This window comes from Glandiceps talaboti, chromosome 19 (genome assembly GCF_964340395.1).
Source record: "Glandiceps talaboti chromosome 19, keGlaTala1.1, whole genome shotgun sequence".
Taxonomy (NCBI): domain Eukaryota; kingdom Metazoa; phylum Hemichordata; class Enteropneusta; family Spengelidae; genus Glandiceps; species Glandiceps talaboti.
This window is the reverse complement of record NC_135567.1, coordinates 9,990,561-10,062,649: the sequence shown is the minus strand read 5'-3', so window position 1 is coordinate 10,062,649 and position 72,089 is coordinate 9,990,561. Positions and strand designations below refer to the sequence as shown.

General features: G+C 35.3%; 1 protein-coding gene across 2 annotated transcripts; it reads left to right on the top strand.

Moving 5' to 3' along the window:
- Positions 1-34,664: 34,664 nt before the first annotated feature.
- On the top strand, positions 34,665-54,397 carry LOC144450179 (death-associated protein kinase 1-like). 2 transcript variants are annotated; one of them, XM_078140757.1, is made up of 15 exons: positions 34,665-34,793; positions 39,503-39,601; positions 42,243-42,341; positions 42,704-42,802; positions 43,255-43,353; positions 44,271-44,369; positions 45,289-45,387; positions 46,305-46,403; positions 46,986-47,042; positions 48,081-48,194; positions 48,325-48,612; positions 49,124-49,259; positions 49,618-49,766; positions 51,315-51,497; positions 52,104-54,397. In XM_078140757.1, the coding sequence occupies exons 1-15, from the start codon at positions 34,779-34,781 to the stop codon at positions 53,454-53,456; spliced, it is 2,988 nt and encodes a 995-aa protein (XP_077996883.1). In that variant the 5' UTR covers positions 34,665-34,778; the 3' UTR covers positions 53,457-54,397. The 2 variants fall into 2 exon arrangements, with proteins under 2 accessions (XP_077996883.1, XP_077996884.1); XM_078140758.1 differs by lacking the exon at positions 39,503-39,601 and having other exon boundaries at positions 34,699-34,793.
- Positions 54,398-72,089: the final 17,692 nt, after the last annotated feature.

Below are 72,089 nucleotides of genomic sequence, written 5' to 3'. Positions count from 1 at the left end.
AAGAAATAGCCTAGTCATTGAAAATAATGAATTATGCAAATAACTTAAAACTAAGAGTTACAGCAATAAGCTTTATGAGTCGGCGCGCAACCTGGTATCATTAATGTAAGAACCAATATATATATATAATTATTAGCTTGCACTCTTCACCTACAGCCCAATTACTGTTTAACACTGTTTAAGACCAAACATTAAATAGACCATATTCTTAAATGGCAGACGAGATCTCGCAGAGTGCGAGAGTTTCCACTTGGGGTGCAAACGCTGAAAAGAAACTATTGTGTAACTTGTGTCGCAGTTTAGCATGGGTTGTCGCTAAGATCGTCTATGTTCAGTATGGGTGGAAATGATCATTGCAACTTCGATTGATTTTTTTTCAAATTAGTAAATACACATTTTTGACACTTTACATGCTCTCGGAAGATGTCATACAACTCTGGAAGTTGGCACTGTTGTAGGACAAGTTTTGTACGATGTGGATTTATCATCCATCAGGGCATCACTAGTCACATTTACAAATTTATCTTATCGCCCAGTGATCTGCAGTTATAATCCCATCCAAGATAATAATGAGTCTTGCTTTGCAACCACTGTATAATGTCATTGTGCAACTTGTAACGAGAAATAGGTCTGTCCAACGGACGTAGAGGAGGCAGTGTTTTCTTTCGAGCACCGTCTATCATCAGTCTGAAAGCATTTCTCATTGGAATTGCCCGAACTTGCTTCTCTTGTTCCCCATTTATTTTAAAACGCACATCTTTGCTAAATTCAGTCAATGCAGAAACCTGGACTGTTACCGGAACAGACTGGAAGAGACCTGTCAACACACTGCTTACGTATAAACTCTGGATGTATGCGCTACGATGTTCGACACGTCTTTCCATCTGAGATGAGATGGAAAGACGTGTCGAACATCGTAGCGCATCCATCCAGAGCTAACCGCTTACGCTACAGGAAAATCTTTGTATTCAGAAGGCAGAACGAAACGATCACCAGAACTAAGATCACCTCGACAAAAGTCTTCATATAATCTCATTAGAGTAACATCAGGTGAAACGTCTACCATTCCGGAGGATCTTTGCTCCAAAAGTTATATCAACCACAGTCGCTTGTAAACTGTTATTCCTTTCCTAAATGGTTTTATTCTTGTCTATGACGGTCCTAATACAGAACAATGACGTTATTATAGGGATTGGCGATATTCTTATAAAATCGTTAGCGATGCCATACCCCCTCCGTACGTACATGCAACATTTCGATTACTTACGACGCGACGTACTCAAACTTCAGACATTTTCGAAACATGTGAGTGGTTTACCACCTAGCACAGTGAACACACTATTTCCCGTGATTCCCATCAACCACGCTCATCGTACATAGTACGTACACATATCGTACGGGGAGTTATGGGTATGCAACAGTACTAGAAGAAAAGGGTACCCGTTACCAAATAGAAGTGCGCCATCACACGAGTTAAATTTTTCAGCTAGCCTTGCATAGTGTTGATCGACGGGGAATTGTAAATAAGGAAATGGAAAGCAAAAATTATCGGAAAAAAAGGATCGACGCGGGGGTATTCAGGGCACGCGCGCGCTGACCAGAACCAGATATATATATATATTTTTTTGGCCTAAAGTTGCCCTAGGTCATAGGCATATGATAAACCAGTTATTACATGTACCTGATATCACAATTTCATTCATTGTATCATTGCTCATGTAGTTTCCATAATGTGACACTCGTCCAACATCTCGTGTCACATTACGGAAACTACATTCATGGCAAAGTGTGACCCTTCACTAATCCCATTTTATAAAATAAGACTCTGCTCGAGTGTCGATATGTAAAAAGTACCGCCCCTCCCACCTTATTCCACTAATTCTCTCACATGTAAATATTAAAGGCTCCCTTATCTCTTTCAACTGTGGATATCTCTCCTTTTTACTCCTTAAGCTACAATATCAACTTGTTATACATCTCATATTTTCTCTTCAATCCATACACTAATTATGATTACAATGAACAATGTACGTGAAAGGCTAACACTAAGCTTGATTTCAAGTGTAAACTGTTGATCACAAAACCCAATTCTCCATACCCATTAAAGATTTCCTAAATGTATTCAAAAATCATACTTAATGGTAGAATAATGATGCACAATATTTAATGATTTAAGCCACTTCTGCAATCCTGTGAAAGTTGTTGGTCTGGAATATGCAAGTCACTGGTTTGAGCTCTGTAGCTGTTATCATTAACAATGACCAATGTCCTAGGGCAAGGATTTAGCAACAATTGTATCCAGTAATCAAGTTGTGTTAAGTGAGGTTACCTTATGAACAATATTATCCTATGTGTTTACAGTGACAGTAATGGTATATGAAATTTGAGAAAGTTATACGACGCCAATTCGCCCATTTATGTCAGTAGCAGATTGGCATAACAGTTTCACAACTCTGTGATCCTAATCTTATAACGTGAGGTATTTTAAATATGTTTGGCAAACTTACATCTACTCAACATATCTAGTAACAAACAGATACAACCCTTGCAACAATTGTCTAAATATTCTGCTGATCAGGACATAGTTTATATCAGTGGACAATTTAGACTGGCTTTGAAGTTGCCAAAATGTCTTCTCTGTATCACATTGTCAAATGATATACATTGATGCAAAAACAGCAGTCTGGGTCTCTCATGCATGCCCATGCTATGTTCTTATCAGTTTGTTTATTATATGGCAATATTGACTAACTTCCACAGACACAACTATTGCAAGGGTTGTAACATATGTTCATCGGTTTAGTGATTTTGCACCAACAACAACTCACCACAGGTACCCTTTGGTCCGATGTTACACTCCACATAGTATCCGTCATCTGAACAGTATACACCAGATAGGTTTATATCATCCCACTTAATACCACGGCAGAAATTATCTATCAAACCAAAGACATGTGTAAACACTTCCCCTATATCTGTCGGCCAAAGACTACATAGTTTGCCTTCCGCATTATGTCGTATGTTGCCACGGTAGTCACTGCCATTATCTTCCCAGTAACATTCACCTATACCTCCTTCACATTAAAAAGGAAACATCATAAGTGACCATTGACATCTGCAACCCTCTACATTCTCAGTGCGAGTCATTGCCTCTATCGACCAGGCACTACAGAATGTCACTCTCCGGAAAGAATATTTAAGAATCCATTTTACCAGACGCTATAAGCATTATAAATTCTGAATCATAATCCCCTTCAGTATTTAGATGTTTATGTAATTTTCGCCATATTTTAATGTCATTTACACTCATCTTTTTTCGTATGGATAAAAGTATTTTAGTTTTCAGTTGTGTACCTTTTTTTGCATGCAAATTGTATGATTGACTCTTTTGGGTGAAGGTAATAGAAAGTCCATGTGAGAAATGGAAGTTATTATATTGAATTCAATATTGAATGAGGAAACAAAACAAGATTAGTCTAAAGTTTGTGTTTTCCGATCTTATTGTACGTAAATGTAAGTAAAAGTTGTATGGGCAGAAAGCGTGATTTTAAATAGTTTTTTTCATTCATGCTATGGGTGTTGATGGAGTGGCATGACTAGCTAAAATGTCCTTTATTGAAATCTGCATGACATAAAACAAAAAAGGAAGAATAACAAAAACAGTGCCAGACCACATTAGGCATGTGATCAGGGGAGAAAACAGTCTGGAAAATGCAATAATGTAATAGATGGGGGAAAATAAGATGACATTCAAGAATAAGGTTGTCTGCGTACATCAAGGAATTCCAAGGAAGCGACAGGTGACAGGCGGCTAAAAGATCTCAGAACTATGAACCGTAAAGTTGTTCATAGCTGTGTGAAGAGGGTCAGCCCTGATCGAAAACATTCAATAGTGACGGACTGACTGAATGAGTGACACACAGTATTCCCGAAGAGACGTAAAAGGAAATAATCCATAGCAAAGTCTTAGGTTTTCATTCCTACTCACAATAATTGTTGGATGACAAAATTATCAATCTGAAAGATATCCTAGAACCTTTTGTTTACTAAACCATGAATACTTTGTATGTCCGTGAACAGAAAATCATACTTCTTGTAGGATTCAATCAATCAATCAATCAATCAATCAATCAATCAATCAATCTTTATTGCCAACAAAATAAAGAAAAAAAAATCACATGGCAGCTTATTTATAAATTTTGGCAATTTAGGAGACCAAAGAAATAGCTTTCCGCTAATCGAGTTTGGTTCCTCCTCAAATTATATGTTAATATTAACAGTTAAAGGGCAAATTCTAAAGAAATTGTTGTGTATTTAAAACAGACTCTGCAACGGTGGAGGGGAGTAAATATCGCATGACAGTCCTGTCTAAAGAGCTCTATACATATGGTATAATGGCTTTTGGTTAGCAAATTACCAGATACATACTTCTTATAGGATTCCTGTCTAAAGAGCTCTATACATATGGTATAATGGATGATTTTGGTTAGCAAATTACCAGATATACTTTAAATTACTGAAAATGGAAAATGGGAAAATTACCTATGCAGTGTATTGTATTATGTTTTGAGAACAGAATGTCTTTTTCCAAGAACAAAAAGGAATGATTCCTATCACTACATTTGAGGGTGGGGGGGGGGTTCAGTGTTTTTATTTTGTTATTTGTCAGAGGGGGTTGGTTGTTTTGTGGATGAATTGCAGGGAGGGGTTCATTATATTAAAGTACAAAATGAACAACAAAACATAAGCCCATCCCGGCCGTAAAAAACTGATCGATCATAAAACTGAGATTCTGTCATGTGCATGTCCCAAAATAACAAGTGCAAGTAGTTATTAAAATGGAGGGCTTTCTACAGTACAGTGTTGTACATATCGCTTTTAAATTTGCCGTCAACGTCGCAAGGTTTTATTATTTTATAATTTTTTGTATCGTTTGTCAGCAATTAATAATAATGAGTATAACGTCCTGCCAGTAGGAGTACTAATTACTATAGACCTGGGTGCAATTCATTCCGTTTGCATATAACACCAAGTCGTGAATCTACTAGACTGACCTACAAGTTGTGCCTCTATTGTGGCTCTAGATCTGTCGTTTGAGCAAGCAGTGGCTCGGGAAATTTCAACAAGTAATCGACCATTTGAACTGAGCATAATTCTACCATATCAGAAGTACAGGAATCGAATGAGATAATGATAATAAACGTTCATATTAAATGTATAGTAAGGTATTTGAAAGGAAACAACGTGTATATAGGCTTACAATATTGTATGATGAAGACAGTCATCGACTAAAGTAACAAATTTGCAAAGATATGAAAAGTAAATTGGTGCTACTATTTCTGTCTTGGTAACTCTAAAATGCTGTCACCATAATTCCATTTTTAAATTTATTTATTGACGTTTATTGACGCAACCTTATTTGTAATAGGTAAACTTTAATTGAAATGTCGTGTCCACATAATGTGAAGGTGAATTATTTCAAAGTCGAAGTACACACTGTGCAAACCAAAGAAATTATATGTTGACCCATTTGCGTAAGCAATTTGCGTAAGAAATAAACCAAAAGAAATTAGGAAAACAAGCAAGCAGAGCTGTTTGGGCCGGTAGGTAGAATGTATCAAATACTTACCATATGTTGTTAACACCTCTAATTCTTTGATGACAATATTAATTGCCCGGTAGTATATAATCATATCAATACCATTAGACAGATAATTCAGTCCACAATACCATTGGATCCAGACATTTTTGTCGATATTATAAGTAACTGAAGTTTTCGGCCCTTTTATAGTGCCACCACAAGCCAAAACGCCCTCTTGAACGTTTATTATTGGGACATATACAAACAATGTATCTACAAGTAAAGGCACTGGGTATCCACCAGTCATGAGGTACATACAAAAAATGGCGGAAAGTGTATTATTGTAAAGTTAAATGTTGTACTGTTGTTATTGTTATTGTTATTGTTATTGTTATTGGTGTTGTTGTTGTTGTTATTATTGCTATTGTCATTGTTATTGTTATTGTTATTGTTCAACAGTTATAAATCATGTTAAGCGATTAAAGCATATTATAGAACATCGTTTTCATAAACACTTTATAATTGGCTAAGACACGTGGTATGGACTATTGATCCATATAGAACATGCATAGATGGATACTAGTCTCGTTCTATTTCCCAATATTCATGTCGCATGAAAGTCATATCAAGAATATGATTTGACTATGTAAATGATATGCGCCTGAAAATATACACTTATTATCTGACTTTTTCTTTAACTAGTAGACGTCATATTACCCCTTGTACTGTTTTCAGCCGCCATTAACTGCCAACATGGTTTATATGTGTACTAGGGTACTCAAAGCCCGGAAATAAGTATTAGTCCGTTGGCCGACTCTCCTAATTCTGTCACATTGTTGTAGGGGGTCTTGGTGACTACAAGATCATTGCAGATATAATTTGTATATATTATGCTAATACCAAATTTAAAATGTTCTACAAAAAATGTTTGCATATGTGTAGTAAATTTGACCAAAACTGTCTTTTTTTTACTTTTTTTTCATCCAAAATTAACATTTGTGGCAACAATCTTGAGGTCTCCAACATCTTGGTAGATATTTATTGTTCATGTTATCATTATAACAAATATGGATACTTGTAAATAAATGATATTAAATATTTGGTAAATTTGACCAAAAATGCATTTTTTTCCTTTTTTAACCCAAAATCAGCAATTTTGAAAAAAGTCTCCAGTCTACAAGATCTTAGTTGATATTCGTAACTTATAGCAATCAAATACTGAAAATGAACATTTTTATGGAAAATGATATATAGTAGATATGCCCAAAAATGTCATTTTAAAACTTTTTTTCACCCAAAAGTTCTTGGGAGATATTTATTGCTTATTTTATCATTATAACATATATGGATACTTGAAAGAAAATTAGTTTCAAATATTTGGTAAATTTGACCAAAAATGACATTTTTTCACCCCAAATCAACATTCTTGTTTTGCGAACAATAATGTAAATCCTAATAAAACATTGTGTGGTTCCCGTTACGCTCAATTTTAGAATAGGTTGGGTAGCTATCCTTTTTATTTTATTTTATTTTATGACATTTCTTTCAGTATGAATGTCTAATTCAGGTTTTCCATTCCTTTTCCAAACGGTCTCTGTGTTGTTTATTTCTTCCTATTAGATGTACAGCCATTACAGATTGGAAGAACAGTTTTATTTTTCTCTTAAGGTTGGTGTCAGTTTCCGCATCTAGAATTTTCTGTGAAACTTCGCAATTTTTGTGGTTTATTATTTTCATCTCGAATACAGCTTTACGGTCGGCAGTGAAAACCTAGGTGGGGTCGGATAACCCGAACCAAACAACTAATTGTTTATGCCAATATCGATAAAAATACACTCAATGTTAATTTCATAATAGTTAATGGCGACCTTGTTAGACATTAATTTATTTCATTTTATTTACTAAAACAATATGTCAATTTTTACAGCTTATGCTACTATTACAAATACGATCATTATTTTAATATACTGATGGACACAACAAAGTCAATTAATATTTTAAAAAAATATCCGGATAAAAAGTATGTAAAGTGAATACATACAGCTATCTCTATCCGTTAGCAGTCTGATGCTGTGAATAAAGATTGCATTTAAAAAATGGAGACGAATTAGCGGATGGTAGTAGTTGATTTGGCATGTTTCGAAAGCTATCCAAGACAGGTGATGGGGATATATATCTCTTGTTTTGAAGTCAATTTCCTGAAAACGTAGAATGGCACTTTCTATGGTGGCATCCATACCAATATACTCCGTGTTCGTCTGTAAAATACCATCGATCAAACTGCGCAAATTTGATAAACTGGTAGTATAGATTGATGATTTCGGAGCTACATTATAAAGATCTGCAAAATATCAGAGACAAAACTATGACCATATATCACTTTGTGGTTGGCAAAGGGTTAGAGATGCCGGTTTGGAATCAACAGGTTGCAGGTTCGAACACTGTCGCTGCAGTTTGTTTCTGAATGGCAAGATTTGAATTACGACTGCCTCAGTCAGCCCACCTGTATAATTTAGGACCTGATAGTACAAAGGTTGCAATGTGAATGTTTTACTCATATGCGCTTATCAAGGATGTAATGGATTGTATGCTCTCCAGGGTGTTGAGGAAATAGAAATAGCCGCTATGCCTCTATAGGTCCATGTCAGGTTTAATGATTGCAAAATGATTTGAGCACAGAGTATGAAAGCACGTTATACACGCTAACATTATTATAACAAAAGTTATTTTAAGAGATTGGGCCTCACTGAAAGATACACATTGGATATGTATTTTTATTAAGATATGCAGACAGTTCAGATAATCTTGTTTTTGTGGGCGTGAAACATGCATACATCAATTGGAATTCGTAAATTCAAGTTTGGACTGTCTATCTTAGTTATTTAAAATGATGATAGCATTTGGTAACTTAACACTGTCTGATTGTTTTAAATGATATGCTACCCAAAGTTAAATGCTTAAAATAATAAAGGTACTTATGTCACTGAGCTGAAAGTATATACATATATTTTCTCACTTGTTTAAAATCTTTTTTTTCGCCGCCTTTTTGAATTTTATTTGAAAACACTAAAACAGATAGAATTTAGAATTGAATAAGTGGTTGAAGGATATACTTTACTCTGTCGTCAAGTATATTCATGTTCAATTTAAGCTAGCCTTGATCGAAACACCAATAGTATGCCAGAAAGGAATCTTTATATGAGCATACGAAATTGGTGGTCCCAAACTCCTAGCTTCATAGAAAAAGTTCACTATGGGTTGATATGTATAAACAGTATGTGTGCGTGAACAATGTAGCAATTTTCCAACGAAAAGGAACATTTCGCTCATAAATGGACCACAGTCTACTACAAGTATTTCTCAAACTAATTTTAAATGTTTGCAGTTCAAACTGGACTGACTATTACACCACTGCTTAAGCGTAGTGTCTCATCTTCAAGTTTACATGCTTAAGTATACATACATACATCCCTACATACATCCCTACATACATACATACATACATACAGGGTAGAGAAGGAAATACAGATAGAGAGAGCTCATAGAATAAACAATGGTGCAACAGTTCGTGGTTCAAAACCTATAGTAGCTAAACTGGTGTCTTGGAAGGACAAAGAATTGATTATGAAAAACGGACGTAAGCTGGCCGGATCAAATATCACAGTGGACGAAGATTTCTCCGGAAGAGTGAGGGACTAAGAAAGAAACTGTTTACTAAAAGACGTGAACTTTTCACTAGCTTTAAACTTTAAACTTTTTTGATTCTATGGTGAAACCAATTTTAATTTATGCTTCATAAATCTGGGGTTACAAAGAGTACTTGAGTATTGAGAGGGTGCAGTTAAAATATTGTCGTAAACTTATTGATGTTAGAACAAATACCTCCAGTAATGCAGTGTTGGGTGAATGTGGTAGAATGCCTCTTTTTGTTAATTGTATTAAACGTTGTATTAAATATTGGTTAATTTTGATTCACATGGATAACTCAAGGCTTCCCTGTAGGGCCTATAAAATGTTATACAATTTGGACTGACAAGGTAAAATAACTTGGGCAAGTCATGTTCGCAACTTATTGCAAAGATATGGTTTTAATTATGTATGGATGGCTCAAGAGGTTGCCAATCACGAATATTTTTTGTCATTATTTATGTCTAGAGTCATTGAAGTAGCACACCAGGAATGGCATACTAATATTCAAGAGGATAAAACACTTTATCACTACAGAAACTTTAAGTCACTTTTAGAACCAGAGAAATACATTACAGTTTTACCAGACAAATATCTTATTTCAGCTATTGCACATATTAGATGTTCATGTGATAGTCAACTGGTATGTGTAAAAGGAAGACAGTTGAATATAGAAAGAAATGAGAGGATTTGTAAATTTTGCACTAAAAGTGAGGTAAATGATGAATTTCATTTAATTTTGACATGCCCCTACTCTGAGGAATTACGAACCAAATATATTTTACCCCGTCATCTAGAAAACAGAACCTATTACACTTTTATTAAACTTATGCAGACAAAAGACAGATATGAAACCATTGGACTGGCTAAATTTATTTTCAAAAGCTTTAAGAAAAGACAAAATAATAGAGAAATATATATTTTTGTGTGTGTATTGTTACCAATGTGTACAGTGATCTTATTTATGAAATTTCTCTCTTTTTTTGTCAAATAACCTTTGAACCCATGAAGCTTATGAGGCTGTGAAATGTAACGAAACCCCTGTGGCCTAGCTTATGCAAATAAACCTTAATTGAATTGAATTGAATTGAATTGAATACATACATACATCCAACAAAGTTGCCTCCTCGAATTGTAGATTATATCCTTGGCAATTTTGGAAGTTCTTGTTAGTAGCATATCTGTTCATATTAGTTTCAATGTCTTGATTGGTGAATGAAGACTTTAGAACAATAATATAAAATAGATTGAATTTATATCCAGAATTTACTGCAACCACTAAGTATTTCATTGAAACTTTACATACTGAATTGAGATTTTGAGAAGACTGTATTCTACCTCGCCGAAACTCAGAATTCATTATAAGTTAATTCAATTAGACATTAGAATGTATTGCATCTCAATTTAACTTATCATTATGTATTATGTGCAAATATTTCATGGTAGAATATTTTGTATATTGTATATATATATATATATATAATATATATACGCAAAGTTCTTTGTAGTCCCCAGACCTCCACAACAAACTCTTATATCTAGAGGGTTTTTTTCTGGCGTTGGCCCACAGATTAAATTGCAGAGCAATACCTCTGCAAAATATTACGAAAACGAAAAGTTAATTTGCTATTTCAACCACAGTATTGCCCATAATTTAACGTGTGAGATATGTTCTCCTTATGTGGAAGAATACCCTATTCCGATTTCACCCTACATTATTAAAGTAGGGCAAAATCGGAATATTTCGTCAGGAACTAGACTGGTATTGTATGAAGATAACGTATAGTAAAATTGGAATACGATTGTCAGGAACTGACTATGATTTCTTGATCTGTGACGATAATTTAGAACTTTTCAATTCTGAACTCAAGGACCAAAACGGGACATTTGTTCGCTAAAAATATGTGAGACCTTTAGCTTTCGTCCGTATTTGTGAACAGTGTAAATAAATGTCAACGGTACACAAGGCCGGTGGATGTGTACTACAACTACGCCACACTTCATGTGCATAGCGTACTATAAATACTACTATTGAAAATTGGTGACGGGAAATGCTTCCACCATGTGTACTAATAATCAAAACTACTCGATTTTGCTTGTCATTAATTGCAATTTCTCAAGATTGAAATATTATCGCCATCTAGTATGATGCAGGAAACTCATAGTACAAATGAATCTGTCAAGTTTTGGGGCAATCAACTTCATATGGAATTTTCACATGGTACAAACTTGAGTAGAGGTGTGGTGACCATTTTTAGAAATCTAGATTTCAATATTAGAACTTCCTTTGCAGACCCACAGGGTAGATTTATTATTATTGATACTTATATTGCAGAGAAGCACTTTATTATGGTGAATTCATATGCACCGAATGATCAATGCAATCATGTCAAGTTTCTAAAGGACTTATTATCCACTTTAAAGGATTTTGTTTCTGACCCTTTTGCAAGTATAGTATGGGTCGGTGACCACAATGTAGCATTAAATTAGACAGATATGGAGGAAATCCAAGTCCATGGAAACAATCGATCATAGGGATGAGAGAAATAGTGGAAACCTTTGAATTAGTTGATATATGGAGAGTATTATTGAACCCAGATAAGAAAACATTCACATGGAAGCGATTCCACCTTAAATTGGTAATGAGCAGAATTGACTATTTTCTGACAAGCGATAACTTAAAGTCAGTGATTACTGGGGCGTCGACAGTACCCTGGGTATGTTCGGACCACTCGGCTGTAGTGTTGTTAATGAAATGGGAAGAGACGAAAAGAGGCCCATCATACTGAAAGTTTAATAACAGTCTCCTGAGAGATTCAGATTACATTGAACTAATGGAAGAAAACCATACACAATGGACAAGTAATCCAGAGTTCCTTGACCCTGGGATGGAGTGGGACTGGATGAAATTTAAAACTAAAAATGTCTCTATGGAGTATAGTAAAAAGAAAGCTAAGGAAAGAAGAGAAAAGATCGATAAACATAAACATAACATACAGGAGATGGAGGATTTGTTGACAACTGACCCCGGACCCGAGATAACTCAGCAGTGTCTAAATTTCAGAGAGGAACTTCAGACGGAAATGGACCATGTTACAGAGGGGTGTATTATAGGATCAAGATGTAATTGGTATGAACTCGGGGTGTATTATCAGATCAAGATGTAATTGGTATGAACTGGGGGTGTATTATCAGATCAAGATGTAATTGGTATGGACGGGGGGATAAAAACAACAAGTATTTCCTAAGTTTAGAGAAATCAAACTGTCAAAGGTCACAAATCAACACAATGTTGTTATCAAAAAAACAATATAGTTCTAAAGAAACCTGAGGAAATAAGGCAGGAAATTAAAGAGTTTTATAATGACTTGTATTCAACAAAGATTACTTCAGAGAATCATAGAGAGCATGAAAATTTATTTATCCAAAATCTAAGTGTCCCAAAACTGTCCCAGGAGGAGGCTGATATGTGTGAGGGGCTAATTACTTTGGAAGAAGCAAAGGTAGAATTGAATGGCCTATAAAACACCAGGTAATGATGGACTGACGGCAGAGTTTTATAAGCAATTCTGGAAATTTCTGGGTCCTAATTTGGTTATGGCATTGAACAGTGGCTTCCGAAAAGGAGACTTTTAACCATCACAAAGACAGTGTGTAATCATTCTTTTGGAAAAATCGGGAAAAGATAGAAGATATATAAAAAAACTGGAGACCAGTTTCATTACTCAATACGGACTATAAAATTGGGACTAAGTTTTTGGCAAAGAGAGTTGAGAAGGTACTTCCAAAGATAATACATGAAACCCAATCAGCTTTCGTTGACAATAGGTATATAGGAGATGTTATAAGACTGATTGAAAGTGTCGTGTCATATACAGAGGAGATGAATTTACCGGGTATATTATTAACAGTGGACTTTCAAAAGGCTTTTGACAGCCTAGAATGGAGGTTTCTGTTAAAGTCACTCAAGGCTTTTAATTTTGGAGCAGACTTTATTCAGTGGGTGAAAGCACTTTATACAAACACGCAAAGCAGTGTGATGAAGGTACAACTACGGGAGTGAGACAAGGGGACTGTATCTCTCCAACTCTCTTCATCTTAAGTTTAGAGACTTTCTGATTGCACTACGTGGCAATGTCAGTATCAAAGGCATAAATATAGGGGAACAGGAGATCAAAAATGCGTCCTTTGTCGATGATTTGACCTGTTTCCTTCATGATATAAGGTCAGCAAAAAACCTATTCCGTCTATTAGATAAGTTTAAAATTGTTTCAGGATTAAAGTTAAATTATGAAAAATCAGAAGCATTGTGGTTGGAGACAAAGAAACACTGTAAAAGTACACCCCTACGGGTTAAGTGGCCTAAGGAACCGATTAAAATAGTGGGCATTTATGTGTCTTACGACAAAGACACGGCCAACAACTTAAAGGTTGTCGGTCCAGTGGAAAAATTAAAGAAGTGCCTTAACTTTTGGAAAACCAGAGATCTTACCCTGTTGGGAAGAATTCAGATTATTAAAACAACGGGGCTTTCTAGGATTCAGTATATGTTGACCTTAACTGATATTCCCCAAACAAGACTGAAAGAAATAAACAAACTGCTATATAGTTTCTTGTGGAGAGGACTCGACAAGATTGCAAGACACACAATGGTGGGGAAAAAAGGGATGGGGACTTAATATGCCTGACATATTTGCCATGTACAAAGCAGTGAGGATTAACTGGATCAGGAGATACTGTGATGAAACCATAAAACACCCTTTGAAATTATTTTTACATAGAATTTTAAAGTTAGTCGGGGAATGAAGGTATTATTGCAATGTAATTGTGACGTAGATTTGCTAGACAGAAAAATCCCAGGTTTCTTCCACGGCATGTTAAAGGCATGGTCTAATCTTAGCATAGAAATGCCCCCCCCCCCCCAGGGGAAATGAGGTATCCGCAAAGAAAACACTCATCTGGAATAACAAGGGACATTTTAATTGCGGGTAAAACAGTATTTTATATGGTATGTGGAGCAGTTATATGGGGAGGATGGACAAAAGGTAGATTGGGAATATGTGCAAAATAAAAGGAGTTCCTTGGTCCTCAATACTGCGATGGTAAGCTTTATTTTGGTAGGGAATCTCTTCCATTGAACCACTGTACAACGAGAATAATTGTGCAAAGAATACTTGAAAATGTATTTGTTCGACCAAGAGCAGAAGGGTACTTTACATGAGTGTTTGAGGGGAGAATTGACTTATGGGAAACGATATATCAATTGCCAATGAAGATTACTATAGAAACAAAACTTAGGGAATTTCAATTCAAGATATTACATAATATTTTAGTCACAAATGTTAAACCGTGCAAAATGAAACCACCAAAGGTTGACAATCCACGGTGTACATTCTGTAAGAATGACGAAGAGACACTGCTCCACTTGTTCTGTGAGTGTGAACAGGTACAGTTATTTTGGGAAAGTGTTTTCATGGTATGGGGCAGAAAATTAGATTTGCACTGTAGACCAAAAGACTAGCAAATAATCCTTGGAGATTCAACTTTATCGTGTCTTGTAAATTTTCTTATACTGCTTGGCAAGAGATATATCTACATCTGTCGATGTAAAAAAGAGACATTGGACTTTAGAGCATATAAGAACTATGTACAATCAATACAGAAAATTGAGTATAATATTGCAAATAGGAGGCATAAGCTCAACTCACACATAAAGAAATGGGGAAGTTATCTAAAGCACATTGTCCAAGACCCAGCATTAAGTAGGGAATAGAAAAATAAGTTTGAATTCTGTAAAGAAATAATTTTGTGTTTTATCCAGATATTGTAAATACCTGCTATGTATAACTTCTTTTTTACTCCAATAAAAAAAATCTTTTAAATACAAAAAAAAAACATGTTTCAATATTTGAATTGCAAGTTTAGCTTGTGCTTTCAATATTGTAGAAATGTTTTGTAGGACAAATTGTTTCCCTTTGGTGAAACGTGATCCATGGAAGGGGAATTAAATGATGAATTACGTTGCTTTGCATCAGTTTTAAAATGTCACGACTATTTGTCCGATGTGTTAATTTCCCAGAAGATTAGCCATAAAGCAAATTTTCGCGGTAAGTGATCCATGCTAATTATGATATTAGGAGTGTTTTAATTTAGATAAGAGTAGATGAATGGACAAGACGTCTTTATTTAGTCAATAAAGAGAGAATTGTATACAAGTGGAAGAGAGCAAAGTAGTCAGAGAAGAAGAAAAAAAGCTTTAAATCATCAAAAATATCACGCAAGATAAGTTGTATTGCTTCACAAAAATTGATCATTCAATTGATAAATCAATCAATAAATCGATCTCAATCGATCAATGTATTACTTATAACAAACACATGATGAACTCATTGCATTAAATGGCTAATTTGTCATTTATCATGTTTCTGTTACTTAATTTGTTTTTGTTTTTGTTTTATTTCTCAATCCTCAAAATCATCATGATTTGAAAATCAGGTGAAATGAAAAAATGAAAATTCTATTTTGTCACGTGATCTAATTCAAATATGGCCCAGACCACGAAAATCAGTATAGCGGCAACCTAGAGTCACATGACTATTCATTAAAATGTTACAGTTACATTTCAATGTTACAGTTCCAGCTTCATGAATTCATTAATCATTACGCTCGGTTGTAATACTTTGCTGGTCTGGCACTCGCTATTACTCTATAGTATAATCTACACAAGCAAAATTAATCTTATTAATGTTTTTTTGAAGAATACAACGGTGGTCTCTTTAAAATAGAGGCATGGAAATAGACAAACCTGGTCAAGATAACATCTGCTGTACACATAGAAATATTAAGCAAGTTACTAGTAGCTGTTTCAATCAATCAATCAATCAATCAATCAATCAATCAAAGACATTTTATAGCGAAATAGAATTAAGCCAATACGACGTAATGTTCTATGGTGCTGAACAGGAACAATAGTAGACAATCTAAAAAGTTAGAGAAAGCTCTTACAAACAGGCGTGTCTGGATATTTTTCTCGAATCAAATTTATCGACAGTTGAGGAAGAGCGAAGTTCAACTGGTATACTCTTCCATAAGACTGGTGCTGCTCTTTGAACGCACGCTCACCGAATGCATTTGTGTTGCAGCAGTTTCACACCTTTGAATCGTACTCTCAGTTACCAAGCGACACTACTTCACTTCAGGATCGGGTGGAGCATTTTAGAAATCTGGAGCATTTCAGAAATCCTTTGTGTAAGGAGGAAAGTGGTCATTGCCGAGATTTTTGATAACCACTGATTCGACGAAAATGCCTCCAAATTTCCATTTTCATTAACTCTGAATATATTTAACATATATAACAGTTGAAACATTTTGAAAATTGTCTGTTAGTAGATTAACCAAAATACTCCCATCGACAGTTTCTCCCGTGTGATTTTACAACAGAGATATACTATGGGTCATCCACTCCGCAGTAACAATCACTGCTTTTGTAATGCCTCAGAAACTATGCTGGGACATAGACTGTTTAGCCTATACTGTTTGAACCCTTGCCCAGGGGTAGGTAAGAAATCTAACAATCTTAGACACAGTATTGCAAATTGGCCGATGAGAGCTCTTTTTCGTCAAGATGCAAGAGGTCTTTCAGAAACTTACGTGTTGATGACTTCTTATAGCATTTGTCTTTCATAGGGTCAAAGCAACAGTCAACGTTTTGACAGGAATCCGGCGAAGGCATTAGTCCATTTTCTCGTATCATGCATAACTCCCTCTCATTGGGTATTATCATACAAAGGTCATCTGCACAGAGAGGTGTAAATAACATTATGTGTTAGTTGAAGTGAATATAGCTGCAGTAATTGTAGTTTTGTTTTTGTTTACAGTGCTTGTCATGCTAGTTCATATTTTATGTTGTTGTGACTCGCCATTTTCGTTAATTTTTTTCTCTCACAGGGTTTGCAAACCAAACAAAGTTATCATTATGTTAAAAAGGATGGGTAAAATCTCTCTGCAGATACTTCCATAGTTTTCTCATAAAAAATAGTCAATTCACTTGCTTCAATACCAACGTTCACTACGTAAATACGCGAATCGGTTCATTTTATGTAAAGTCCGAAACGGCAACACATACTCCGAAACACATCACAGGAATCCTACTCGGCAGTCTATTACGATGTCGTGCTATTGTATGGTGCATGCCCGGTATTGGTCAACATGTCCACATAATTGAACATGTTAGCTGAAAGGTCGAGAATGCAGTACGTCACTTGAAAATAACACTGAGGAAGTATTAATTTGAGCGAGAACGACGCTGTTATAATCAGAGACATGGGATATGTTCGACTTTCAAAGAGGGGAAGGATATTGTCTTACAAAAACACGGTTTAAAATTGTGTTCATGATCCTGAATATATTTTGAATGGGAGCTTACACTCGGCGATCTGTAGCGGTTGTAGCGTATCACCGAGAGCGACGTTGTGACGCCGCTACAGTACCGCATCTCAAGTGAACCCTGCAGTTCAATAGTCACAATTTAGAATTCATGGTTTTCACCTTTATAAAATTGTCAAAATGATAAAGTTGTTTCCCCACTCTTCGCATTTATTTTTAATATTCTATGATTATTTTGGGTTATTATTGTCTCGACATTTAATGATATTTACCTGAACAAGTGTCGATTATGATATAAATTACTTCGTTTTCAGTAAATGAAGAGCATTTTAATATAACTGTTCAGCAACAAATCAAATTTGTCGAATGAGTTACTATTGAGCAGCACTTCAATTGGTGAACAAATTATAATATTTTCAAGGCTTAAGCTGATGGACAACTAAAATGCTAATATTTTTGTGAGTAATCTTTTGATTAATTGGTATGACCGGCTGAATCCATTGTTTAGTTTCAAACATGCATTAAACCCGTCAAATATTATTTCCATGGAAACACAAACCGGTTGTCGAATGTGTTACTTAACTGTGACCAACATTTTTGTGTTCAATCTTTCGTTCAAAAGTACATTCCTGTTAAAGGAGGTCGTGTTTATGCATTTTTTAGATTTCTCTTAAACAATTCATAGGATTAATTGTGTTTTGTTGAGGTATAGACTTACTTCTTTCGGTATTCATGACAAAATATTGAATGTTTTAAGGTCAAGTTATTTACTGGAGTCATATGTACGTTGTAAAAGTGGCTTTAAATTAACTAAATTATAGACAAAAAGTTAGTTTAGCTGAGTTTCGCTGCTCAACTCATAAATTGAACATTGCGTTAGGCCGCCACCTTCAACAACGTGTTTCGCAGAGATTTTGTTTGTATTGTAAAACGAAATTAACAATACACTTGTTCTCGAAGATGAATATATTTTTTTATTTATCTGTCCACTTTATGTTGAACTTAGAATAACCTTTTTTTAAAAAGCACACAGAAGAACAAATCCAACCGTTTACAGTCTAGTCCGTTTAATATCATCCTAGGATCAGATAGACCACCATTAAAAAGCCGTCTGTATATCTTCTTAAAGCTTTCAAGTTGTGAGAAACAGTAGACACATGAGGTGTTTCTGTAGAGTTTATTCATACAGATATAGTTTTTTTCAAAAATATTTCGTTTTCTGTTTATGTAAATTTCCTATTTCTGTTACAGTTATTGTGGATAATTGATTTGTAAGATGGGCTGAGGCCTTGTACTGGATTTCAATAAACTTAAATCTAAACCTAAAGTAAAGTCAGGATTGTAATTCAACATAAACTATTGAAATGTATTTCCGATGGAATAAAAATGAATTTAAATATAATAAATGTAATGAGGTTTAATGAAATTTTACAAACTGTAAGATATCAGTTCTGTGATGGTAAATCCAAGTGATATTAATTTAGTGTAAAATTATAACCAATTGCCAGGAAACGAAGCTACCATAGACCAGAATACATTGGTTTTAGTTTTCTTCTGGAAATATACATACTGTCAGTAGAAGAAACGTCAAACTCCTGACAGTCAACGAATGTTGTCTTTAAAAAATGCCGAAAATCACAATACAAAATACTTCAAATGTCGTCTTCATCTCCTATTTTCTTAACTTAAAACAGACATAACCAGTCGGTTGCTTGTTCTGACTAACAAACTAACGAACTGAGAACCACACCCTTTAAAAAATACGTGACATCTGGTGCTTTTTACAAATAGCTTTATTTTGCGAGTTCAGAGGCAATTTCCAATGATAATACAGCTCGCGATGGAGCCCATCGATATTTAAAAGAGATCTTAAGATCATAGTCTGGTCATGTAAGTGGATATTTTTTAAAGAACCCTGTGCCTACTAACTGTTGTCCTAGTTTGTCCCTTTTGTTTGTTTTTAAGTGTATGTAATCTCGCAAAAAGATTCTATTGGGTATTACTAACACATTTAAGAAATAAATAATATGACAGAACTCCATGGCCTCGTAATGGACGGTAGGGAAAATACAGCAGAATAAACCGAATCACGAGTGAAAATAACTTCAGTATGCCCTACCGTCCATTGCGAGGCAATGGGGTTCTGTTATTATTACATATGTACACCAAAAACGCAATAAACTGCAGGTGGGAAGGGCGAACAACATATTCGCATGAATATGTATCAGATCACCAGCTCATATCATTCAGGTCAGGCAGAGGTCAGACACGTAAATTATGAGCGATGATTGGTTGTCAACAACAATAAGTATTGATATGCAAATTACGTGTTGACCTGCCTTCGCTAGCTAGCTGAGCTCCGCTGTGATTCATTCACAAAACCAACCAGAAGAAATGCATACACGATTTTTTTAGAAGTAGAAACAGATATATTACAATAGCGTGGTATTCTTAGTGTCCTATATAATAGTAATTCAGCAAAAACTTTCAAAATGTACAACATTATAAAAGTTAGTCTTCATCAGTATCGGAAAAGATTACGGATTGTCTGCAGCATTTTATAATGTAAACACACTGACTAGAACTTTGACAGAGCTGTTTCCGGCGACATGAAATGTGAAATTGAAAGATCCTCCGCTAATATGTGTTTTCAAAACATTCCGCATAACTGTGGGAATTGATTCACTGCATTCTGGCTGGTTGATGGTCCTGAGAACGATGTCATCGGTGGTCGTAGTCGCTGGCGCGTGCCTCGGGTCAGATTTATTTTGTTGTTGATCATAAAATTCACTTTCAGAAAGTTCAAAATAATTCAAATTAAACAAATCGTTTTAATGTTCAGAATCAACCAAAGTATATTCCATATTACAATATTACCATGATGTAACGTAGTGGTCGCCGGCAATATTTACAAACATAAAGTAGTTCGAAAAGTTGTTTAGTCATTCGCATAATCAACATTGAAAATACCTTGCTAATTTGCATAGTTATTCGATAGCTAAGGCACTGATTTGCATAGTTATTGGATGCCTCAGATCTTGCGATGGTCGAGAAAAAATAGTGAAATACCTTATGAACCCACAAAACATTGTTCAAAAAGTGTGTAACAACATGAAAGACTTTTGGATCTATTCTATCTCAATTAATCTCATTTGCATAGCCATCACTGAAAATACCGGTTTTATTTTTGACTGTTTATCAACGAACACAATTGTACATATGTACTGAAATAAAGTAAGCAACTTTGTGCCATATTTTCACTAGAGAGAGAATATTTTCATGTTCATAAAAATGTAGATTTGTTTCTTACAAATAACATAATTGGTACAAATGGTATTTGATGTTAAAAGGATTTACTGGTGAATGACAATTATTGATAATCTATTAATGGTTTGGTTTCAATTATACTATACTGAAGGAGTGAGAAATGCATAGTAACAATTGTCCACATTGTGAGTAAAACTCACCAACTTATGTTAATGAGGCCATATCTGTACAAGAAGTCAGTCATGCAATCGAAATGTGTGGCAATGGTAAGGGTCTTTTCCCGGATGGTTTTGTTGTTGTTGTTGAGTTTGTTTACAGGTTTTTTAGTTTATATGCAATATTGAAAAAAATACAAGGTTGTATGCTAAGCTCTCTTTTGTTTTCATTATGTATACATGAATTATCAAGATAAATCGATACTAATGAATCTGAGGCAATTTATGTAAATAGGATTTCCTATCAATTATTCCTATGTATGTGGATGACATTGATGACACAGCTAATTTGCCTATTTGTACACAGTTTAGAATAACCCATCTCGAACGATTTTATAAGCAATGACAAATGGAAGCAAATTTATCAAAATAAAAAAATTATGGTTTCAGAAACGGGAGATTCCTTAGGACATATGAAAATGGTTATTTGTAAACAAGGCAATTGAAGTTGTTAAACAACATAACTAGCTTGGTTTATTAATTTTGTAACGTTTGCCATCGACACCAGCTAAAACGAATTTTTATCTTAGTTGTTTTAATTCTTGTATTTTAATAGGCAATGAGCAACGATTCTAATTCATCATAAACCATTGAAAATCAATTCCAATAGAACAAAAGTGAATTTAAATATGATAAATTTAATGTGGGTTAAGGAAAGTCTTTTGGAACAGTCAGCTATTTTTTCAGTAAGTTTTCGGAACGTAAGCACAAGTGATGTTAAGTTAGTGTAAAATTATGATGAATTGCTAAGAAAAGAAGAAACAAGGACCAGATGGCGTTTTGTTTTCTTCTGGAAATATACGTACCGTCATTAGCAGAAACGCCAAACTCCTGACAATCGACGAATGCTGTCTTCAAGAAAATACCGAAAATCACAATACCAAACACATTGAAGGTCCTCTTCTTCTCGTCCATGTTTAACTTAACAGACATGGCACTTGTGTGCTTGTCTGGCTAACAAACTGACAGAGAACCGCACCCTTTAAAACACGTGACATCTGGAGCTTTTTAAAAATAGCTTTTTTGCGAGTTCTCTAAGGCGATTTCCAATGATATAATCGCTCGCAATGGCACTCATCGATTATTTCTTAAGATCTTGAGATCGTAGTCTGGTCATGTAAGTGGATATTTTTTAAAGAACGCTGTGCCTATTTATTTATTTACTGTTGTCCTAATTTATCCCTTTTGTTTGTTTTTAAGTGTATGTAATCTCGACAAAAAGGTTCTATTGGGTAATAATAACACATTTAAGAAATAAATAATATGAAAAAATGACCTCGCAATGGACGGTATGGCATACAGAACTAATTTTCATGAGTGATTCGGTTTATTCTGCCGCGTATTTTCAGCAGCGATAGCGAGTGAAAATAAAGCAGTATAAACAGAATCACTCATGAAATTAACTTCTGTATGCCAATAACGTCCATTGCCAGGTCATGCAGTTCTGTTATTATTACATATGTAAACCAAAAATGCAATAAAATGAAGGTGTGAAGGGCGAACAACATATTCGCATGAATATGTATCATGTCACCAGCTCATGTCATTCAGGTCAGGCAGAGGTCAGACACGTGAATTATGAGCGATGATTTGTTGTCAACAACAATAAGTATTGATATGCAAATTACGTGTTGACCTGCCTTCGCTAGCTAGCTGAGCTATGCTTTGATTCATTCACAAAACCAATAAGAAGAAATACATACACGATTATTGTAGAAGTAGAAACAGATACATTACAATAGCGTGGTATTCTTAGTGTCCTATATAATAGTAATTCAGCCAAAACTTTCAAAATGTACAATATTATAAAAGTTAGTCGTCATCAGAATCGGAAAAGATTACGGATTGTCTGCAGCATTTTATAATGTAAACACACTGACTAGAACTTTGACAGAGATGAAATGTGAAATTGAAAGATCCACCGCTAATATGTGTTTTCAAAACATTCCGCATAACTGTTGGAATTGATTGACTGCGTTCTGGCTGGTTGATTGTCCTGAGGATGATGTCATCGGTGGTCGTAGTCGCTGGCGCGTGCCTCGGGTCAGATTTATTTTTTTTTTGTTGATCATAAAATTAATTTTCAGAAAGTTCAAAATAATTCAAATTAAACAAATCGTTTTAATGTTCAGAATCAACCAAAGTATATTCCATATTACAATATTATCATGATGTAACGTAGTGGTCGCTGGCAATATTTACAAACATAAAGTAGTTCGAAAAGTTGTTTAGTTATTCGCATAATCAACAGTGAAAATACCTTGCTAATTTGCAAAATTATTTGAAAGCTAAGGCACTGATTTCCATCGTTATTTGATACCTCAAAACTTCCGATGGTCGAGAAAAATAGTGAAATACATTATGAACCAACAAAACATTGTTCAAAAAGTTTATAACAAGAAAATACAGAAAATCACAATATCATAAACGTTGAAGGTCCTCTTCTTATCGTCCATGTTTAACTTAACAGACATGACACTCGTGTGCTTGTTTGGCTAACAGACTAACAAACAGAGAACCGCACTCTTTAAAATACGTGACATCTTGAGCTTTTTAAAAATGTTTTTTTTTGCGAGTTCTCTGAGGCGATTTCCAATGATATAATCGCTCGCAATGGAATCCATTCATCGATTTTTAAAAGAGATCATAAGAATGTAATATGGTAACTTTTATCCTCGTTTGTACCCTTTGATTGTTGTTTCCATACGCGTAACTTTGCAACAGGTTCAAATAGGTATTATTACAAAATTTTGGGAACAAAATACAAATGTAAACAACTTTGTACCATGTTTTCACTGGAGAGAGAACAGTTTCAGGGTCATCAAAATTTACACTTGTTTATTACAAATTACGTAATTGGCACAAATAGTGTTTTTTGTTAGATGCTGGTACACAATGGTTTACTGGTGAGTGACAAATACTAATAATCTCTAAATAGAAAAAAAAATAATTTTCAACTTTTGGTATTGTAAGAAAGCTGAAACCCATTATCCGATTAAATCACGAAACAAATGCATTAGTCCTCAAACACAAGTTTTCAGAGATCAAAATGACATCAACATTTAATGATTTTATAATACTGTATGGCAGCGAAATACTGTACATGAACGGTTTCTGAGAAAACAAGTTGTTGAGCCATCATATTTCTATAATTATTTCAAAACGACGAAGAACGACCACTTTCCTCCTTACACAATAAATACTTGAAATATTCCAGACTCTAGCTCGTTCCCGAAGTGACGTAGTGTTGCTTGGTAACCGAGAGTAGGATTCAAATGGTGTGAAACAGCAGTAATACAAATGCATAGCGTGAGCGTGTGTTCGCACGAGCAGCACCAGTCTTATGGAACGCTATATCACTTGAACTTCTTTCTTCGTCAACTGTCGATAAATTCAAGGACATCAAGACACATATGTTCGCAAGAGCTTTTTCTTGCTTTTAAATTTGATCACTACTGTTCGCGTTCAGTACCATAGAACACTACGTCGTATTGGAGTTTCACTCTATACAAATGTTTTTGATTAATTGATTGATTGATTGATTGATTGATTGATTGATTGATTGATTGATTGATTGATTGATTGATTGATTGGTTTATTGATTGATTGATTGATTGATTGAAAGAGATAACTTGCTTATTTACTTCTCTGCTTAAAGCAAGAGTTATCTGGATCAGATTTATCAATTTCCAAGCCTCTATTTCAGAGAGAGGTGATGTTTCAGAGAGACTTTGCTCACAGAGTCGGTAGAAATAATTTATATGTGTTCAAAAATATTAAGGTGGAATTATCCATAAAGTTGTATTCCCCTCAAAAATACATAAATATTTTTTTTAACTTGTAGTGATAGATACCTAATTTTGCATGTGTAGATTAAAACAGAGTAATAGCAAGTGCCAGGCAAGCAAAGTCTTGCAACCGAGTGTAATGATTAATGTATGCGTGAAGCTGGAACTGTAACATTGTCACGTGACTCTTAGGGACCGCCATATTGAATTGTATGGTCTAGGCCATATTTGGATTAGATCAAAATAAAATGACATTTTATTTTTTTTTCATCTGATTTTTAAATCGTGATGCTGTTGAGGATTCAGAAACAAAACAAAAAGTAAAAAAATTAAATATCAGAAACATGATAAATGACAAATTAGCCATTTAATGCAATGAGGTCATTATGTAGGATTTTACCATAGAGGGCAGGTTTTATGTGATCAGTACCACAGGGGTCAGCGAGCATGTAATTGACTGATCGATCAATTTTCCACATACCGGTATTTTGTATCTTCTAATATTGTATAACGCTCATATAACAAATAATGCTGTATACATGTAGCTGTTTGTACCTCAAATTCTAATTCTGTATCACTAGTTTAGTTGAGGGGATCATACATAATGTTGTTAGTGTCTTGTTGTTTGTTATCGTCCGGTTCCAACAGGGTTTTACAGTTTTACTTGTACATGTAGTTCACCCATGAAGTAATGTTGGAATCTCTACACTCATATTAAACAATGAGAAGTCACATTGGACACAGTGCTCAAGTTGTATGTTATTTTCACATTTTGAATTTCTAGATGTTTCTGATATCTATACGTTTACCACATACAGTCAGTATTTAATGAAAAATAAAGATAATTTTATGTCATAGCAATTATTTGTTGTTGTATATTTGTATGCTAAGGCACAACCAATTGATACTGAGTAATGGAATGATACGGAACTCACAAAGTCTTGTGTTTCACCTTCAAAATACAGAAATAATATCAAGAAAGCTATGATTGTTGTGTATCAAAGGCCATTTTGAATATTTAATAAGGCCATGAGACATAAATTTGCATATTTTTGGAATCAGTGTTTCATTTTGATTTTAAAAATATATGGTTATACCAGGTCATACTTTGTCAGTTTGGACACATGTAATCTTGTAATACGATACTTTCACTGTTTGCATGTCATACAGATATATCAAATTACCATATGTTTACCATATACATTAAAACTAAAAACCAAGACTTTGTGTCCAAATATTGACATATTAGATAATATTTGCAGTCATTCCACAGGTTTTTGACAATGAACACTAACGTTTATGAAAAATAAAAAAAAATTAAGTTTACCAATACAAATTGAAAAATGTGTGAAAAATTCAATAACTTTCTTGTGGTGGTGGCCATTTTGAATATTGAATGAGGTGATGTCATCAAAATGTGCATATTTTTGGGATCACTGTCATATGTTGATTCCAAAAATATGTGGTAATACCTGGTGAAACTTGGTCAGTTTTGACTCATGCACTCCTGTATTATGACACTTTCACTTTTTGAATCTCATGCTAATGTATCAAATTACCATATGTTTACCATGTACATGATGATGAAAAAAAAATGTTAAGCCAAAATATTTTCATATATAATATTTGCAGACCATTTCACAGGTTTATGACATTGAACAAAAAGTGCAATAAAAGATGAAGATTTTTTAGGTTCACCAATACAAATTGAAAAATGTGTGAAAAATTCAATAACTTTACTGTAGTGGCGGCCATATTGAATATTTAATGAGGTCACATGATCAAAATGTGCCTATATTTTGGAATCATTGATATACACTGATTCCAAAATATATGGTTATACATGTATATGGTCAAACATGGTCAGTTTGGATTCAAACAATCCTGTAATATGATACCTTCACTCTCTGAATCCCATGCAAAAGTACCAAGTTACCATATGTTCCCCAGATACTTTATGCGCAGAAAATCAAAATTCTAAATCTTTACATATTTTGTAATGTTTCGATGTTATTTCATATAGGACAGGCACACCACTACCTTTCAAGACTGGTGGTCCTGTAAGTATTTTGAATCTTTGATTTTCATACATGTACTTAAACACAATCGTTACGTTTTGCCAGCCATGCTTCTTTTTTGTGCTGTTTGGTGACAGTTTAAAATTCAATGTATGAAATATCAAAATGATCCATGTCAAAAGCACAGTGTAATAATTATAAATATCTATTGTAGAATGTTAAATCTATAAACGGTTTGGGGCTCTAGTTTTAGTAAATTGTTTGTTACATACTATTCAGCCTTATCAGTTTCAGTTGACATTTATGATTTATTTTTTTCATTTTTTAATCTCCTCGCTGCAGTTTTGTGAAACAAAATCTCTCTGTGTGTCTCCCCCTCTCTCTCTCTCTCTCTCTCTCTCTCTCTCTCTCTCTCTCTCTCTCTCTCTCTCTCTCTCTCTCTCTCTCTCTCTCTCTCTCTCTCTCTCTCATATATTTGCATAGCTAATACATGTACAATATGTGAGTCGTCCTCGTAAGGACAGTGCAGAGGCATGTCTCAAAACAAGAAAAAATCGGCGTCAAGTCAAGAAGCTCGGACAACAACTGAGTGGTACAGGGCCTGGAGTGCACGAGCAGCTAGCTCATGAAATGAAAACTCTTTTAACGAATAAAGAGAGAGCTGCTGTTCTCAGCAATCTAGGCATTGTACCAAACATAAAGGAGGGAGATGGGGTAAGCTTGAAAGTAGATATGCAACTGACTTGGTACCAGTTCCGAAAACTGTATGTATAGAACTGTTTTTATATCTCATGTATTGTATTGTATTGTATTGTATTGTACTGAATTAATTCTAACTTAGTTTCATTTTAGAGGTAAAAACCCTATTCATATCATAAAATACACTCATGTAAAATATTTGTTCTTTAATATTACAGATGGATGAGGAGATGGAAGCATAGTTTGAGTTCTGAGGCTGCAGATATAAGACAATTAAATTCATTAGTACTGTCTGTTTATACAGAGAACCTCCTTTTCGTTTTCAACATCAAGACAAAACAAGGAAAATAAAAACCTGAAATCAGACTAGCTCAACTTGTCAGCTGTAATTTGATGGATGTTGTTGAAGAACATGTGTCTGAAAATAACAAGTATGTATCATTGCTACTAGAATATTCACATAATTTTCATTTTCAAAGACCTGTTGGTAAAAACACACATTTTCCTTTAATTCTTTTTGGTTTCATTTCAGACTCCAGCGACTCACATGGCACAACAACAGCATTTCTCATAATACTCTCCAAATCAAAATTGGTGGGGACAAGGGGGTGGCTCTATGAAATTTACATTTCAAATATGTAACTTGGAGTATCCCAATGCAAGACAAAACACTGCTGTGTGGTTGGTCTTTTCAGCCAATGACAACTATCAAAACCTGAAGCTAGCATTTGACACAAGTCACAGCTATATTGACACTTTAGATGGCTTTGAGTGGAAGTAAGTAATACATGCTGCTGGTTCAATGATGTATTTTAAAACCTCTTTTATAGACTAGTACTCCCATCGCCTGTTCTACACTGTAACACAGTGCAAGCAGATCATATTTTAACAAATTGTATTATGTATTACAATGCACTTGAGGGTTTGTGATGCAACCAACAAGTCTGCTCCGGGGGGGGGGGGGGTACCACTGGCCAGGTCCGGTAGGGGTGTGTGGCCAATGCTGTCGACCCCAGACCCCATTTTAGACAAATTCTGACCCAAAACCAATACCCCGTTTTAGACCGTTCAACTTTTTAGAAGACCCCATTTTAGACCAATGTTGGGCGCATGATTGAACGATGGTTGCAATGTTGCGCATGCGCAGTTAACGTAACAATACATCATGGGGCGATATCTAATACCAAGCATTTCAGGGGGTGTGCATGCTACCTCAACCAGTGAATTAGTGGGAGTAAATTCTCGAACTCGTCAAGAATTTTTTAAGTAGCTCCTTCCAGGACCCCATTTTAGACCAAACAAAATTAAAAAATTTTGAAATGTGGACCCCATTTTAGACTCATTAGCTCTCAAAAGACAGTACCCATTTCAGACCAAAGAGCGAAAAACCCTACCCCAAATGAAATGGTGCCACATATACGTATACACGTACCCAATAGGTGGAAGTACCCCCCCCCCCCCTTTCCGGGTCAGCTCCTAACAATGTTTGTTTTAGCATTGGTTAGTAATAACAAGTGCAATAGCGATAAACACATTACATAACACAATGTTCAAACACACTAGTTATCTCACAGGTTACTCCAATACACTACAACCTGATGGTAAAACAAAATATATGTTAGTTACCTAAAAAATTCTGATTGCTTTTATACCCATAATATTGAGAATATAATTGCATTATGTTGTTTCTCTCCAGAGAGCTCAGAATACAAGTAATAATGTGTGTTGATTATGAATTTCAAACCAAACTGTATGGCCTGTCAGGAGCTGCTGGTAGGTGCACATTTCTTACACATTATCAACCAACTTTAAACTCACAGACTTGCAACATATGACAGTGTTGATTACATTAGACCTGAAGACCTTTCAGATTTTTTTTTCAAATTCCCAAATGAATGTACTCACTGTCAGCAATAATATGATAAAGAGATTAAATAACCTTTAAATTACTACAATGATTAGTCATTGAGAATAATTGCTACAGCAACTGTAAAAAAAATAATCACACTTGCTACTATAGCATCAATAGTAACACAAATTGTTATTCTGAAAATTTCACTCCTTCTTTTAAAGGAAAACACTTCTGTCTATGGTGCCCCAGGGATAGAGAAAAGTCCAAACAACCATTAAAGGAGACAGGGTCAGCAACGAGCATGCACACTGGATAACATATTGGAAAACCATGAGAAATTCACCAAGGTTAAATATGTATCAAGTATACTCATCAGTATCCCACTTGATCAGGTAATAACTGTTCTGAAATCAAGTAAAACATATTGAAACATTAAAGGGGCCCCTAATTTAATAGCAATCTTTATGGGGAATAACATTTTATGTACATTTGTTTATTTTTTTCCAGGTGCGTCCTCCCGCTCTATATCTCATCCTTGGCATCTTTCTGAAGCTTTTCAACTTGCTGGAGAGCTACTATGTGCCACTGGATGTCCAAATGTATGTACTACTACATAAGGATATTCTCAGTGGGACCAGTAACTCTACACCAGGTGAAAGTCAGCCTGCTAATTTCAACACCTACAACGTACCTGGCTATGGCAGTTGAAATAGCGAACCTGAAAGATGCCATCACTGAGAAGATAGGGTTCGAAGGTGAGCTAGAACAAAAACTGCTAGCAATACTATTAGATGATGAGGCTAATAGTACTTTAATAGAGACTCAAACCTATCACAAGGAACTGCTGTCATCTAAAGACAAAAACAGAAAGGAACTTCAATCATTAGTGAGTAGACTAATAACATCTCTAAACCCTATGTGAAATCTAGTAACATATTTCTTGGAGTACAATAGCAAAAGCATTCAAAGAACAAATAAGTTTTACTTCCACAGTTATATATTACCACACTATCTACAATAAAGATTACTTTATTTTCTTTGCTTCTCATTACTCACTTACAGCAAGCAAAAGTATCAACTATACAAAAGGATATTCCTGCTGAGGCTGGATATATCATCCGAACACTTGATGTTGCCTGCAAAGTTTACATGTAAAGAGGCAGGCTTACAACTTACAGAGTTTTGTTGGCAATCATGTTGACATATATTTGAAGGTACATGTATATACATTTGTATCTTTGCTATCAGGTTAATCATAATATAGTAATCAGATCCTCTCTGAACTTCATTTTTGCCTGGTTAAAAATACAGGTCATAACATTTATCACCAAACTACACATATATTGAGTAGTTGTGCATATTAGCCTTCAACATTATATATACATACATACTGTGTCTCTCACCATTCCAAACCAATACTTTCTTTTTCCTTTCAGCTAAAGAACATTCACAAAATGTGTAAAAGTATTGTTGACGAAGTTGAAAGTAGATGCCCTAGTCTACTTGGTGAGGCGGAGGTGATAAGGGACTTGTTTGAACCGCAGCTGGTGAAAAGTTCAGCATGTGTCACCAACTGTACAATCAATCAAGTCCCTTATCCAAAGAAGATCTGAACATGTTTGGTATGTTGATATGCTCTGGTTGTGAGTTTTTAAACATATTTGAAAAATGATACACAGACATAAATGTACAAAGTTTGGTATATCTATGTCATACACGGTATTTTTCGTAAAGTATGTTTGTATTACCAACTTTCATTTTTTTATCATTAGCTGTGAAGTTTATGACATTTTTATCTGGTAACTACATATGAATTAAATTGAAAGCTTAGTATACCACAATATTAAAACAGTTAATTAAAACTCAACACAAAACTTATTTGGTAAGGGAAAAAGTATAGCAATTTTAATGTTCAATTCTTTGATAAATAAAATACAGGAATTAAAAATATATGTACAGTATGATGGCATTTACCTCAGATGTTAACAAGTAATGTGAAAATGTTCATATCGACATATGTGTTTTTAATTTTCAGATAACAATGTCAAATTGTTTTTTTCTTACTTCCGAGCTAAATTTCCTGGTCAAAGTGTCACCCCAAAACTCCTCATCCTCGAAACCGTGTGCTGTCATAGATGACAAGCAGTGGTGTTGGATGTTGGTTGCAGGGTGAACAGGCCTGAGGGTCTTGAAGCTGTGAACTCACAGTTCAATCGGTTGGAGGCAGCTTATAACAGCATACCTGATGACCTTGACAAAATAAAGCAAATTATAAAAATGCATCACCTGTCAGTCCATCCTACCAAGGCAGTTGACAAGCCTAAAATAAAGAAACGAAAAACAGAGGAATGACTGACGTAATATGTATAATTGAAGAAGTGTTTATGGACAGTCAATAAATAAATAAATAAATAAATACATAAATAAATAAATAAATAAATAAATAAATAAATAAATAAATATAATATATTGCATACATGTATATCAGGTATGAACAAATCCACTGGTTAGGGGTATAGGGCATTGTTCAATTGAATAGGAAATTGATGTGACCGTGCTGTTTGAATACCAAGGTGAACTATGACAGTTGAATGCTGACTGGTGGTGGTGCGTATTTGACTGCTGGATGGTGGTGCGTGAATACACAGCTGGGTAGCAACACGGCCGGACAATAACAATCTTTTGATCTTTGTAGGAAAACAACTGAACAACTTGACACAAAATGAACAGCCCAATTCGGGGTTACAGATCGTCAGCGAAACATGTTTTCTAGCACTGATATGATAATTCCAAAGCCTCGACGATTGGCGAATTTAAATTTAATTTGGTGTTTTCTAAGCCTTTAAATACACACATACGACGTAAACATGAACCTTTGAACGTACCTAGTAGTACTATGTAGTAGGTAGTACCTTGGTTGAAACATGCAGTGATTCACGGCAACGTAACTTACCTTGTTTAGGCCGGCCTTGGTGGTATTTTTCCACTGCTAAACAACTGTAGCTTATTTTTGAGGACACAAAAAAGTGGAAATGACTAATAAAGACAGCTAATTACATAAAAAATGATACGTTTTATCGATCAGTTTTCCTCACATTTCGTACTGAGACATGCGGGCCGCCATGTTTATTACCCATAAAACCTTTCGCACAACGAGAGAATTCCTCGCGCATGCGCGCATGCACAAACTTAATTTCCATTAGCAAACAGATGGATGAACAGATTCAAAAATGCCTAGCAACAAGACCACGCCCAAAAGCTAAATGATGGTTTATATTACAAAGATAAAAAGTGAGAAGGGCAGGCAAGTTAATAAAGATTTTTTAAAAATGTATGCAAATATGCCTAACCACAAGACCACATCCATGGCAACAGCCAAATACAGTCATGCTGCAACGCCATTTGAGCTATTTTGTTGTGGGTACAATGCTGATACACTGATACATTGATATGTGTACAGGCATGTCATAGGGTATGTATATTCTACAAGTGACGGTATATGTAGTTATCTGTGAGTACATGAATGTATACATTGATGTGTGTGGGTGTGTTCACATGTCTAATTTTGTCATATACTGAAAATAAAATTTTAAATTGTTTGTGAGATATTCTAAGTTACTGATCTCTTTACGTACTTGCACCAATAGATCTGTTACGTGTCTTTGAAAAGAGTCATGAAATCTGATCAAATAGCCAGACCCTGTAAGTAACAAAATCTGTACACAGATCTCTGGATACACATCTGTGTATGTGTACATGTATGTCTGTCATGTGATCACAGCAATGTATACAGTCAGAAATAAAACATGCATACATGCCTGTATCAAAAGACCTGTTCATGTCTGTGAATAGCAAATCCTAAACAAATTTACAGACACTGCAACAGAAGTTAATTAACATATGTTGTCAGCGAATCTGTACAATATATGTATGTATATATATATATACTCTTGTCTACTATTTCCTTGTCTTTTTTCTACCTGTTTGTAGAAGAATAAGATTGATTTACACACACGGTGCTGGTAGGGATATTAACATATATCTTGATATTGGTTGTCTTGGTAACAGGATTTCTGTAATAAAGCAACTCCAAATAGACTTTTGTTGTATTTTACTTGAATTACTTTATAATCCACTATTTTTTGACTGATTTTCAACTAAAACAACCATGCCTGATGTTAGTTATATAGAACTCTCCGACAGCATTTCATTAAAAATATAGAGAAAAATAAGATGACCTTGAATTTTGACCATGATATTGACCTACAACGTCTCTCTAAACATATAAACACAAACTCTAATTATGATTGTAGCATTTCTGGAGTCCCAGATGTGACGTCACGTAATGTTTAGCATCTTTCAAAATATGTCACCATGGAAACTGCCACATGTGAGTTTGCGCAAGAGAATCCAGAAGTGCAATATCAGTTTTCTGATGGCCCAGATATTATTCTAACCGATTGTGATGTCAAAAATTGTACTTCAAACCATGTAAGGTAAGACGTGTTCTGAGCCAAATCTTGGACCTTGGTGTCCTGACTATGAATACAGTTGCATGCGATATTTTGTCTAAATTAAATGGTCCAATGTGCTATCATGTAGAACTGGGATGCAGACATCAAATGCAGACGTTAAAATATTGTCGCTGGTGTGTCTGCATCTAGTTGAAACATGTTTTAATAGATTATTTCATTTCAATAGACAAATCGTCGCACGAATTTGCGATCTTGCTAGTTTAGTGTATAGAATGTCGTTTCCTATTGGTTACTACGTGGTTGTATAAAACAGTGTCGCCGGACGGTAAATTGAAACAATATTACGTCACCTTGTAATATTGCACGAGTGTAACTGCATCAGTATGCCGCCAAGGATAAAATAGAGAGTTACTACGCAAAATTAAGGTTGCCATGGAAACCAGGGGCTAGACTATTTCCCATAGGAATGAGTTTAGGTTCAATGTTGTTGTGACACATAACTTTGATTTGGGTTGTAAGTCATGATATGAATGGGATAGTGGAATCCGACTCTCATGGTTACCCAGACTCTTCGCCCACAGCAGAGAATTGAAGTGAGCCATCAGCGACGAGGTTGGGTAAACCAAACGAGGGGATTCCCCTGTATGCAAATCATTCAATAGGAGAAAGAAAAGTGCAAGTATGACCTCATACCAGGACGCCATTCTCCACCTTAGGAAAGTTGTTGTCGAAACTCCACGTTCACCTGGCAAAAAAGCCAATAACGTCTCCAAGAATCAACGATTCCAGAGGGTCTGTAGAGGGACAAGTAATGCCAAGGCTAACAGTAAGAAACTATTCAAAAAACTATTTCGGTATTGTACAACTTTTCAACACCTTGAAATTTCGCACCTTCATTGTTGTATACAATCACCATTGTTGTCAACATACATGACATCGAATTGCGCATGACAAATATGAGTGTGTTCTGCGAAGTCTTAGGATAGTGAAAACGGGTTGGCTTCAGTTGAGTTACCAAGTTTACTCGCGCCAAATTATGCACCAACTTAGTCCTGCTTGCATACGGATTAAGTTGTCCCTTCCTGCTCTGAAAAGTGCGCACCGTCTGTAAGCAGGACTAGCATATCACCAACTACACCGGTATGTGTATTACTTGTTAAGTTTACAATCCTACACTTGTGTGCACGGGTTCAATGGTGTGTACTGTTTCGCTTATTGACAGAAAATGACAACTCATCCGTGGTAATGGTAATTGGAAATAGTACTAGAATATAATGATATGCAAATCAAAATGTTGACGTCATTATCTATTTATAGTGGTGAGGAAGGGTAAGCGAAATAGGGGGAAACCCTCGCATCAGTATGTAGCAATATGATGACATTTGACCTCGTACCAGGGCGTGTACTGTACTCTAATTCAGCTGTCTATAGAAACACCCTTAGGGGTGAGATCAATTGTTTAATGTAGGATAAACAAGCTAGATTCAATAAGACGACACTGCCGAAATAATAAATTTTCAAATTGTTGGATCATAACACTTGCATGGAGTTTCTCATTGGCTCACTTCATTCAAACAATGATTTTTCGTAGGCTGTAGAAGGAAGGAAATATCTAAGTAGAAAAACTAACAATGATTGACAGTTCATATAATGTCGTATACAGTCAATGATCAACCTCTGCATCAATGTGAATGACAAGTTTTTATTTATATTTAGTAATCTTATTTATACTGGATAGTTCTTTACATATTTTCGCCTTCTTCTACTTTTTTTTTTAATTTTAGGAGGTTTGAAGACGATACCAATTTCTCTTTCATACCTTTGATAGTGACAGTCATAATGTAAATTTAAAGATGGTTGATGGTACACTTTAGTAAAATAGTAACATGGTGTAATGCAAACAAACTCACTATTGATATATATATATATATATATATATATATATATATATATATATATATATATATATATATATATATATAAACAGTTGTCTCCCAAGTAGTCCAATGAGGGCCATCCCTCATTAGATCAATGTTTATGTAAAATATGATGCAAGCAAGCATTTGGTACCCTGGAGATCTTTTCGATGCTGCAAATAGAATGATCCCCTCCAAGGTGTGGTGTTTCTTGCAGGTACTTTTGCGTTTGGGAAACGTTTGTAAATTTAATAAAGGTCGGCAAAATGCAAGCCTTTAGTGGGAAAGATATATATAATTCCCATCTCTTGAGTTCTTCAAACAAATATATCATTATGTACTAAGTATGATCACATTCTTATCATGAAACTTGAGATTTCCCAATCAATATACCATAAATACTAGAGAGAATACTGAGTGGATCGATATATACCTTCAGCCACACATTGTATCAATAGACATCAAATCGGCCTTTCAGCATAAACGTTTACAGGATAATATTGCAGCCAATTATTGGCTCAAGCAATAGGGTATCACAAATTTTCTACTCATTTTGCTCGAATTACAGTGAAACTATCCTTCACCTATTTTGTGAATGTGAGATAGTATTAGCCAGCTTTTGACATGGTGGAACACGTTAACAAATGAACAAATTAATATTGACTGCGGTGTAATTCTGTATGGGTTTACGATCTACATCCAGTGATTCTGATTACATTTCAATTCAAGCCAAGCAATTTATCTACCAGGCTAGAATATCTGCAATATTACCTCCATTTCATAATGTTACAAACATTCTCAAATACTTGTATGTGATTGAAAAACAGAGTGCTATATAAAATAACGGACTGACTAAATTTGATCAGAGATGGTCACTGTTATATATTTTTAACTTAAGTATTTCTTTCAATTTAGCTGTAACAGAGTCATTGTGTAAGTCTTCAACACGGCATTGTGTCTAAGTTTACCTTTAGTAAGGACATCATTGTTTGTGTGTGTTGTTTAGTCCTCGTTCGTGTTGTAATTCTTTTGAGTCTGTTTATGCAATAAAAAATGTTGATGCAAGAGGAAACCGGAATACCCGTGCAAAACCAGCGCTGGTCTTTGGAGTAAAACTGAACGACACTCTTCTTACTTCAAGCGTGGTAAATTTAATCAAACCCTGAATGGGTTCGAACGGTACTCATACGCTAACTCGACTAGCGTATATCCCGGAAGCAGGTATTCCTGTATTGGAGTCAAACAACCATTTTAAGATTAAAAATTTTATTATATCTAGAGATTTCCCTAGTGACAGTGGAGGGGAGAAGGACGTTCTCCCCTCCACTGTCTAAATGTATATAACACCAAGCTTCACTGCGGTCAATGTTTGTTTCCACAGTTGTCTCAGTTTCTTTTCATATAGCGCCGTAAACAACCAATAATCAACCTTTGAATCAGTGTAAATTAGACGTTTTTATTTGTATTTATTGGTCTTTATTTATAATGGCTAGTTCGTTCAGTATATAAAAGACTTGATACCCAAGAAATCCAGGGAGGGTCATCCCTTATGGTTTTAATGCAGGAGGAAGCTCGAGCACCCCAGGAAAACCTGTGTTGTTTGGTAGAATCAAACTGAACTACACCCATCTTATTGTGTGGTAAATTCAATCAACCTTAAAGTTTGATTTCGAACCCCGATGTTCCACTGAACTCATACACTAGGTCTCTTAACGTATGTCCCGGAAACAGATATTACACTTATGCCTGTCTAGCAATAATTTTCATTTTAAAAATTCAATAGATTTGATTCTGTCTACTGATTTCCTTTGTTCTACCCAAATGTGTTCGGTTGCACAGTTTAATCAGGATATCTCAGTACATATGTATGTATGCGGACGATTCCGAACTGTATCTCACGTGTGAGGGTGACTGGGTTCCGACTTCAGTGATTGAGTTATGCACTAGACAGTGGATGCGTGAAAATATGCGCTGTCTTAACGACCGTAAAACAGAAATTGTGCATTTTTCTTCTAAATTTGGTGGTGCAGGTCAGGTACCCCGGTGTGAGATATGGATTGGCGATGTCGATATCCAGCCATCTAATGTTGTTCACAATCTTGGTGTTTCCATGGATTCGGCGGCTACTATGACTGATCATGTTATTAATATTTGTAAATCTGCCTCTCATGCTCTGTGGAAAATTGGCAAAATTTGCAATCTTCTTGATCAAAGTTGTACTGAAAAACTAGTTCATGCTTTTATTACATCACGTTTAGATTTTTGCAACAGTTTACTATATGGTCTTCCACTTCAACAAATTCGTAAGCTCCAAAATATTCAGAATTCAGCAGCAAGACTTGTAGTTAGAAGGAAAAAAGTTGAGCATATTACCCCAGTTCTTCATTCATTACACTGGCTACCTATTCAGAAGCGCATTGAACTTAAAGTACTCTGTATTGTTTTTAAAATTCTTAATATGTGTGGGCCTTCATATCGAGGCGATTTATTAATGATTAGATCCACCCGTCATTCCCTTCGGTCGCAATCCGGTGGCGTGGTGAATTTGCACCAACCGATAGGGAACACTGCATAATATGGTGATCGGGCCTTCTCTATTTGCGGCCCACGCCTTAGGAATGCCCTGCCATCATGTCTTCGTTCTTCACATACTTTGAACAGTTTTAAATTTGCCTTGAAATGTCATCTTTTTAGATTTCATTATTATTAACTTTTAACTTTTTTTTTACATTTCAGCCTTTTAATTGTCATTCCGTGTCTTTTTATTTTTATCCTGTTTCATATCATGTTTATACTTGTGTATATGTACCTTTTAAAATAATTTTATACTTTTGTTCAGCTCATTGAGATTGTTTTTATGTAATGCGCTCTATAAGAAATAAATATTATTATTATTATTATTATTATTATTATTATTATTATTATTATTATTATTATTATTATTATTATTATTGTATAGCATAAATCCACGGGAGACTTATTACAACTCTTTCTATCAACATTGGTCCTTACAAATGTATCAAATGTTGACAGAAATTAAAGCAACATAAACTAATTTCTAATACTGCTGTATGGACATATACTAAACTGGTATCAGTTACATGGGAGATCTTTGTATCATGATGATCGTTACATGTCTGAATTTGGTCAACTTTTTCATCTTTGGGAAGCTACTCTTAACAGGAAAAACGAAAATGATCCTGCCAAACGTTTGAAGATTAGAAAAAACAGTTTGTCTGCTTCCGGTTACCGGACCGTAATTTGTATTTCACTGCCGACCCTAATTCTTTTTATACGGTTTCGAGAGAAAAACATAAAATCGTAAGAAATAGTGGATGCGAAAAATGAATGAAAATAAGTAAACTTTAAATGACATTATAAAACTGTTCTTCCATTCTGTAATGGCTGTATATCTGATGTGAAGAAACCAATAACACAGAAACCATATGGAAAACAGAGGAAAACATAAATACAAGAACTAGACACTCAAATATGGAACAAATATATTAATAAAATAAAAAATATACCTGCCCCGTCTATTCTAAAATTGATCGTAAAACATTTACCTGTTTGTTCATCTGTCCATTGTAAGATAAACTATATCTTATTAACTCCATAGGAAGGTGAGCAACTCGTTCACCAAGCTGTCAAAGATGGGAATATCAGTCAACTACAAAATCTCCTTGACAACGGACACAAACTGGATGCAAAGGACGAGGTAAATGTGTTGAGAATATCCCGAACCTTCATCAATAATCCACAATGTAGTCTAAATTTAGGTAAAACAGTGAGTTTTTTTGTGAATCGGTTCTAAAACAATATGTTATATAACAGTTTTACAAAGTTTATAAAGACATTTTCAACCATTCCATGGTTAACAGGCGATAAACACAATGGTTAATTTAAAGTAATGATAATATAACGCCGATGGAATTGTAACACAACCGTGGTTATTTTCAAAAGCAAATGCTTATCAAAATGCAGACCCATGTTATGTATAGATGTTCATTTGCTAAATGTTTATTTAGTTGACTATCCAGCCCTGTTGTGATATTTGCAATATATATGTGACTGTTACTAAGGGCATGAGCTTGTTGCAAAGCAAATTTGCATACATGCATTTTGGAATTTTTTATTTTTTATTTATTTATTTATTTATTTATTTATTTATTTATTTATTTTTTAAAAAACTTTTTAGGTTATTGAAGCAATGAGATCATCATATGACTGTTGCTAAGGCATGGCACTGTTGCTAGGCCCATTTCCATAAATTGTTATTCACTTGTCTATTAATCCCTCTTATAGTTAATGAGTTTAACTTCGTATTGCACCAACATTTGATTAGCTTACAAAAGCTTTCGCCAGGTATCCACCATATCTTTGTCAGTGTTTTCTGAAGTCACGACACATACGTGACTTCTGACAGTTATCCAAAATTCCCGGAAGTTGGTACCGTCCTCCATCACGGTTCATGGATGGTTTTAAAGTCCGAATATGAATCGTTTCCTTAATCCCTAGCCTAAACCAGTCCGACTCCCGATCCAAAATTCTAACATCGTCAGGTTCAAATGAATGACCTTGGTGATCCTTGTGTAGAGGTCTGGAGACCTCCGATGATGTGCAGCTCGGCCTACGATGTTCACTTATTCTGGCTTTGAGAGTCCTCTCCGTTTCCCCGATGTATTCCTCTGCACAGGTTTCATTCTCACGTGCACCACTACCCCCACACTTGATGTGATACACTGGTCCACCAATCTGACTTGGTGGGGTGGGATCCTTAGGTCGTACTAGCAACTGCCTCAAGTGTATTAGTTGGTTTATGATGTAAGGTGATACCATACCCCTTGTATAGGCTGGCTAAGCTCTAATATAGTCTTTTTCACACTGAAACCCAATGGTTCAGATTATCTCTGTGTAGATGTAGTTAACTCCCAAGAATTTGAGATGATTGTCTCAAGTCACTCATTCGTCACGACTTCAGAAAACATTGATGGTGGATACCTGGCGAAAGCTTTGGTAAGCTAATTAAATTTCGGTGCAATGTGAAGTTAAACCCATAAACTTAGACTGAACTTATGCACAGATTAGCTTCCATAATTCTATCCTTGTTATCTTTTCAAGACATCCCATCATTCAGCTGTTGTTATAAGCATGGTATTGATGCTAGGGATATTTGCATATGTTTTTGAATATTTACTCAATTGTCTGTTCATTGCTATTGTTATCTTTGCAATAGACCCTAACATTTTGCTGTTGCTATGGGTGTGGTCTTGTTTTTAGGGATATTTGCATAGAGTGTCTGCTCACTCACTTGCCTACCCGATGATGTTGTTATTTTAGCAAAATATACTGCAGTAGGTGCATCTGGGACATTTATTTTAATAAAATAACCAAAGATATATATTACTGAAAACTGGTCAATTAAATTGTATTTGTCAGTTCACAGTCAATATTATCCGTAGGTACTGTAGTGACAAGTTCAAATCTTGAACGGAAGCTTGACTTTGAATTCCACCATGTTAAAACTGCACAAGTTGTAACTTGAGTATCTTATTTTGATCAGACAACCACTATGTACTTAATGACAGTTCTTAAAATATTACTAATTAAACATTGAATAGTGTTAATCATTGGTCGATACAATCCAGTAAGCATGCAGAAACAGGTCGTTGACAGCTCTGATTTTTTGAGTGCGAACCCCAAAAAACAAATTGATTTGATTTATCATGTATACAGCTACAAAAAATGACTAATATTTGGAAAAAGCATTAATAATATAAATGATGTACATTGTCAATTAATATATTGTAAAATAAATTTCCTATAAAATTAAAGAGTATAGTTGGCCTCTCAATATATTCTATACGAATCAAGTATGTTTACATTGTATCATATTTGTTCTTAATACTGCATGGATGTAAATTAGACACCATTAGCAAGCTAACATAAATCTCTGTTACAATGGTGAGCTTTAGCCGTCCTAATAAAATGATATTATAGAAGTTATACATTATATATTAAAGAAATTAAAAACGTATGATATAACATTAAGGTAAGCGAAATCCACTAATATTTAGAGAAAAGTTTAGGTATTAATTAAATACTTTGACAGTGAATATGTTTTCAAATTACGTCATTTTTTTCCACTTCATGAACTACAATATTAGAGATAATCGTTCTTGATAACAGACTGCTAGTATGATCTTTTTCAATATTGGACCAATGGTCAATGTTTGAATGTAGTGCACTAAGTAGATATACATCAAAGATTTAAATTCTGATATTAAAGAGTATAAATGACATCTTAATATACCCTGTAACTAGTCAAGTATTTATACATTATATCCAATTAATTGAAGAACGGCTGGCAAACAATTCATTGGGCCACTGGTAGAGGTCAACTTGATATGGTGAAGTTTCTCTTTGAAAATGGGTGTGATCTACAAGCATTGACAAAGGTAAGATAAATGGTGTTACATTATGTGAAATGTATACAGAACATATTTCATAACTTCAGATATTTGAAATGAAATTATGACATTAACACCATGGATATTTGTACTATAAGACTTGATGAAAGAAAGAAATTGTCGATTCCATATTAATTCTTTATTAATTTCAGTTAGACTACAGTTAAAGTACAACTAAGAATTTTTGAAAGGCAGTAGTATATTGTGTAGTTAGTTCAATGTACGGATTTGTTTTTAGTTTTATTGTTTTGTAGCATGTAATGATGTTATATTGTTTCTCCTCTATTCAATGACCAGAAAAAATATCTACAATTATTTCAATGTATTTTGTTTTTTATTCAAACTGACAGAATAATTACCAACCAGTTCACCTTGCAGCAGGTAATGGGAGTATAGATGTAATAAAGTACTTAATACAACATGGATGTAAATTAGATGCCATTGATGAGGTAACTTAAATTTACATAATCTATATTATTGGTGAAGATTAACTAGCCTCGTAAAATAGAATAGTAGAAGTTATCAATTTTTTATATTTTATTTATGCAAATGTATACATAATGAGAAATAAACATATCCATTAGGTAAATGGAATCCACTGATATTTAGACAAACTTTTAGGATATCAATTAAAATAATTTGACAGTGAATATGTTTAAAAATCAAAGTATTTTTTTAAACTTCATTAACTACAATATTATAGATCATATGTTCTTGATAACAGACTGTTAGTATGATCCATTTCAAAATTGGACCAATGGTCAATATTTGAATTTAGTGTATTAGGTAGATACACATCAAAGATTTAAATTCATATGTTAGTGTTAGTTGAGTATAGATGAAATCTTAATATACTCTTTAATTAGTCGAGTATTTATACATTATATCCAATTATTTGAAGGATGGCTTGCAACCAACCTATTACGCTACTGGTAAAGGTCAACTTGATATGGTGAAGTTTCTTTTTGAAAATGGATGTGATCTACAAGCAATGTCAAAGGTAAGGGTGTTACACTATGTTAAATGTATACAGAACATATTTCAAAACTTCAGATAATTGAAATGATTTTATGATATTAACATCATGGATATTTGTATTATAAGACTTGTTAAAAGAAAGAAATTGTCGATTCCATGTCTATTTTAATTCTTTATCAATTTCATTTAGATTACAGTTAAAGTCCAACTCAGACATATTGAAAGGCAGTTGTATATTATATAGTTAGTTCAATGTACGGATTTGTTTTCAGTTTTGTTATTGTTCTGTTGTATAAAATGCTGTTATATTGTTTCTCCTCTATTAAATGATCAGAAAAGTTTATATGATTATTTCAATATATTTTGTTTGTTATTCAAATTGACGGAATAATGAACAATCTCTTCACTCTGCAGCACGTAATTGGAGTATATATACCGTTAAGTTCTTAATACTACATGGATGTAAATTTGATGCTGTTGACAAAGGAACTTAAATTTACATAATCTTTAATATTGGTGAAGATTAACGATCCTCAGAAAAAGTAGTTAATGTTGTAAAGATCTTTTTTTTATTCAATTATGCAAATGTATTATACATTGAGAAATAAAAACATATAATATAACATTTACGTAAAATAATCCCACTAATATTTATAAAAAAAATTAATATATCATTAAAAATATTTGACAGTGATATATTTTGAAATGAACGTCAATTTTCGTTCACTTCATGAACTAATGGATTGTAGATCATCGTTCTTGATAACAGACTGTTAGTATGAGCCATTTCAAAATTAGACCAATGGTCAATATTTGAATGTTGTGTATGAAGTAGATATTCATCCTAGATTTAAATTCTGATGTTAGAGATTATAAATGAAATCTTAATATACTCTATAATTAGTCAAGTATTTGTACATTATATCCTATTATTTGAAGGACGGCTGGCAACCAATCCATTTGGCTGCCGATAAAGGTCAACTAGATATGGTGAAGTTTCTCTTTGAAAATGGATGTGATCTACAAGCATTGACAAAGGTAAGATAAATGGTGATACATGATGTGAAATGTATACAGAACATATTTCATAACTTCAGATATTTGAAATGATTTTATGACATTAACACCATGGATATTTGTATTATAAGACTTGATGAAAGAAAGAAATTGTCGACTCCATGTCTATTTTAATTCTTTATCAATTTCATTTAGACTACAGTTAAAGTGCAACTCAGACATATTGAAAGGCAGTGGTATATTGTATAGTTAGTTCAATGTACGGATTTGTTTTCAGTTTTGTTATTGTTCTGTTGCATAAAATGCTGTTAAATTGTTTCTCCTCCATTCAATGACCAGAAAAGTATCTATGATTATTTCAATATATTTTATTTGTTATTCAAATTGATGGAATGATGAACAATCCCTTCACTCTGAAGCATGTAATGGGAGTATATAGACCGTTAAGTTCTTAATACTACATGGATGTAAATTTGATGCCATTGACAAGGCAACTTAAATTTACAAAATCTCTATTATTGGTGAAGATTAACTATCCTCATTAAAAAATAGTAAATGTTGTAAAAAAGAATTTCAATTATGCAAATGTATTATACAATTAAAAATAGAAAAAAATATGATATAACATTTAAGTAAAATAATCCCACTAATATTTAGACAAACTTTTAAGATATCAATAAAATAATTTGATAGTGAATATGTTTTGAAATCAACGTCATTTTATTCAATTCATGAACTACAATATTATAGATCATCGTTCTTGATAATAGACTGTTAGTATGACCCATATCAAAATGGGACCCATGGTCAATATTAGAATGTAGTGTATTAAGCAGATATACATCTTAGATTTAAATTCTGATGTTAGATAGTATAGATGAAATCTTAATATACTCTATAATTAGTCAAGTATTTATACATTATATCCAATTATTTGAAGGATGTCTTGCAACCAATCCATTACGCTGCTCGTAAAGGTCATCTTGACATGGTGAAGTTTCTCTTTGAAAATGAATGTGATCTACAAGCATTGACAAAGGTAAGGGTGTTACACTATGTTAAATGTATACAGAACATATTTCAAAACTTCAGATAATTGAAATGATTTTATGATATTAACACTATGGATATTTGTATTATAAGACTTGATGAAAGAAATAAATTGTCGACTCCATGTCTATCGTAATTCTTTATCAATTTCATTTAGGTTACAGTTAAAGTACAACTCAGCCATATTGAAAGACAGTGGTATGTTGTATAGTTAGTTCAATGTACGGATTTGTTTTCAGTTTTGTTATTGTTCTGTTGCATAAAATGCTATTATATTGTTTCTCCTCTATTCAATGATCAGAAAAGTTTATATGATTATTTCAATATATTTTGTTTGTTATTCAAATTGACGGAATAATGAACAATCCCTTCACTCTGCAGCACGTAATGGGAGTATATAGACCGTTAAGTTCTTAATACTACATGGATGTAAATTTGATGCCATTGACAAGGCAACTTAAATTTACATAATCTCTATTATTGGTGAAGATTAACTATCCTCATAAAAAAATAGTAAAAGTTATAAAGTTCTTTTTTTTTCAATTATGCAAATGTATTATGTAATGAGAAATAAAAACATATGATATAACATTTAAGTAAAATAATCCCACTAATATTTAGACAAACTTTTAAGATATCAATAAAATAATTTGACAGTGAATATGTTTCAACATCAACATAAATTTTTTTCCACTTCATGAAACACTAGATTGTAGATCATCGTTCTTGATAACAAACTGTTAGTTTGACCCATTTCAAAATGGGACCCATGGTCAATATTAGAATGTAGTGTATTAAGCAGATATACATCATAGATTTAAATTCATATGTTAGATTGTATAGATGAAATCTTAATATACTCTATAATTGGTCAAGTATTTATACATTATATCCAATTATTTGAAGGACGGATGGCAACCAATCCATTACGCTGCTGATAAAGGTCAACTTGATATGGTGAAGTTTCTTTCTGAGAACGGGTGTGATCTACAAGCAATGACAGAGGTGATACACATAAAATATAAGGTTACATAATTGTGAAACTTATACACAACATACTTCATAACCTCAGATATTTTTAATGTCCACGCCTAATGCGTCTTGGTCTCCATTGATTTGCGCATGCGTACTTCCAGAGCATCTGTCCATAGCAAGGTGTACATTCTTGTGGTACTTCAAAAGAGGAACAAGTCATTTCCTAGGCGGCGGTTCAGGTTACAAAAAAGTAGGGGTCAAAGGACCGGGACAAAGAGATGGGCTGCTCCCAAAATATGGAATGGTGGAAAGAAAGGACAAGTTACATGATTTTTATTGAGAGTGTCGACTGTGATCTGATTTAGGTAAAATAGGACTGCACAATGTCGTTGTGTGTGTGTGTGTGTGTGTGCGAGCGCGCGTACGTTTGTACATGTTATCTGTTTTATGTAAAATAGGATTGCTTTATGCAGTTGTATGTGTGTGTGTGTGTGTGTGGGTGTGTGTGTGTGTGTGTGTGTGTGTGTGTGTGTGTGTGTTCAGGTAAATTAGTTATTGAACATTTCATAGAAGTTATAGTTTATTCTATTTTTATTCTCTTCCTACCATTAGTCAGGGTACACTCCGATGATGTTGATGGAAAGCAACAAATTGAGAACTATCTTAAAGGTATGATATTAAGATTTATGTTTGTTTTTTTAAAGACAAGAAAATATTAGAGAATGACATAACAGTGATATCAAAAGAAAATTCTGAGAAAATAATTGTGATTTTGAATATTTTAACTAATACTTCCAAGACAGAACCAGTGACGTAAACACTTGTTGCCGTGACAACGGACACGCGTTGTCATTTCGTGACCATATTATTTTTGTCAACTTGGCTGGTACATGGTATAATAGATTCATTATACTTAATACATCACAGATAAGCATATAAAATTTGTATACGTCTGACATGAATAATCCTGATTTCTCTATTGATACAAGTTGTCTTGATGTTGAAAGGATTACATGACATGAAAATTATGAATTCTTGTTGGATACTTATTATGTCTATGAACTGGAACATAGGCATGACTTTATGGTCTGGTTTTGCCATTTGAGCAGTGAACGCACAACACAATCCGATGTTAGACCTCCAAAGACTCTACCTTTAGTCATAATTAATTGTGATTCGCTATAGCTATTAGTGGATACAAAATTCTTCTATCCGTGATATTTATTTCTGAGTTAACCATCCTATCCATACAATACATACTAAGGTTGAACAATCTAAAATACAGTTTTAGACCCCCAACACTCTCACACAACCCCCCCCCCCCCGCCACAAAAATCTCTCTTTGTGATCTTTAGTTAAACACCCTTGTCGTACAATACATTTCAAAGTTTACATATTCTACATGTATTATCTACATATGAAGAGTGCTGATGACTAAAGCGATGTTATGTAATTTTAGATCTTTCAACTTTAGAATATGTAAACTTTGAAAAGATTTACTGACCATTTCATCAACAAGTTTAGCACGTAATAATGTGTCATAAATAGTCATCACAGAATGATGTTTAGCATTTCATTCAACTGCTACATATGTTTTGTTTAACTTATCACGTGGCATGAAACAACTAGGCTGACTTGAATACCTGGAAATTAATGTTTTAACCTGCATTTAAGAGTTACATTATTCCTCTTGTTGTTTGTTAGCAGTACCGGTATAGTCACTTGATGAAAGAGCCTGGTGTAGACACAGATGTGATGAAGTTGCATATTTGCGGTTATGGTGGTGTTGGAAAGACAACCTTGAAAGAATCTCTTCAAAGGGTAAATAAAATAAAGTTAAAACATAAATTATATTTGCTAGGTATTCAAATAATGTTTCTTTTAAAGTTTGCCTTTGCGATTGATTCTTTGGGAATGCAACTAACTGTCAATTAAACATGTTTTTGTTCAGGGCTGGTGGTGGCAGGCATGGGTCACTCAAAGAAACAAAGAGACCCCTCCACCTCCTGGGCAGGACGATTACGTATTAACACCTGGCATCGATGTTTGCAATGCTGATCTACCTGTAGTAGGGAAGATGTGTGTTTTGGATTATGGTGGACAACCAGAATTCTACATCACGCAATCTATGTTTCTTGGAGCCAGAAATGCGTTGTTCGTAATCATGTTTGAAATTACCCATACAGTGGCTGACAGACCAATGAAATCACAATATTTGGCTGATAAACAAAAGAATGAGGTAATGTGTAATTCTTTAAGTAGTATTCTAAGGTTAGCACTACTATAAATAGAGATTTGTTACAGATACGAAATAATTCTGATGTAGGGAGGTGTGATGCCGACTAGGCAATGATTACAGAGGGAATCTTGCACATCAAAGCACGAGGATGTGCACATCCTCGTGCTATGATGTGGCGACACCCTAGTGCTAGGAAGAGGAGCACAACTATGTACTAGCTGTGTGCCCTGCATCCTTGTTACAGGGTATATTTTCCACAGCTCTGCTAAGCTCTTGTGGAAAATATGCCTGTTACATGGATGTGCAAGGTTCCCTGTGTATTATAACATAATAGACAAGCTGAGCCATAATGAATTAATAACAGTGATTTATGAAAATGATGTTATTCATTAAAAACATCACTTTGTCTAGTCACATATAATCTCCATGGAGGGTAGGTCTAAAAATGAATTAGCCACATAACTACATCGTATTCATTTAAAAATGTGACATCAACATGTTTTCTATCAAGGTTTTTACGTGGCTTAGATATATTAAGGCTGCTAATGAGGCCAGTGAAGAGGAAATCAAATCTGAAATCAGTAAACCAACAGTAATCTTAGTAGCTAGCAGAGCAGACATGATCAAACCAGAATACAAAGAGGAGGGTGAGTATAAACTGTTTGATGACGTGGAGGTGAGGCATATAAGTACTCAAAACTGTGTCATACCTTGCTACTATACCTCACAGATTAACTGGGTTAATCAATGAAATACGGGGGAATCTTTGTGTAAAGATATGGATTTGGGGTACGGTGAGGCTGGGGGTGGGTGAAGAGACCTCCTAAACCAACCACATAATATCCAAACTAAGGAGGTCCATTCACAAACCTTGTAGCTGTATCACGTAACTTATAAATCTTTTCCAAATACTAGATTCTCAGATATTGCTTTGCATTTTCAAAATTCTCCAGTATTCTATATGACAAGTTAAACTTTTCTCTTTACTCTTCCCATTCATTTCAGCTGAATGTGTCATCAGAGAATTTCAGCAAGAAGCTAAGAAGCTGTTCAGCAAGTATCTGAATATAGTTGATGAAACGTACTTATTGAACTGTCACGATTCACGAAGTGGAGCTCTTCGCAGACTACGAGAACATCTTCGTAGTATTAAGGTATCGTTCGATGTTAAACTAGTTGTGATTAAACCCGATGCCGTATTTTAACAGTTTGAGGTAACACCAGTTCCAAGTTCTCCCCCTTGTTGCTACACTTGCGCTGCTTTTATGAAATCTGAGGGGACGTTTTGATATATTACCCACACTTTATGATTTTACGACATACACAGCAAACTTAATAATCTTCGTATAGTTGTGGATTTATTAGTATGCATAATTATAGCTGTGAAAATGAGAGATTCGGTGATGTAGTGAAGGAGGAAAATTTAGCGACTGTACTGCATGTACTAACATATAGCATACACATCTAGACATAGAGAAATGAATGTCCAGAGTGTTATGTGGTTTATTCTCACAGTAGTAATATAGCATATGAGTTGTTACTGAAAATAATATGTGCTGAAATCACTGTCTGTATGTATGTATGTATGTATGTATGTATGTATGTATGTATGTATGTATGTATGTATGTATATATGTATGTATGTATGTATGTATGTATGTATATATGTATATATGTATGTATGTATGTATGTATGTATGTATGTATGTATGTATGTATGTATGTATGTATGTATATTTTAATGTTAGAACATTGCAGGATTAGATAGTGGTAATTCTCTGAATAATTTACATCTAATTTTGCAGTTTAGGCCTAAAGCATCTAACAAATCAGTTCATGCATGGAGGGCGGCATCCGAAACTATGGGGGACACATGAAACTAGTTCTAATTCTGGAGAAGGTAATATAACCCAGACACTAGCTAAATGGGGTGGGGGCACTCTTCTATTCCAACTATCAAAAGACATTCCATTGTTCAACACATGCATGAACTCAAAGAACAGCGACTCAATAATACATGACTGGGTAACATCATCAAGTCATATGATATTTTCTGAAAATTTCACATGCCCAGTATTTGATTCGTGTAAAGTTCCCTTGCATGTTTCAGTTCATAGTTAATCATATTTGTTTGACGTTCCAGAAAGGAAAGACAATTCCCAAATTGTGTGCCAAAATCATGGAGGAAAGGAAAACATGGTTTGACGGTTCAGTGTTCCCTGTCCTGTATTGGAATATATATATATTAAATGGGTTAAATAAATCGACCCATTACTTCATAAATACAAGTCAAACCCATATAATACATGACTTGGTAACATCATCAAATTATATAAAGTTTTCTGAAATGTCACATAACCAGTATTTGATTCGTGTTCTATTGCGTGTTGAAATCAGTTCATGCATGGAGGGGCGGCACTCGAACCTATGGGCGACACCTGAAACTAGTTCTAGTTCTGGAGAAGGCAGGATAACCTAGACACTATCTAAATGGGGTGGGGACACTCTTTCATACCTACTGTCAAAATACATTTATCGTTCAACGCATGCACTCAAAGAACAGTGTCATAAGGCAACTCCATAATGCATGACTGGGTAACATCACCAATTGCAAGTCATGTGATATTTACTGAAATGTTGCATGCCCAATATTTGATTCCTGTAAAATTCTGTTGTTTTTATCATATTTTCTGACGTTCCAGAAAAGAAAGACAATTCCGAAACTGTGTGCCGAAATCCTGGAGAAAAAGAAAACATGGTCTGATTGTTCAAAGTTCCCTGTCCTTTATTGGAATATGTATCTTCAAAGGGTTAAAGAAATCGACCCGGTAGTTGATGAAGCATTCCTGAAACAGGCAACAAGTTATCTGGATGATATGGGAGAGGTGTGGATTGCACTATTAATTGTATTATAATCATACAGTACATATGTATATCCATGAAAGTAATTTTAACTGTGGAAATTGTAAATATTCATCATTCTATGAAGATCAGTTGTAAGCAAGTGGATACTTTTATGATGATTGGAAATAGTGACGATCGGCGCCACACATTTGATCAATATAATGTTTAAGTTTATGGGACATGATATTACATATGCGGTGATGCGACAGAGATACAATATAGGAAGTGATTAATATAGCGTGACGTACCTTTCCTTAAATCATTTTTATTTATTCTTCTTCTAATATATATAAATATATTCATATAAGTGTCTCTCCGGAGAGAACAGTGTTCCATACAATATTAGTAGCAGAGCATTGTCGACTTAATCCATGGAATTAGTGTTATAACATCCCCATACAAACTTCTCTCTCTCTCTCTCTCTCTCTCTCTCTCTCTCTCTCTCTCTCTCTCTCTCTCTCTCTCTCTCTCTCTCTCTCTCTCTCTCTCTCTCTCTCTCTCTCTCTCTCTCTCTCTCTCTCTCTCTCTCTCTCTCTCTCTCTCTCTCTCTCTCTCTCTCTCTCTCTCTCTCTCTCTCTCTCTCTCAGATTCTTTACATCCACAGCACATGTGTTTCTGAAGACGTCGTTGTCTTGGAGCCCCAATGGTTGTGTAGTAGAATATTTGGTCCAATGCTTGCCTCTGAACAGTTTGTTCAATATACTACGAGGTTGCCAAGAAAGAAGTTCTACAGCAAGGAGGACCTTGAGAGTGTATTTGGTGAACAGGCTGACATTAAGCTATTGGTTCATCTCTTGGAAAAATTTGAGCTTCTGTTCGAAGTTCCCCGTGACCGAGTTGCTACTGATAGGATCCGAGAGTTTATAATCCCTGGGCTGTTAGAAGACACCATGCCACCAGACCAATGGCAAAAAAGTGACGTACATCACATTTATCGAGGTCGTAGAATTCAGTGCCATGATGAAACCGATAGTTTCTCTGCTGGTTTCTTCCCAAGACTTCAGACTCGTCTTAACAACACTTTCACTGAAGCCGGACATCCACCAAGTGGAATATGGAAGAACGGAATCCGGGTGACACAAGCAGTGGAAGCATTGGTGTATCTGACCAAAAACAGAACAGCTGTTCATATCTGTGTAAGAGCAACAACTGAGGCAGACTTGGGTCAATGTCAACAACTTATCGACTCAATCACGAAAGATGTGGACGACATGTTACAAATCACCAGTCCGGGTACCAGTGTAGACAAGTGTATTCTGAGTGACCAATCACTTCGAAATCATAGTACCCAAGATGATATCAGTTACTATACAGAGGAAGCAGTTATTGAGGCAGAAGAAAGGGGAGAGGGTGTATATGATGCTACAAGTGGCAAAGTAGAAAGTATTACGGATCTGCTATGTCAAGGGTATGACAAGACCTTTTTAATTCGGAAGGGCTACAACTGTGATGTGAATTGGATGCTAAATCAACAAAGACAGCTGTTCACAATGTCTATGGATATGGAGCGACCAGATGTCAACACGTATCCATACATGGCTCAATTGATGGGGATTGGGTACAAAGATGTCAGAGGTTTTGAAGCAATTGCTGGAAGAGCTAGGGAACCAGTGACTGGATACATCCTAGAGGAATGGAGTAAAAGATGTGCTGAAAGAAAGCGGCCTAAATTGTCAACTGAGGGTGATGGCGCCAAAGGTGTTTTAGCCAAACGGGAAACAGAGTTCCAAGTAAGAGGGGAAACTATATACCTGGAAAGTACCTTTGAGAATTTGATAAAAATCCTAGAAAGAATGAAACGAGATGACTGCATTCAAATCATTAGAAACATGTTCAAAGATGTTGTTGATGATGATGATGATGATGATGATGATGATGATGATAATGACGCTCATTCTAGTGACAATGACGAGGATAACGATGTGGAGGACGAGGAGTGAGAGAAGTACAAAGACGTAAACCAGGGAGAAGAGGACGATGAGTGACATTATAGCATACATGAACCAAGTTCAACAAATATAATGGAATATATACTCTGGTCGTTCTATGTCACAACAACACGTGTCGACGTCTCTGGTTCTGCTGTATTCGAAATATGAGTCAGAACGTCCAAAAATATCCTTACTATTTTTTCTTTGATATTACTGGCGCTGATATAATTATGTTATTCTGCAATGTTTTTCTTCATTCAGCCTGAAATACTTGTTACCCAAGGGATTTGTCACTACTCGTCTAATGACTGCGAAAAAAGCTTCCTTAGATCACTGTTGTTTTCCTTGAACAAACTGGCTTAGCGATTCATAGTGACAAAGACCCTTAGGTAATCCATATTTTCCTTGGCCGAACAAAGAAAAATATTGCGGAATATCATCTAGTAATATCTAGGAGTAGAATAGTTTTATTCTCAAACTAATTCAGAACACTTATTATCATTATATGGAAGATTTGTTTTACATGGTTATATTTTATCCAGTGTAGTTTATGATTAGTGAAATACCCTGACAAACAAACAAGTAGCTGAGTTTGTATACAAATTGATCAAATATAGAAATTTTACCATATTAATGTAGTAATGATACATTTCTCACAATTGCTTGTGTAGTCTTCAAGTTTGATATAATTTACTTTGTACATATTATTGGATTACTAAAGATACTAAATAATGACTTTAGAGGTACAGTCTTAGAATGACATGTTTTTAAGTAATTGATTAGGCCTACTAAAGTAATTGTGTGGTACCGATTACCCTGAATTGTGGAATTGTAGAACCTACCCTATACAAACAAAGAATTTAATGTATGGCGTCTTAACTTCAATTTTTGAAATGAATGATGTAGTTATTTCACTGTGATCAATTCAAAAGATACACGCGTATCTCTATAACAGAAAACTAATTTGTTTATATTAAAGATGATCAATAGTTGCTTGGATCACTGAGAACTTAGTTTTTTAGTAGTGTATGACATTCAGTGCAATGATTTGTATTAATTCCATGGGACATGGTTACAGCTAATAAAGTATATCTCAGAATAAAATATATAAATCCATTATTATAATAATTGTGTTATTATTAGAATGTTAGCTGCTGAGAATTTGTGTCTGAATCTATAAATTTCATTGATTGTATTATGAATGTATACTAGACAACATAGTGAGTAATATTATACATAGCACTTGATCCGTAACATTTAATCTAACACAATTAACAGTATCTATGTGTTGATGATAAAATAAATGAAAGTGTTACTCTATTGCAGAACTCTATTAGAATGAATTTCACAATACCATTCAGTTTTTCTGTTTATTACAACCATACAGAAACCAACAACAAACGTCATATGCCACATCTCAATAGCTAGATCACATTTTTATGCTATATTTAGTCTAAATGAAATAATAAATAATAAATGTATCACAACTACGCACAGACATTTGGGCGCCGATGATTTCCTTAGTATCAAACAGTCGATGAATTGCACGTAAAAATGTCCTTTGTAGTGTTCATTGGATGTCTGTATGGTGCGCATGTGTAGTTCATTTCACTTAGACAAAATGTAGCAAGAAACTGTACTCATTCAATCTTGCTATCTCAAAGTGTAGCATTTCAAATTTCTTATTGGTTAAACAGGAAAGCTTAACGGTATTGTGAATTTTGCTATACACCTTTCAATACATTGTTTCAAGAATTCCCAGTGTTCATGTCTTGTAGTTGGACTAATAACAGTTCCATTTACAACTAATGCAGCTTTAACAAACATCGATGAATGTGACAATTTGTAGAGCATCGCGTGATTTGTATCATGACTGTAAATAACAGATAGCACGTGACCTTTAAGTCAGATGAGGTTAAAGGTCATAAAAGATCAACTGAACACGGTTTGTTAAACAATCGTAGCGGGTAGTATATTAGTCTTGCTGCTAGACGTTCGGGCTTTCTTTCGACACTATAAGCGAACGAAGTTCGCAGTGAGGGCTTGCCCGAACAGTCTAGCTAATGTCATTTGAGATTAGTGGGTTGGGCCATGTATGCATATATATACTTTAATATATTCAATCTCCGCGTGCAGGTGTTGATAAACACATTTATGTCATTACTATGTCTTATCAGTTTATGGTAATTGTGTTTGATGAGTGTGTAGACGTTGTCATTCACACACTTTAGTTAACTCATTGGTGTTTATTTTTACAAGCCCCTCCTTAAGATGAATATGCATGAAAAATTAGCTATTGTCCTCTGTTTGTGCTTGTCGCTAATACGGTTCTCTGATTGGCAGTTATCTATATCCTGATGACAATTGCTAGACCTTGGATGTTCCATCCTCGATAGCGATGTTCGGGCGTGTGTCGTATTCTATCGGAAGAAAATCCGAGGTCTAGCAGATAGACTAGTAGTATATGGGTTATTAATAGAACCTACTGTAAATTATACTGTAGAAAAGAACAATACAGGTATACAACACACATAAACATCATGTTTACTGTATTGGAATATTGTCATTCTAGGTGAAAGTTAAACAATCATACCAAATGCAGTGACGTCATGGATACGCATAAATGACGTCATCGATTGAATTACGTCAAATCTTACACCTACTTACCTGATGCGTAGATATAATTTATGGTCAGACATTCAGCCTCTTTCAAAATTGAACTGAAAACTGTATGCTGCGTACGCCACCAATTTACATGCAATTAAGGATAACCACTGCTGGAACTAATGCAGAAAACATCCAATTATAATGGTGATAAATTGCCTTCAAAATAGAATAGGAGACAATATAGTTTGGATTTACATTACATGGCACCTTTATAGTGACACGTATATAAAGACCAGTTGAGAGAAATTTCAATCATTTTATTAAGACTAATATTATACTGTTGTTGTTGTTGTTGTTGTTGTTGTTGTTGTTGTTGTTGTTGTTGTTGTTGTGAAGAAACTTCTCCACTGTATATGGTTGTAAAAATATTGTAAGCTTCTGTACTAGCTTTTAGTATATACAATGTAAATGTAAATACTAGCCTTACCACGCAGACTAACAAGAGAGATCGGTTTGCTAATCAAGTTGTTCACTGGAGTAATTAAAATCAGTATACACACAAATGAAAAAAGATTAAAATTCAGTAGAAGGTACCATTTAATGATAGCAGTTTAAAATTTTTTAAATGTAAATTGTGGTTGTCAATCACCTAAAGCCTGTTACATGGTGAAATACTGAGTGGTTTACAGTTCACAGGCACTTTGGGAGCATTTATATCAACAGGTCCATATGTTCGCAGACACCATGTCAAAGCCAGATATAGTCTATTTTACTCTCAATGAAGTGTTAAAGTAGCAATATGGATGAACAATTGGTATTTATTTACCATTTTGCGAGATAAATCCCTGCACACACTTGTTGGCTTCGATATAGTCAATTTTGTATCCATCAATTACAGAAGATCTTCTTCGGAAATCTATAATGTTCGTTAAACAGCACACAGAAATTTCAGACCAGGATGTTCAGATAATTATACATGCACGAAAATCACCCCTGTTTGACAATAATGTACCATGGGTCAAAAGGGATAACAAGGATATGTTCGACGTAACAATGGGTAGCTATGATGGCGCTGAGGTATGTGCACTAGTTGGCCTCTATATGCTTAACACCCTTGCCAAGAAATGCCATAAAGAGAATTTTGGATTATACAGAGATGACGGCCTAGCTGTCCTCAAAAATATGTCAGGGAGGAAGGCAGAAAGAATGAAGAAGGATATCACCAAGAGTTTCCATGACGCCGGCTTGAAAATAACTATAGAGTATAATCCGAAGATTGTCAACTACCTAGATATCACATTGAATCTTACCAGCGGAAAATACTACCCGTATAGGAAATCGAATGACCACCCAGTATTATTCACTCTAAATCGAACCACCCTCCATCAATCATCGAGCATCTTCCTGCAGCAGTGAGCAAGAGGTTATCTGACATATACTGTGATGAAAGTGTGTTCAACTCTGCAGCCCCTGTCTATACAGAAACACTCAAAAATAGCGGGTATGAAGATGGTATGACATATATAAGTAAAGGTGGTGATAAAGTAAGAAGGAAGAATAGACGAGTCTGGTTTAACCCACCGTACAGTAAAAACGTCAAATCATATATCGGAAACCAATTCCTCCACCTTATTGACAGACATTTCCCAAAGGGGTCTAACACTGTGTGAAAAAGGCTGAATCCATCATGGATTCCTTTAGATTCTATGCTGGATACTGTAAGAATCCAACAGAATCCTGTGGTATATGTTATGGATTCTTTAGAGAATCCATCAACTATCCAATGGTGGATTCCCTTGGATATGGAACATTTAGAATCCATTGTTCTATCCAGTACTGGATTCTGCTGGATTCCGAAGAAAGTCATGAATGAATAGAAATGGAGCTCAATCCTTAAAATCAATATTAAAATAATGAATATTCATATCTAAATGAGAATCCTTCTCAATATCCACTACTGGATTCTGGCAATTAAATATTATCCCTATATTCATCAATATTCATATTAAGAGTCTCATTTCTGTCATGGCTGGCAAGGGGTCTCTTTCATGGTTATGTGCATAGACACGTCTGCTTGACATTTGAATGATCAAATAGGGGGTTCATTCTCACTCTACTTTAGATCTAGTTTTATCACCATATTTTTTTCCAAATGGTAATCAATGACAGCGAGTTCCTTTATCCTGCAGGTAACTCTTTTACAACTATTTTATTCTCTGTATGTTTGTAACTCACACTCAATGCAATCAACAATAACAACACTCACACAATATCACAAATTAACAAAAACTTGATAAACACAGGTAAGTTAAATTGAATTATATTTATTACAAAAAAATTAAAAATAGCAAAAGACATTAAACAATCAAAAGAGCTCGGCCAATTTTTTTTTCATCATTCCATTGTATTTAAACCTTGTACTTGACATTTCGCAATATTTATAATTCTCAACAAAATACCTCAACATGCCTCACCTCGCTCGTACTCAAAGCAGTCCTGGTATGATCACTGACTAGTCGTGCTTGCATACGGAGTAATCTGGGACTCGATTCTGACAATAGTCCCTACTATTTGTTTAGAGTCAAGTCAGTAATATAGACTCGTGCACCACCTGTCGTATGTAAGCAGGACTAACCACTGGCATGACCAGAGAGAACCTTTTCGGATTTACATGTAAAACGGGGAAAATACGAAAAACATAATGCAAAGTTGTAATTATTTTAATTATTTTTACTTGCCAAAATATTTGCATTTTGGAAATGGCAAGACACGTTCCTGCCGTTTAACTTTACATGTAAACTGTCAGCCAATAAACAAAGTCTAACTTCAACCAATCAGTCGTTTTCTACCGAAAATTCTTTAACAGAGCGTTACACAACGATCCTACTAAATTTACTTGCCATAGTTATTCAAAACACATAAAAATCCACCTTTTTGTGAAATTTGTAAAACTTTCCGGTCCGTATTATATTAAGGAAACTATGAGCGAAAAATGAGGTCAAAATACTGTACGAAAGAAGAGATGTCAGTTGAGGTTTAGGCATTTACTTGATCTAAAATGGTGGACTCTAGTGAAAGTTACGGCAAGTTGAAAATACCCAAAAATGGTCGCAATCTGAAGGATAGATGTATGCACATGAGGATGTTGCGGAGTGGCTGATTATGTAGAAGGGGTGCAGAATTTGGATTTGATGTTTACAACCCTGTTTCGAACAAACACTTGTCATTTTGGCGCACAATGCGTAGAATTATGACTATAGCACATATTATATTGCTTGTTTGACGTCAATAGTGTCTTTTGAAAAGTGGCAGTTTACTTAAAGTCTTGTGGACTGATTTCCAATATGGTGTCTGTCATAATGCTCATTAACATATTAATCTTTTTTTTCAAATTACAAAAAAAATCATCAAAAATAGAAAAGAAGACGTATTGACTTGAAATTATCAAATCTGAGTAAGCTACCCTCTGTGCATCAACACACCAGATATCAAAGCAACCTGACTAGTAGTATTTGAGGAGATGATGAAAATATCATTTTTGAAAAAAAATCATAAAAAATTGAAAATGGCACAGATCAACTTGGCATGAATAAATCTGAATAGCCTCATCCAAGGGAACATGCACACCAAATATCGAAGTATTCTGGCTGTTACTTTTGGAGAAGATGATGAAAATAAAAAGTTGACGGACACCTATGATTCACCTATACCTCTATACTCAGGCACGACTAACTAGACCGATGGGATATGGCCTCGAAGGCATTTCTCTTGTTGAAATTCCAACATATGTCCGCCTTTTCATGAAGTTTGACGTTTCTTTCAAGCGTAAATTCAGTCTGTCTATAATGGCATTTAATTCGCGTGTACGCCATTTCGGCCGCCACACATTTACTGTACCATCCTCTTCTACTTTTTCGTCGCTCATCAGTTCAGCTGTAACATCCTTCCACACAGTCCTTTCCTCCTCTATCAGTTTTACCTCTCGTCTTTTCATCATCTGTTTGAAAAGATAATGTTTTAGTGAGTTACAAGTTCATTTAAATAAAAAATACTTCACACACAAGACAGAGCTTACTATCAACATAGTCAAAATTCTAAGCTGCAGTACAAACTCACTGGTTATTTGCCCAATTATCGCATTATGCAGTGAGTGTAAACATCCACACAAAATAAGATTTCACCACAAAAAATAATCATTCAATCAATTAAATGATAAATCAACCACTCAATCAATTACAAGTTTTACATGCCTGTTGCAACCTATGGTCGTTGGATGGTAACTTGGTACACAAATCAGTTGAAAATCAATGTTTGTTTCACAGAACATAAAAACCTTTCAAAATGAGACAACTTCTCCTTAAACACATGTTTAGATTGTGTGTCACTCACGATTATGTGTGAAGAACCCAGACAGGGAATTTTTATGTTTTGGTGAGTACTTGCCAGTGAGTCACCACAAAATCTCCACCCCAAAAGATACAGTCATTCATACTAGTATGCAAAGTAGGGCCAGACATTCCCTGTTTGTTATATAAAAGTTGTGATTATTCTTTCATTCTGGGAGTATACTTTTAGTATTGTCTGAAGATCATCTTGTAACCACTAATACTGGGTTCACATCATAGTTTTTGTGTAGGGCCAAGCCATGGCCTGGTCCTAGAAGGGTAGGTGTGAATGGTTTGGCCATGGCCAGGCTCGTACAGAATTTTGTCCCAGAGCGAAGGGTGGTTTATGCAATGGCCTGGTCCTAGAAAGACAGATGTGAACGCGGACCTGGTCCCAGATAACACCCTCACGTGCTGACCGACAGTACAGTTTGACCATAGACAATAGAGAGGGACACCAGTCTCTAATGTCTCCTGTTTGGTGTAGGGTCTATGGTCTATATCACTATTGTCTTGACGATCGCATCCTTCACTCTAACATGGAGTGAACTGGTCGACAGAGGAGATACAATGTTTAATAGCAATTTTGAGTGATGGTGTTGTCCAGAGTATCATGGGGGCACATCCAAGGATAAATTTGCCTTCGATCTCATGCCAGTCAGAATGACTTCACCAGAATGGGTACGACAGCAGTTGCGATCAGTGCAAGAGGAAGGTCAAGTATTTGCGAGATCAATACAAGAAAGTTTTGGATAACAACTGCACAAGTGTGCTGGGCGTAATTCATGCCAGTTTTTCGAGGAATTGAATGAATTTTTAAGCAAAAGCCCAGCGACCAATCACTGTTTTTGTCCTAGACGGAATAAAGACAAAATGCTGTATGAACGCAACCCAAACGTTAATCCGGGATTAACTTGTTTACTAGGACCAGGCCATGGCAAGGACTTTCTGTGATGTGAACCCAGTATAAATCATAGTTTGTAGAGGTGTGTAATTTTTATTGAATAAAATTGATAAAACTATTTTCAGGCTGGGGAGTCCCCTCCATTGTCTATGATTCATCACACTTAGCACAGCATTATTCCTTAAATTAGACACCAATAGATAAGAAGTTAATCTACTGTTAATTGCAAGGTAAAAAAGTCATCATATGGTAAATATATAGAAGATAAACATCATATAAACCTCTTCTTCTGTTTACCATGTGGTTAGCTGTTTACCTTGAAATTAACAGTAGATTAACCTCTTATCTCTTGACATGTACTTTAAGGAATAATTCTGTGCTAAGTGTGATGGATCACTGACAATGGAGGGGACACTTTAGCCTGAAAGTAATTTATCAATTTCATTCAAAAATAAGAAATTACAACCATTAATACTAGTGCACACACCTCCTACACCATACCATAAACCTTTGTGAGCAAAGGAAGGATGGAAATTCATAGTAACAAATTGTAATGCAGAAATCTTTGGTGACAATTATTTACCTTGTACTGTCTGCTTCTCTTCTTTCTTCATTCTTTCTGTTCTTTCCCAAAGTTAGCATTGTCATGTTCCCGAAATCGCACTCGGTCTGTATCATATCTTCTTTTGACTGCCACTGAAAACAAGATTTACAAGTGATCACTATTTGTTTTTTTTTATTTCTCCCCCTTGAAATGATGTAATTGTATATATCTAACATGATACAAAACAAGATCCTGTAAATTTTTTGATGATTATTAAAGGTACTAAAGGTATGAATCCCTGGACCCTATGTTGCATATGTTTTGGGGTACAGACTTTGTGGTGCCTTGGCAAGTAATCCCAAAATACAAACATTCTATGTCCCAGTAATGGTTGTTGAAACATAATGCTGAATGTCCCATACATCAGTTTGAATGTCATGCAATTGTACAGATTACTCATAATCTTATTTTTAAAGGGAAGTTTGTATGTACTTAAAACAAACAATGTAAAAAATTGCTGCACATACTGGTTGAGTTCTATATTGAAGTGCTTAACTTACCATTATACTCTACCGCCGAGTATTGGTTTCCATATTTGGATTGCAGTGTGTCAACTAGGGTCGATCTTATACGACTATTCTGGGTGAACTGAATTCTGCCAAAAGAAACACAAGAGAAAAAATATCATCAAAAACAGTACAGCTTTGCAGGCTAAGCAAAATACATGGATTGTTTACTGTCACCACTAACTTTGGATGTGTATATGAATAATCAAAATTGTTACCAACAGTCAATGTATCACAACTGATTTCACTGAGATTTCATGGATTCACCCCCCCCCCCCCAAAAAAAAAAAAAAAAAAACCACAACAAAAAACAAAAACTGCTCATTTTATCAGTCTTGATAACTAATCTTCATTTGTACAAGCAAACAGATTCACACACACACAAACAGAAACATTTCCACCAAATTCAGATCCTTTGGAGAAGTTTTTCAATTTAAATGTTTGACCAAAAACACACATTTTAGAATCATAATTGTATCACTGTGTCATGAAAGATACTTTATCATCAATCACGGAAACCCCCCGAAATTTCAGCTAAATGGGTTCCAACATAAATTTTTATAACACAACAGCTGCTGTGTCTGTTTAATGACTTTGCACATATTAAGATCATTACAAAATGGCCACACAGTAACCATTGTAGACTGCATCATAAAAGAAATAGAAGTGACCCAAAATCCACATCTTTGGTACAATTAACTTTTTTTTATAAAATCGTGTCACGATGTGCATATGTATCCCATAGTACTAAACAAAGTAACACGAAAGACTGAAGCATGAGAAGGAGTCACCAGCATTAATGAATGCTGTTGAAAACACTTCACCTTTTCCCCTTAGCACAAGACAGTAGTTAATTCAAATAAACATAGTCTTTAACTTCAATGGTAACAATACAATTAACACTTACCCTTCTTCAGGATTAAAAGAAAACATTTCCTGCTTGCACAGGTTCTTCAATGCCATCTATAACACAAAATTTTAAAACAAAATTGAATTTCTCTATAAAATTCATGGTCCTTTTAAAAACTGGACATAGAAATGATCAATAAGCCATAATAGACAGTGCAGTGATCAACTACCCACTTGCTCAGATACATGACAAAACAATTCAATTTTTTCTTCACGTCTGTACATAAAATGTATGCCACCTGTAGGTTTGGCAGCAATGTTTGGAAGAAATGGATAAAATTAAAAACTTTCAATTTTAGTATATACTGATTATACATACAAGTGTATAAAATACATGTACTACAATGCAGTTGGTGTGTACACTTCTTTAGTGTTAGTGTGAACAGGCTAGTGAGGTGCCAGTACAGAACAATAACTTAGTAAATCAGAACCTATGATATACTAGTAGATGTAGTACTTACACTTAGTTCTGTTGGTGTTCTTACAGTTTTTACATCACTGATGCCTTTATTAACCCTTTCAGAAATTAATTTGTCAATTTTTTCCTCCAGGTGTTCCATAAACATCTGTTGGTTTCCTAGTAGTTGCTCAACAGAGTCATCAATCTTTTCCACGACATGGGAGACAATCTTTTTAACAGCATCTAAAGACAATGTGTGAAAAAAAACTATAGAAAACATACTTTAGTTTATATAGTCGTTTGTCGCTGTCTGTACAGCAATACCTGTTAATCTATGTGCGAATACACAGATTAATTACCCTTTGTCATCCCCATACTTAATCCCACCTTCAAACGGATGCAGCCAAACTGTCTCGAAGTTATAACTTGGGGGAGCTGGATGCGTGGGAAAGCAAATAGCCCTATCGTCACATAGCCATCTCCACATTAGATTAGTATAAATAGTTTATTTCAGTAAAACAACAAGATCGACAGTACGGATACACACACAAAGTAAAAACTGGTACAAATTGTTGAATTACTTGGATAACCCACAAAGTCAATTTTATTTTGGAAGACTATGATCTTTATTGCATACATCGATATGACACAAACTTGATAATGCACAGGCTGACAGTCTTTTTTTGTCGAGACTCCGGAAGCTTGGATTTTTGTTACATCATAGCTATGATCAAAGTAACTGTTACGATTGTTTCATGCATTTGATAAGTTTTTTTGAGACATATGTTAAAATGTTCCAATAAATCTGGACATCGTAAATAACATTACCTGATGATACACCTTGGACACTTTGTTGGCGACCCTGCAAACAGTTCAAGCGGTTGAGTGGTGTTTGAGAAATAGAACTAGAGCCCGAAGATCTGTCTGTTGTTGCTGATAATGGTGTTGAGCTTGGTTCGGGTATGGGTCTGACTTGCTGGCGACGACCATGTTGTCTCTTGTTTAATACAGCACTAGTGTCTAAATTACTGGTACTGCCTGACGACAACGGTTCACCTGAACTTGTAGACGTAGAAGGCGATGTATCGGATTCAACTGGACTGAGAAGGCAGCTTTCGATCACCTCTCCAGCAGTAAAGTTCAAAGTACGACGATTTCTGAGCATGGTCAGGGGGGTGTTTTGAGAACAAGCAACGAATGTATTTTTCTGTATGCGTAGAGCAAGTAGACAACTGTGCTGTGTGGAGGACTGCTCGACGAAATGTGATCGCTTATCAATCGACGTGTAGTATACATTACTTCGGCCAATAAACATGAAACTGGCACGGTCATTGTTCCAAGGTGTGAGTGTGTTCGTCCACAGACAGTAGTCTAGCTACTCTGCTCAGACCAAAGTGAGGTCTGTGTCACCTTTTCACAACTCTATTGTTCGACATGTTCTCGCATCGTTTCCGAAGTGTGCCGAACCACTGACTGTAGAACGGCTCTTGGGGTGTTTACGGCTTTTGATGATGTCATCGTAGTACTGTAGGACAGTGGACACCGGAAACGAACGTCGCGTCCTTGTGAAAACTGCTTGAAAATCGTCACAGTGTAAAAGTTGTCTACGAATCCTGAAAACCGATCAGCTGGAGGAAACAGCGCATGGAGTGAGCAGGGTCTAATAGCATACCTCTCGGCGCAGGACACTCCTCCAGGCCGGGCACCTCCAGGCGCAGGCCGCATTGTTTGCGCATGTGCAGTTCAATGTAAACTTAAACATAGATGGCGTTCTCCGTGTGCGCAGGGAAGTACACCACATGCACTACAAGATCGAAGATGGATGTCGGTGTATGTCGTGAGCTTGACGAACTGGAGCAACAAGTTCGGCTTTGTAGGAGATGTTGCTCCAGCAGACCCAAGTTCATGTCTTTCCACTGCCCACTTTAAATGTGGTAAATGTTAATATACTAGTCTAATATGCTGTTGTAAGTAGCTCCAACTTGGGGACGGTCTCGGTAAATGTTAATCTACTAGTCTAATATGGTATTGTGAGTAGCTCCAAACTTGGGGACGGTCTCAATAAATATTAATATACTAGTCTAATATGCTGTTGTAAGTAGCTCCAACTTGGGGACGGTCTCGGTAAATGTTAATATACTAGTCTAATATGCTGTTGTAGGTAGCTAGTGTGAACAGGCTAGTGAGGTGCCAGTACAGAACAATAACTTAGTAAATCAGAACCTATGATATACTAGTAGATGTAGTACTTACACTTAGTTCTGTTGGTGTTCTTACAGTTTTTACATCACTGATGCCTTTATTAACCCTTTCAGAAATTAATTTGTCAATTTTTTCCTCCAGGTGTTCCATAAACATCTGTTGGTTTCCTAGTAGTTGCTCAACAGAGTCATCAATCTTTTCCACGACATGGGAGACAATCTTTTTAACAGCATCTAAAGACAATGTGTGAAAAAAAACTATAGAAAACATACTTTAGTTTATATAGTCGTTTGTCGCTGTCTGTACAGCAATACCTGTTAATCTATGTGCGAATACACAGATTAATTACCCTTTGTCATCCCCATACTTAATCCCACCTTCAAACGGATGCAGCCAAACTGTCTCGAAGTTATAACTTGGGGGAGCTGGATGCGTGGGAAAGCAAATAGCCCTATCGTCACATAGCCATCTCCACATTAGATTAGTATAAATAGTTTATTTCAGTAAAACAACAAGATCGACAGTACGGATACACACACAAAGTAAAAACTGGTACAAATTGTTGAATTACTTGGATAACCCACAAAGTCAATTTTATTTTGGAAGACTATGATCTTTATTGCATACATCGATATGACACAAACTTGATAATGCACAGGCTGACAGTCTTTTTTTGTCGAGACTCCGGAAGCTTGGATTTTTGTTACATCATAGCTATGATCAAAGTAACTGTTACGATTGTTTCATGCATTTGATAAGTTTTTTTGAGACATATGTTAAAATGTTCCAATAAATCTGGACATCGTAAATAACATTACCTGATGATACACCTTGGACACTTTGTTGGCGACCCTGCAAACAGTTCAAGCGGTTGAGTGGTGTTTGAGAAATAGAACTAGAGCCCGAAGATCTGTCTGTTGTTGCTGATAATGGTGTTGAGCTTGGTTCGGGTATGGGTCTGACTTGCTGGCGACGACCATGTTGTCTCTTGTTTAATACAGCACTAGTGTCTAAATTACTGGTACTGCCTGACGACAACGGTTCACCTGAACTTGTAGACGTAGAAGGCGATGTATCGGATTCAACTGGACTGAGAAGGCAGCTTTCGATCACCTCTCCAGCAGTAAAGTTCAAAGTACGACGATTTCTGAGCATGGTCAGGGGGGTGTTTTGAGAACAAGCAACGAATGTATTTTTCTGTATGCGTAGAGCAAGTAGACAACTGTGCTGTGTGGAGGACTGCTCGACGAAATGTGATCGCTTATCAATCGACGTGTAGTATACATTACTTCGGCCAATAAACATGAAACTGGCACGGTCATTGTTCCAAGGTGTGAGTGTGTTCGTCCACAGACAGTAGTCTAGCTACTCTGCTCAGACCAAAGTGAGGTCTGTGTCACCTTTTCACAACTCTATTGTTCGACATGTTCTCGCATCGTTTCCGAAGTGTGCCGAACCACTGACTGTAGAACGGCTCTTGGGGTGTTTACGGCTTTTGATGATGTCATCGTAGTACTGTAGGACAGTGGACACCGGAAACGAACGTCGCGTCCTTGTGAAAACTGCTTGAAAATCGTCACAGTGTAAAAGTTGTCTACGAATCCTGAAAACCGATCAGCTGGAGGAAACAGCGCATGGAGTGAGCAGGGTCTAATAGCATACCTCTCGGCGCAGGACACTCCTCCAGGCCGGGCACCTCCAGGCGCAGGCCGCATTGTTTGCGCATGTGCAGTTCAATGTAAACTTAAACATAGATGGCGTTCTCCGTGTGCGCAGGGAAGTACACCACATGCACTACAAGATCGAAGATGGATGTCGGTGTATGTCGTGAGCTTGACGAACTGGAGCAACAAGTTCGGCTTTGTAGGAGATGTTGCTCCAGCAGACCCAAGTTCATGTCTTTCCACTGCCCACTTTAAATGTGGTAAATGTTAATATACTAGTCTAATATGCTGTTGTAAGTAGCTCCAACTTGGGGACGGTCTCGGTAAATGTTAATATACTAGTCTAATATGCGGTTGTAGGTAGCTCCAACTTGGGGACGGTCTCGGGAAATATTAATATACTAGTCTAATATGGTATTGTGGGTAGCTCCAACTTGGGGACGGTCTAGGTAAATGTTAACGTACTAGTCTAATATGGTATTGATTTGATTTGATTTATTTCAGCACAATAAAATAAACATTCAGTATACAGTTATAGAGAAAACAGTTACAACAAACAAAATAAACGTTATTGTGCTGGGATAACACTGAAAAGTTAAAAACTTATTTCCACTGTTGTCCCACATAGAACAGACAAAATCAATTTTACAAAAGTACAGATTAAACTCACAAGAGAATAAACAACAATCAGTAAAAAAGGAAGTCATCTTTTACACCGTACATCGGTCCATTAATTCATAAAAGTATCCTTTCAACCATTTCTTAAAAAGAGTACTAGAAGTTACGCTCTGAACATTACTTTGTACTTTGTTCCGTTGCACACTGGCTGTATAAACAAAACTATTCTGAAAAACCGAGCCCCGCCTGGAATAAAAATAGAATGTTATTGTGCTAGTGTAATGACGTATTGTAAGTAGCTCCAGCTTGGGGACGGTTTCAGGAAATATTAATATACTAGTCTAGCATATGCTATTGTAAGTAGCGCCAGGTGGGGTCGGTCTCAGTCAATGTTAATGTACCAGTCTAATATCGTATTGTAAGAAGCTCCTGGCTGGGTAAATGTAATTGTGCTAATGTAATATCATATTATAGGTATTTCAAGGCTGGAGACAGTCTTGGAAAATGTTCGTTCATTTAAATACATCTCAACTAGGCTATCCCAATACCAGGTCTTTGAATTATCATCTAACTCTGACACCTTAGTTTTTTTCACACGGTCTTTCACTCACTCCTATTTCAATAGGCTTGTGCGTTTCAAATTTACAGACAATGATTTAGCTTTCCGTAATATTGTCGAAACTGTGAGAATTTATAATTATGATCTCAGCAAGTATTTATGCATGTTTTCTAAATAAATTTGTAATCTATTTTAGTTTTATTTCATCACATTTTACTTTTAATTTCAATCAATCAATCAATCAAGTAAGAATGCTATGGAATACTCGTCTGGGACTTGATACCTGGTTATCGTAACAAAATAATGGCAACGTTATTGATCTGTTTCAATTTTATTCTGCATTGTACTTGTCAATTTTTTGTGTATACCCAGTGATGAAGCATAATAAATAAAAACATTAAACAATGGTGATATCATAGAGTGTAGCAATTAGTTAAATAAGTAGCCAGGAATTATTATTTTAGATGTATTCACAGTGTTCTTTTAGTCGTATTCAAGGGACCTCCTTGATGTTTATAAGAATATTAATCCTCCCCCCAGCCCCCCCTTTACTAAACTTTTGGGTGGTTATGTACATAGTGTACTTATAAGCCCTCCACTTGGAAGCGTGGGCCTACTTCGAATGAGATCACATTACATGTCACATGTTTTATATTTTAATATGAGCTAATTTTCAGTTTGAAATGACACATAGCGGAATGGTGGCAATGTTGTGCACGTAAGGTTGTTTTCTACGGCTTTGTTTTGTGTTTTTACAAGCTTACATCGAGTGACATGTAATTATAATAAATTGTAATTTATTACTGTTATGTCAATGATCCATTAGGCATTTATTTATAGCTAGCTGTCAACAAAATAAAACAAGAAAAAGTGTACGAAATGCAATATATTTAAACACATACAGAGACACGTGATAAGGAAATTAAGAGTAAAAAGCAAAAAATACAGTTTACAAGGACAACCTAATGATTTCAATTCCTACAAAGGGTAAACAAGAGTATCGATAAAAAGGCAGATGGACAGAACAACGATAAACGTACGCTTACAGTACCACTGCGAACGGTATCGTTACACAAAGAACACAAGGATAAACGAAAGCATTTCACGAACATGTTCCTAGGGGGCGTCTAGGGGGCGTCCTGGGCTTGGAGGTGCCCCGCCTGGAGGAGTGTCCTGCGCATGGAGGTATGCTGTTAGACCTGTATGCATGGAGTTGTGGGTACAGTTGTGTTAGCGCATGCGTCCGAATAATAACATCAATGGCTACCAAACGTCTCTATAAACCAAAAATGTGCGGCCACTGTGATCAATTGCTTCAAAAGTCAGCGTATTATGAACACCGTAAACTGTTTTATAACAACAGTACGAACGAATGGCGAAGATCAGAGTTGCTTATCAACCAAACGCAAGCATATTCCAATTCATTTGCTAAGTACGCACGAGTTGAACTTGAATGTGACACTAGCACTGATAATGCCACTATCAGCGATGGCGACATTGGCGAAACATCACATGTGTCAACAGAGGCTAGTACGGAGTCTTTCGCTAATAGTTGTGCCATTAATAGGTGAGTCTTGTTCATAGTGAACTTACATATTGACATTTATCATGGTCCTTATGCGGTCGCATACGCATGCCCTTCTATTGAGCCAGCCTGTCGATGTCTCTGGTACGACGGGTATAAAGTTGGTCTCGTAGTCTCAGAATCATGTAGTTTCACGATCATTCTCGTGTAGCCTCAGCTACGAAGATAGCCGGACCACAGGGTGCTCAGGCTCATTTAGTTCTGTTTACAAATATAAACAAAACAAAATAAACATACAAGTAAACAAACAAACAAAATAAACTGACAAATGAGTACATACATACATGAGTAAACGACAACAAACCAACGAACAACCAAACACGCCCCCCCCCCGAAATGGTCACATATGGAAATAACCGACAAGGGGTTGAGACTGATCAAGTACTAGGAGTACTATTATAATTTTCATATCCTGAAAAAAATGCCATAAATTGACTTCAGATCAGTCAAAAATCCACCTCGCTAGAACAAATATGCTTAGAAGTCACATTTTTACCAGGCGAAATTGACAGGTAAATGAACAGAAAGGCTGAAATCCCGGCGATTTCTGAGTTGTTGCTCTGTGGTATCTTGCCATTTTTAAAGCTACCTCCAATTTAAATATTCATGTCATATTCAAATGTCCATCACAAGGTTGCGAAGTGGAATCTCTGTGGTGTGTGGGGTTATTTCAGGTAATTGAGTCTGTCTTGCCAACCGCCGGTAGATGAGGCTACATAAGACTACATAAGAATGATCGCGAGACTATGTGATTCTGAGACTAAATGAGACCAGCTTTATACCTGTTCTGGTACGTTCGATGTTAGACTGGGACCAGTTCATTGGTCATTTTTTTTTTTTTTGCGTTTGTTATGTTTCTTATACTACTTCTTTTTCAATTTCTATGCCCAGATTTTTTTTTGTCTTTTTCAAAATTTCCGTAGTTACAATGTAGCGACTAGGTTGTAGCCTTACGTGACATAATTTTTTCAGATTTTTTAAAAGGTGGTTGTCATAAATCCTGATAAGGGTGAGTTAGAAAGATGCCAGTTTTGATATTTTTGTTTCTTTAAAAGTGGGAATAATTAGTCTAGAGACTTGGGCAAGTTTTTTTTAGATGTAACTTTGTAAGCAATTATATGTTACAAACTGTGATGCTGTTCAACTTCCCTACATTACATTCATATGAAATGAGTCGTATGACTATATCTTGTCTATTAAAAAAACACAATTGTTATTATTTCTCAGTCACTTGGAGCAAGTACAGTCTTCGCTGAAAATTTCATTTCCAGCAGTAGCACTACTGAACTGACAAAATGTGTACAAGTGTATGTGTGTAAATTGTAAAATTTGAAGTTTATATTTTTTCACAGTATTTCTATGGATCATACAGAGCTATACATTGAAGATCAGGTGTATATTGAGTCGGACAGTGATGGTGAAGAATCAGACAAAGAATCTACAAGTACTGAGGTAAAGTGGATATTGTCTTAAAATCAGAAGGATTGTTGGTAAGGGCATATTGCAGCAACAGATGTTTAAAAAGATAATTTGAACTTCATCAGTATAAACGTGGGCTTTTCGCTTCCACAGTGTGTGTGTTTGGGTATATTGCAACTAAGGCCGTCTATTTCAACTTTAACCTGACTGATTGGGTACTGGTTGTTTCAGGACCTGACCGATTTAGCTCTGGTCGATTCGGTACCATATTTTAACTCTG

What these genes read in the sequence shown, in the direction of transcription:
- LOC144450179 (XM_078140757.1), top strand. An exon ending in ATCTACAAGCAATGACAGAG is followed by an intron (nt 46,404 to 46,985) that starts GTGATACACATA and finishes TCCTACCATTAG; the next exon opens with TCAGGGTACACTCCGATGAT. An exon ending in TGAAAGAATCTCTTCAAAGG is followed by an intron (nt 48,195 to 48,324) that starts GTAAATAAAATA and finishes GTTTTTGTTCAG; the next exon opens with GGCTGGTGGTGGCAGGCATG.